The sequence below is a fragment of the Oryx dammah genome, unplaced genomic scaffold (assembly GCF_014754425.2).
Source record: "Oryx dammah isolate SB20612 unplaced genomic scaffold, SCBI_Odam_1.1 HiC_scaffold_27, whole genome shotgun sequence".
NCBI lineage: Eukaryota > Metazoa > Chordata > Mammalia > Artiodactyla > Bovidae > Oryx > Oryx dammah.
In genome coordinates this window covers 70,153,268-70,225,356 of record NW_024070211.1, presented here as the reverse complement: position 1 = coordinate 70,225,356, position 72,089 = coordinate 70,153,268, and positions in this window count along the sequence as shown.

The following is a 72,089-nucleotide window of genomic DNA, read 5'->3' as shown; positions in this document are numbered from 1 at the left end:
TTGTCCTAAAAATAAGGGCATTGTAAAACAAGAAGAAATCTGCAGTGCCTATTTGGCTATGGATAGTATCAATATTTATGAGAGCTTATCAGTCTTTAGAAACAACAGAAGGTACAACTTTTACATTTTAACACCTAAACCTCAGGGGGTCCATCCCAATTCAGAATCACTCTTGAGAAAGGGATGAATTTTGCCCCATCACTTCTGTACTTTGGCATCTTAGATTTTTTTTTTTCATTTTGCTAAACCAGTGAAACTCTTCATTTTTTTCTCTTAGGGACCAGTGACTCTCATTAATTAATTGCACAAGCATTATAACACTATTAGTGAGTTTAGACTTTATTAGCAAGCAAGGAGATCCAACCAGTCTATCCTAAAGGAAATCAGTCCTGGATATTCATTGGAAGGACCAATGCTGAAGCTCAAACTCCAGTACTTTGGCCACATGATGTGAAGAACTGACTCACTAGAAAAGACCCTAATGCTGGGAAAGATTGAAGGTGGAAGGAGAAGGGGGCAACAGAGGATGAGATGGTTGGATGGCATCACTGACTTGATGGACATGAGTTTGAGTAAGCTCTGGGAGTTGGTGATGGACAGGGAAGCCTGGCGTGCTGCAGTCCATGGGGTCGCAAAGAGTTGGACACTACGAGTGAACTGAACTGAATACAGTAATACCATCCTTGGGCTTCCCAGATGGTGCTAGTGAAAAAGAACCCCCCCTGCCAATGCAGGATACTGAGATGAGAGTTAGATCCCTGGGTCAGAAAGATCTCCTGGAGGAAGGCATGGCTGCTCCACTATTCTTGCCTGGAGAATCTCATGGACAGAGGAGCCTGGGGGGCTACAATCCATAGAATGGCAAAGAGTTGGACACGGCTGAAGCGACAGCACACACACACCATCCTCATATTCCCAAACCAATACCACTCTTAATATTGTAGTTATTCCATTCTAGTCCTTTTCAGTATGGATCTTTAATGCTTAGAATCATAATGTGCAAAAACTGTGGTCTTGCTTTTTCACTAAATATTATGTAAAAGAATCTTCTGAGTTTCTGTATAATCTTTTTTAAAAAATTTGGATTCATGTCAATGTATGGCAAAACCAATACAGAATTGTAAAGTAAAATAAATTTAAAAAAAAGAAAAAAAAATTGTTTCCTTAGCTGTCCCAGGTCTCTGTGAGGCACTTGGGATCTTTGCGGAGTCTTTGGGTCTTTGTTGCGGTGCCCAGACTCTCTGGTCGTGGTGCACGGGGCCCTGGAGTGCAAGGGCTTCAGTGCTTGTGGCACATGGGCTCTCTAATTTTGGCAGGTGGGCTTAGTTGCCCCTCAGGAATTTTAGTTCCCTGACCAGGGATTGAAACTGTGTCCCCTGCATTGGAAGGCAGATTCTTAACTACTGGACCACCAGGGAAGTCCCTCTACACGGTCTTTTAATTAAGCTTATTAGTGGCTGCCTCATGTTCTGTCTAGTAGAGATTCCTGTTCTAGGCCTCTGTGGTAACCACTCAGAAGTTAGTGACCTAAAACAACAAAATCACTGAATTACTTCTCATGCTCTCTGTGTGTCAGGAGTTTGGGGAAGGCTTGCCTGGGTGGTTTAGGCTCGAGTAGTTACCATCAGAGGGTGGTTGGATCCTGGACAGAGGTGACTGGGGCCGCTGGGGTCGGCTGGGCATCCATTTGTCTTCCTGTAGTTTCAGGGCATCTCAGTGTAGACACTCCCCTTGGGCTTCCTCACAGCATGGCAACCACAGGATTCTAGGACTTCATAGGTGGTGGTTCAGGGCTCCAGCAGGAGTATTCTAGCAAGCCAGGCAAAAGCTTTGTCTCCTATCACCTTAAAATAGTGCCATTCAGCTCTCCCCCTTGGTAACCGGTAATTAAGGTCAGCATGAATTCAAGGGGAAGGAATATGTCTCTCTGGCAAGGGGTTGAAAGAATTTGCAGAGATGTTTTAGAACTGGCACAGGTCCAGAGCCAGTTTAATTGTCCTAATTATCCTTTTGTTACTGGACATTATTTGTTTTTTTCCTACTAAAGTAATATTGTGATAAATATCTTCATATATATAGCATTTCCCATATTTTGTATGAAGTAAGATTATCCAGTCAAACAATATAATCTTTCATTTGGTCCCTGAAATATATTGTCAAGTAGATTTCCAAAAGGATTGTGTCATTAAAAATGCTGTACACAATGTAGGTGATCATATTTTCAATACATCATTACTAGTAATGTAGATTACCATTAAACTTTTCTTTATTAACTTAATATGTAAATTGTGCACCTTAATGTTTACTTAATTTGCATTATTTTTATAATTGGCAAACTTGTCTTTCACATTTCTGAATTTTATTATCTTATTGTCTTCCTAGTTTTATCTGCGGGGGTCTTAATGCATTTATTGCAAGTTGCATGCACTTTTAGCATGTTAAAAATAGCCATTTCCAGCTATATTTGCCCAGCCTGCCTATTCTTTTTCTTTCGGTTGGTAATTTTCCTTGAGGAGTAGGTATTTTTAATTGTTTCTATCAAATGGGTCCAGGGAGGACCCATTTCCATCGTTGTCAGATCATTTCTGCTCCCCCTGCGTATTTCACAGTCAGAAGTGGCTGAAAATGTCTGGAGCGAGGATGATTTGCTTGAAGTAGGAATCACTGATAAAACATCCTCTCCTCACCTCTGCAAGGAAAAGGCGTTGAGAACACTGGGGTTGGTAATAAAGGGATATAGCGAGGGGAAAAGAGGACAGGGGAGAGCCACTGGGTAACAGACACTCATTGCTCTAGATTCACATTGCCCCCTTTAGGCTGAGTCTGTTGAGTTTGGACAGTCTGGAGAGGAGATACAGGGTAGGGACGAAGGGGTTCAGTGTGTGGGGTTTCCCCCTTTCCTTCCCAGATGGAGACACACCTGGTGCCCTACTGTCTGAGCCCTGCCTTGTGTGCCTACTCTGTAGCTTCAGTCATGTCTGATTCTTTGCAACCCCCTAGAGTATAGCCTGCCAGGCTCCTCTGTCCATGGGATTCTCCAGGCAGGAATACTGGAGTGGGTTGCCCTCCTCCAGAGGATCTTCCTGACCCAGGGATTGAACCCACATCTCTTATATCGCTTGCATTGGCAGGTGGATTCTTTACCACTAGCGCCACCTGAAAACCCCCTGCCCTGTCTTGGGCTCATTTTAAACATCCTGGTCTCCAAAACCCAGAAACGTGCATGCGGGCATACGTCTCCTTCAACAGGATGACCAGCAGTAGAGTCATTTGAATTGACAGTCACTTCCAGTAAGTGCTGAGGTCTGGAGCCTCAGCCAGGAAGACAGACAGTAAGAAAAGTAAGGAAAGGAGGCCCAAGGGGAGTGGGGGTGAGGCCTGAAAGAAAGAAAGTGGTGCTTAAAAGGCTCTGAAGTTCCCACTGTCGAAGTCCAGCTCTGCGGTCGTCTGTAATGTGCTCTAAGGAAACAGCATCCACACGCCACATCACCACCAAAGTCACCTCTGCGGAGTGACACACGGAAGCCGATGGCCCAGATGCAGGCCACTGAGGCTTCTTCTGGTCTCGGGCAAACCCTCACATTTAATGCTCAGGGAGCACATACATCACACACCATTAAAGCTGCCAGTTTCCGTCTCTTTCACACCATTAGCTGAATATATATATCATTAAAGGAAGTGAGTTACAATATAAAAATATGGTAATTTAGACAGTCAGGTCACAATTGACAGCACATTTGGGGGCCTGCTTTCCTTAACTGTCTCCAGAGACCCTATATTTAGTGAAAAGACATTTCCCAGAAAAGTTTTCATAAATATTCTCCAGGGGGAAAAAATGTATATTTATCACTTCACATAAAAAGAAATCTGAAGTAAATGTTTTAGTAGCTGACTTCTCAGAAAGTGAGTGGCTATTTTTAATCCAGGACTGGAAGAATTTTTCTTATCAACTTTATGAAAGTCAGGAATGCTCTCAGCTGGGTTACCAGCAATGCTATTAGCAGCATCCTTATTTTTTTTTCTTCCTTTTTTGTCCTCCCTGCCAGAGTAATATTCCATATTCCATCTGATCCTGGTGTGGATATTTTTAATTTTTTGCATTTTATGATATGTTGTCATCTTGGAGACTCACTGGCTGTGGAGAGACTGCCCATCCCAGGGTAAGCTGGTTCTTGGAGATAGCAGATGAGTCCCCTACAATTGCACCTGTCACATTTCTATCACCCAACCAGAGCCCGGCCTCTGATCATCTCCTTGTTTAGACTCTCAGACCTCCAGGTACTCTTGCCTTCCCTAAGCACTTCAGGCTCAGATACCAGACAATGAGGAACAGCCCCTGTGCCCTGGAGCCCACTGAAAGTATTCAAGCTAGCCCATCCTGCCATGCTCAGCTAGCTTATCCTGCTGAACTTATTACTTTCCCCTCAAACTATAGTAAAGGTTCTTCCCCACTCCCTCCTACCTCCCCCGGCCTCCTGACCCACCCTGGCCCTTCCTTGTGGAGGCCCTACTGGTGCAGTGTTGCCCTTCCTCTTGGGGAGTGTGAGGAACACTTGATGTCTTTTTGATGGCATTCATCTCCTAATTTATTCATCACACCAGAATTTAATAATAATAAAATCTGCATTGAAAAACAGGGAGGGATAGTTAGGGAGTGTGGGATGGACATGTATACACTACTGTATTTAAAATGGATAATCAATAAGGAGGTTAAAGAGGAGAGTTAAAAAGTTGGCTTAAAACTCAACATTCAGAAAACTAAGATCATGGCATCTGGTCCCATTACTTCATGGCAAATAGATGGGGAAACAGTGTAAACAGTGGCAGACTTTATTTGGGGGGCTCCAAAATCACTGCAGATGCTGACTGATTTCATCACTGCAGCCATGAAATTAAAAGATGCTTACTTCTTGGAAGGAAAGCTCTGATCAACCTAGACAGCATATTAAAAAGCAGAGATATTACTTGGCCAACAAAGGTCCATCTAGTCAAAGCTATGGTTTTTCTAGCAGTCATGTATAGATGTGAGAGTTGGACTATAATGAAAGCTGAACGCCTAAGAACTGATGCTTTTTGTGGTGTTGGAGAAGACTCTTGAGAGTCCCTTGTTCAGCAAGGAGATCTAAACAGTCCATCCTAAAGGAAATCAGTCTTGAGTATTCATTGGAAGGACTGATGCTGAAGCTGAAACTCCAATATTTTGGCCACCTGATGCAAAGAAATGACTCACTAGAAAATACCCTGATGTTGGTATAGATTGAAGGCAGGAGAAGGGGATAACAGAGGATGAGATGGTTGGATGGCATCACTGACTCGATGGACGTGAGTTTGAGTAAGCTTCGGGAGTTGGTGATGAACAGGGAAGCCTGGCATGCTGCAGACCATGGGGTTTCAAAGTGTCAGACAGGACTGAGCGACTGAACTGACTAACTGAACCAGCAAGGAACTACTGTATACACAGGGAACTCTTTTCAATATTATATAACAACCTGAGTGCGGAAAAAATTTGAAACAGAATCAGTTCAGTTCAGTCACTCAGTCATGTCCGACTCTGTGACCCCATGAATCGCAGCACGCCAGGCCTCCCTGTCCATCACCAACTCCCGGAGTTCACTCAGACTCAAGTCCATCGAGTCAGTGATGCCATCGAGTCAGTGATGCCATCCAGCCATCTCATCCTCTGTCATCCCCTTCTCCTCCTGCCCCCAATCCCTCCCAGCATCAGAGTCTTTTCCAATGAGTCAACTCTTCTCATGAGGTGGCCAAAGTACTGGAATTTCAGCTTTAGCATCATTCCTTCCAATGAATATTCAGGGCTGATCTCCTTTAGAATGGACTGGTTGGATCTCCTTGCAGTCCAAGGGACTCTCAAGAAAAAGAATAGATCCACATATTTGTATAATTGAATCACTTTGATGTACACCTGAAACTATTACTACATTGTTAATCAATTTTAAGTGCTTAGTCTGTCAGTTGGGTCCAATTCTGTGACCCTTTGGACTGTAGTGCGCCAGGGTCCCTCCCCTGTCTTTGGGATTTTTTGGGCAAGAATACTGTAGTGGGCTGCCATTTCCTCCTCCAGGAGATCTTTAGGACCCAGAGATTGAACCCATGTCTCTTGGGTCTTCTGCATTGCAGGTGGATTCTTTACTTGCTGATCCATCAGGGAAGCCCCACTTTGCGACCCCATGTATATACAGTCCATGGAATTTTCCAGGCCAGAACACTGGAGTGGGTAGCCTTTCCCTTCTCCAGAGGATCTTCCCAATCCAAGGATTGAACCCAGGTCTCCCGCATTGGAGGTGGATTCTTTACCAGCCAAGCCATAAGGGAAGCCCTAATCAACTATACTCCAATAAAAAAAAAGCAAAACAAAACAGAGAGAATATTATGGAGAATATTATGATTTTGCTTTTTAATGGATCTGAGTAATGAGCCTAAGGACAGTCCTTCACACTGCATGTAAATATTCCCAGCCAGTCTTGGTTTTTCATACTTGGCCTCAGTTTAGATGAGACTTTCTTCTGGTTCAGTGGATCATCCTGCACACCGTCTGCAGGAAACTCTACAATGACAAAAAGTTTTGGAGTCTAGCCACTGTGGGAGAGAAGTATGAGGAAAATGAAATTTGGAAAGCCTGAGGTTAGTCTAGGCAGGACCAGGCTGGTGTCAGATGTTTATTGAGGCAAGAAGATTATAAAAAGAGAGAAAGAAAAGTCAGTTTCAGGTAGAACAAGATGGAAAAAACTTAATTCAACAGCAGTCCTCCTGAGCAGAGCTTTAGGTTCTGATGAATGCCTTGACAAATAAACTGGCACCATGCTCATCCTGAGATGTGAGTACCTGGGTGTATTGCCTGTGTGCGTTAGTTTCTTAGGGTGGGCAGACGTGGATAGCAGGCAGCTGCTACTTGATGTGAGTTTCCTGCTGGGGTAGGTTTGGGGCACAAAGCAGGGAGGGCAGAGAAGTCATCAGCACCAGGAGGAGGCATTTACCTGAAGGAGAGTGAGTGGGGGAGGGGAAGTGTTTTGAAGCAAGTTCCAAGCAGAGCAGACAGACTGCACAAAGGCCAGAGAGAAAGTAAGCCCCAGAAAAGTTTATAAAAGAGTTATAGGTACAGATTTTCATTAAAATTTAAAAAAAAATTTGTAGTAAAAATCTCATAGCAAAATTTACCATCTTTGTCATTTTAAGTGTACAATTTAATAGTTAAGAATATACACATTGATGTGCAACACATTTCTAAAAATTTTTCATCTTGCAACACTGAATGCCAATATCCATTGAAAAACCCTTCATTCCCCTCTCTCCTTGATAGGGACAAAGTACGTGATTAAATAGTCAATCCCACTAAGGGATCACAAGAAAAAAGAACAAGAGAGCCTCGTAAGTTGAAAGTCACTAAAGAAAGCAGGGTTGCTTAACTACAAACCCCAGCAGGCTTGCTCTGAAGCCATGGAATGGAAGCATGAGACATGCCCCCAAACAAATAACGGTGGGATGAGCCACACATGGCGCCCGGTGAGCTCGGTCAGTAAGTTAAGGAGTCTTAGGACATGCTCCTCCGGGTACACTAAACACAAAAATATACGGAAAAAGTGACATTATACTGAAACCTGAGATGATTTACCATTTTTAGTATACGTTACATTTTTTACTCATTTTCATTGCACTGTGGCAGTCCTGGCTTGACTGTGTAGAGATAAGAAAACTCCCTGCCTGACATGGAGGAGGAGATGATGATGGAAGCTTGACATCTACTCAAGAATGTGGAAGAAGATGGTCTTCTCCCCTTCCCTACTTTTCCTTTGATTATAAAACAATAACCCACTAAATTCTGTGCAAGGTACTCCCTTGCCAACCCACTTATAAACCTCACAAGCATTCTATTCTAATAAGTCAGTTCTCTATCACTTTGCCTCTTGCTGAATTCTTTCGAGCTGAAACGTACAGAACTGCAGTTCCTTGGAGCACCCCCCAAGATGTATTTCTTCAGTTTCATACCTATTGCCTTGTAACCACCATTCTACTTTCAGTTTCTATGAGTCTGACTACTTCAGCTACCTTTAGCATTTACCTTTTGTGATTGGCTTATTTCACTTAATATAATGTCCTTAAGTTTTATCCATGTTGTAGCGTGTGACAGAATTGCCTCCCTTTATAAGGTGGAATGATAGTCAATTGAATGTGTATATCACATTTTCCTTATCCAGTCATCTATTGTTGGATATTGTTGGAAGTTTGGGTTACTTCCACCTCTTGGCGATTGTAAATAGTTTTGCAGGGAACATGGATATGCAAATTTCTCTTTGAGATCTTGCTTTCAGTTCTTTTGGGTAAATATGCAGAAGCAGGATTGCTGAATCACAAGGCAGACTAATTTTTAGAGATCACTCTAGCAACTGTGTGTAAGACTAATTTCACATGGGGCCAGTATTTGGGACAGAGAGACCGATTGTATTCAGGCAAGATATCAGTTCAGTTCAGTTGCTCAGTCTTGTCCAACTCTTTGCGACCCCATGGACTGCAGCACACCAGGCCTTCCTGTTCATCACCAACTCCCGGAGTTTACCCAAACTCATGTCCGCTGAGTCAGTGATGCCATACAGCCATCTCATCCTCTGTCGTCCCCTTCTACTCCTGCCTTCAATCTTTCCCAGCATCAGGGTCTTTTCAGATGAGTCAGCTCTTTGCATCAGACGGCCAAACTATTGGAGTTTCAGCTTGAATATCAGTCCTTCCAATGAACACTCAGGATTGATCTCCTTTAGGATGGACTGGTTAGATCTCCTTGCTGAACAAGGGACTCTCAAGAGTCTTCTCCAACACCACAGTTCAGAAGCATTAATTCTTTGGCACTTAGCTTTCTTTATAGTCCAACTCTCACATCCATACATGACTACTGGAAAAACCATAGCCTTGACTAGACGGACCTTTGTTGGCAAAGTAATGTCTCTGCTTTTTAATATGATGTCTAGGTTGGTCATTGGAGAAGGCAATGGCACCCCACTCCAGTACTCTTGCCTAGAAAATCCCATGGATGGAGGAGCCTGGTAGGCTGCAGTCCATGGGGTCGCGAAGAGTCAGACAGGACTGAGCGACTTCACTTTCACTTTTTACTTTCATGCATTGAAGAAGGAAATGGCAACCCACCCCAGTGTCCTTGGCTTGAGAATCCCAGGGATGCGGGAGCCTGGTGGGCTGCCGTCTATGGGGTTGCACAGAGTCGGACATGACTGAAGCGACTTAGCAGCAGCAGCAGGTTGGTCATAACTTTCCTCCCAAGGAGTAAGTGTCTTTTAATTTCATGGTTGCAGTCACCATCTGCAGTGATTTTGGAGCCCCCCAAAATAAAGTCAGCGACTGTTTTTACTGTTTCCCCATCTATTTGCCATGAAGTGATGGGACTGGATGCCATGATCTTAGTTTTCTGAATGTTGAGTTTTAAGCCAAGTTTTTCACTCTCCTCTCTCACTGTCATCAAGGGGCTCTTTAGTTCTTTGCTTTCTGCCATAAGGGTGGTGTCATCTGTGTATCTGAGGTTATTGATATTACTCCCAGCAATCTTGATTCCAGCTTGTGCTTCATTCAGCCCAGAATTTCTCATGATGTATTCTGCATATAAGTTAAATAAGCAGGGTGACAATATACAGCCTTGATGTACTCCTTTTCCCATTTGGAACCAGTCTGTTCTATTTCCAGTTCTAACTGTTGCTTCCTAACCTGCATGCAGATTTCTCAAGAGGCAGGTCAGGTGGTCTGGTATTCCCATCTCTTTCAGAATTTTCCACAGTTTGTTGTGATCCACATAGTCAAAGGCTTTGGAATAGTCAATAAAGCAGAAATAGATGTTTTTCTGGAATTCTTCTTTTTTGATGATCCAGCGGATGTTGGCAATTTGATCTCTGGTTTCTCTGCCTTTTCTAAAACCAGCTTGAACATCTGGTTGTTGAAACTAAGGGAGCAGAATTAGAAAGAGAGTGGATGGATTTTAGGCAGAATAATTCCGACAGTGTTGACAGGTTGAATGGGAAATAGGAAGGAAGAGCCAGTGGTAGAGCTTAAGTTTCTGTTTTGGGACCTAGGTGGATCAGGGAGCCTACCTTGTGGTGGAAGCATCAGAGGAAGAGGGGGATTGGAGCCTCAGTGTTTTGGAATGGTGCCTTAGCAACAGTGCAGGGTGATGGAGTTGGAGAGGCTGAGATTTACAGTCTTAAAAGAAGGCCTGGACCAGGGTAGCCACAGCAAGAGTAGAAAGGAGAGCTCAGACCACAAGTGGAATCTATAGTATTATGTAGTGTCTTATTAATTGTGGGGGCCTTCCAGAAGAGATGCTTCTTAGAAGTTTGGTAAAATTTTGATTCTACCAAATCAAACATGAAACTAAGCTACATGGAATTTTAATAAATATTCTGCATAGTTTTAGATAAATTGATTTTGAGATATAAATGGAACATATATAGATAACTAGTTGGAAACACTGGAATGTCAGTTTCATGCTTTTAAGTTAGAACTTAGGACAAGGGTCAGGTTAAAGTTGTTTATCAACATGTAGGTGAGAAAGGAGGCTGGGATAAGTGAAACTTAACCAAGGAAAGCAGGATGAAGGCTGGAGGATAAAAGCTGGTGGAATATCAAACATCTTAGAGGAAAGTGAAGGAAAAAGAGCCAGGAAAGAAGCATGAGAAGGGCTAAGGATGGAACAAAGGAGAAAGTTGTTGGGAGAAGCTAGGGAAGAAAGAGAGAAAGAAGGCAAAGAAAATTTGAAGGTCAGTGGCCAAACCTGGGCTAAGGGTGTGTGGACAGAGCTGATGAGAAAGGGTAGTATTATTCTCCATCTACCTTTAGCTGCCAGATAAGCCTTGTAAACACAAAGTTCTCCCCAAGTTGATGGTGGCTTATTTCTGTTACTTTCTACGGACTAGTGGTTCTCAGTGCAGTAGGGGGTGATTTCATTTCTCTGGGTTCATTTGTAGTTGTCACACTGGGGTAGGGAGGCTTCTGACCCTCTGGTGGGTAAGAGGCCAGGGATGCTGCTCAACATCCTGTGATGCACAGGACAGCTCCCTGTCATCCCCAGCAAAGCGTCGTGCACGTGTGTGTGTTAAGTCCCTTCAGTCGTGTCTCACTCTTTGTGACCTTATGGACTGTAGCCTGCCAGGCTCCTCTATCCATGGGATTCTTTAAGCAGGAATACTGGAGTGGGTTGCCACGCCCTCTTCCAGGGGATCTTACAGATCCAGGGATCGAACTCAAATCCCTTATGCCTCCCGCATTGGCAGGAGGGTTCTTTACCACTAGCGCCACCTGGACTGAGTCCCTTGGATTGCAAGGAGATCAAACCAGTCAATCCTAAAGTAAATCAGTTTTGAATATTCATTGGAAGGACTGATGCTAAAGCTCCAATACTTTGGCCACGTGATGCAAAGAGCAGACTCATTTGAAAAGACCCTGATGCTGAGAAAGATTGAAGGCAGGAGTAGAAGGGGACAACAGAGGACGAAATGGTTGGATGGCATCACTGACTCAATGGACCTGAGTTTGAGCAAGCTCTGGGAGATGATGAAGGACAGGGAAGCCTGGTGTGCTGCAGTCTATGTGGTCGCAAGGAGTCGGACACGACCGAGTAACTGAACAACAACAAAGTGCCCCCTGGGAAGCCCCAACAAAGCACCGCCCAGCACCAAACATCAAGTAAGAAAGCTGCGAACCCATGAGGAAGACTCTGTGTATTGGGTCCACTCATTCGGCACAGCTTTTTAAAGCCTCGGGCGCTGTGCTCACAGGAAGAACTGTCTGTCACCACAGGGCACTGTAGCTCTTTCTAGTTTGTGTTTCAACAGCAGGGCCACCTTTGAAAGTAGAATTTGAAAGATTCTAGCAAATCAGTCCACGTTTTCAACCAGTGCAAGCAGTACATGAGTACAGTAATTTTAGGAAAATTTCTTAATAAGTGCCATCAGAGATTTAAGGGAAACGTGTTCCAATAACTGAACATCTTAACTTAGCAAGGTTACTCTTTCCTTGATACCTTCTTGGTACGCCCCTGAGTCTCAGAGTGAACTGAGTCTTCTTCGAGTTGTGCTTTGAAGCTTTGGCTCTGCTGATAGCCCCCAGGCATGTCAGCTCCGGAGCCTTTGAGATCTTTCAACTCAGCTTAGTACTCTGGAGCTTTCTTAATTGAAAGCACTCACTAATAACTCCATTTCCTAGAATCCAAACAGCACGAACTCCTACCACCCAGCAGCTAAGCTTCCTGCTTGTCCAGCTGAATCTTGGTTCTGATGTCTGCTCAATCAGGCAGGTGGAGTTAGAGGAGGAACACAAGATGCTGTGTTCACACCGATGTTGGCCCTTATGTCCATCTGTTTCACCTCCCAACTCTCAGAGCTCATGGTTGGAGGCTCTGAGTGGGGGCTCTGAAGTGGCACTGCCTGGATGAGAGCCTGTTTGTCTATCTGTCAGCTGGATAACAAATGTGGGTAAGTGACTTAGTGTCTCTTAGTAAAATGAGAATGACTATCTTCCTCAGAAGGTTGCTTTGACGATTAAGTGGGTAAATACATGTTCAGAGCAGTGCTTGGCCACAGAGCAAGCTCCCAAAATAATGTTAGCAACATTACTTATTAGATACTCTATTACTTTCCCAGACTTGCTTTAGCAAAGTGCCATGAACTAAGTATCTTCAAACAACAGAAATTTATTTTGTCACAGTTCTGTAATGTGGAATCTGACATCAAGGTGTTGGCAGGGCTGAATTCCCTCTGAAGGTTCTAGGGAGGAATCCTCATCTTTTCCTAGCTTCTAGTGGTTGCTGGCAGCCTTGGTGTCTCTTGGCTTGTAGTGCCAGCTTTTGCCTCCATCATCACCTGTTCTCACCTGTGTACACCTGTGTATTTTCAAATAGCCTTCTCCTTATAAGCACACCAGCAGCCATTGGACTTAGGACCCTCTCCTATATAATCCAGTAAGTTGTTGTTTAGTTGCTAAGCCATATCCAACTCTTTTGCAACTTCATGGACTGTAGCCCGCCAGGCTCCTCTGTCCATGGTGTTTCCCAGGCAAGAATACTGGAGTCAGTTGTCATTTCCTTCTCCACGGGGTCTTTCTGACCCAGGGGTAAAACCCTCATCTCCTGCATTGGTAGGTAGATTCTTTACTACTGAGCCAAGAGGAAGCCAGATCCACCACGTGCTCAGTTGTGTCCGACTCTTTGCAACTGAACTTAGTTGCTCAACCCTATGGACTGTAGACTGCTAGGCTCCTTCATCCATTGGGATTCTCCAGGCAAGAATACTGGAGTGGGTTTCCATGCCCTCCTCCAGGACATCTTCCCAACCCAGGGATCAAACCCAGGTCTCCCACATTGCAGGCAGATTCTTTACCATCTGAGCCACCAAGAAAGCCCCCAATCCAGTATAGCTTCATCTTAACCAATTACATCTGCAAAGACCCTATTTCCATCTAGGGTTACATTCCAAGGTTTCCTGCGGACATGCGTTTGGGGGAACACTATTCAACCCTCTATAGTACCGTTAAAGTTAATTGACAAATTCATTTTGATTTATCATGTTCTTCTCTTGGTGAGGAAAATCTATCAATATGTTTAGTTTTTTAAATTCCAGAGAAATTTTAAAAACTGGTTCTTTAAAACACACTGCATGTTATAGCCTGAACACCATCCTATAGAGACAATTTATTAAAAAAATCAAAAATAGTGTTTGACTCAGACTTCCTCTGGTATGAGATCTGGTGGGAGAGTTGGGGTGGGAGGAGGAGGCTGAATCCAATTCAGCCTACCACCTGTCCACTGACAAGATGATAGACCTCCACGAAATCCACTCAGGCAGCATAATACGTAATGGAAGAGTCACTTTTCTGGTCTGTGCCAAACAGAATTGGATGTGTGTGTTCAGAACATTAAGCCCCCGGCACCCTAGTGCAGCATCAGAAAACATGTAGTGAGTGAATGGTGCCAGTCAAAGCCCTATTTCTGGGCAGAATATCTATGGGTGCCTCTCTTTCCGTGAGTGTCCCCTCCCCCCAACCCCCATCTCTCCCCTGCAGGTGGGAGAGACTGCCAGCTATTCAGCAGTTAAGTTTGCATTCTGATGTGTGCTGCTTGAAGACCAAGGCGAGTGCTAATTCCTTTACATTCTTGTCATGCATGAGAACCAGGTGATGCTTTCCAAGTTAATATCTGAATGTAGTAGTCAAATGAGATACCCCATTTAACTCTCACAGAATCCACCAGAGAATTTTCAGCTTCTTTCTTTATGTCTGTTGATGACTGCCCTTGTGAGTATGTCTTCCAGAGCAGTGGTTCTCAGACCTTTGTATGCATACAGATCATCCGAAGATCTTGTTAAAATGCAGATTCAGATTCAATATGTCCTGAATGGGCCCAAGACTCTGCATTTCTAATAAGCTTTCAGGTGATGCTGATGCTGCCGGTTCATTCGTCCATCACAAGGGCAATGGAGAGCTTAACTAGCAAGGCTTTGTGTGAAATGCCCTCCCCCAATCCGCTCCAACAGGTGTGCAGCCTGAAAAAACGTACTTGGGGAATTAAACCTATGGAGTCTGAGAATAAGGAATACATTCACCATCCAAGGAAAGAATGCCCGACCAGCAAGTAGGAAGCAGGTTTTGGCATTTAGGTCCTGGCTTTGCTGCTGAGCAGCTGAATGATGTTGGATACATTATTTAACCTCTTTAATGCCTCAGTTTCTTAACCTGCACAGTTCAGTTCAGTTCAGTCGCTCAGTCGTGTCCGACTCTTTGCGACTCCATGAATCGCAGCACGCCAGGCCTCCCTGTTCATCACCAACTCCCAGAGTTCACTCAGACTCACGTGCATCGAGTCAATGATGCCATCCAGCCATCTCATCCTCAGTCATCTCCTTCTCCTCCTGCCCCCAATCCCTCCCAGCATCAGAGTCTTTTCCAATGAGTCAACTCTTCGCATGAGGTGGCCAAAGTACTGGAGTTTTAGCTTTAGCATCATTCCTTCCAAAGAAATCCCAGGGCTGATCTCCCATGAGAAAACCTCCTTTAACTACAGAATTAACAGAGGTGATGCATTTTTAAAAACTGAAAAGTGTAAGACATGATTAAAGGCAAGTTATTTTTCCACAGTGTCTGAAGAATGAAAGACAAGTGTTGGCCTACAGAGAAGAGCATTGTTACATAAAGAGCTTTTCCATCCGTGGTACCTGCCTGGGCTTCTTTGAGAAATGTATCCTTCAGGTCACTCCAGGACAAAACCATGCTCAAATATAAAGCTTTTATTAATACTTTCTAATAATTCAATATATTTAACATTTACTCAGCTCTTTGTACATGCAAAGTGTCTAGGAGCTATGGATGTATCAAGAAAAATGGATCAGGGCTGTGAACCTGGAGGGGTTTAATTGCACTATGAGAGCTAGTGGGGGGGCTTCCCCAATAGCTCAGCAGTAAAGAATGTGCCTGTAACTCAGGAAATGTGGGTGGTGTGGGTTCAATCCCGGGATCAGGAAGATTCCTTGGAGGAGGAAATGGCAACCCACTTCACTATTCTTGCCTGAAAAATCCCGTGGACTGAGGAGCCTGCTGGGCTACAGTCAGACATGACTGAACAACAAGAATGAGAGCTGGATCACGGACCTGGAGTCCCATACAGGAGGGGTTGGATCATGTGTAATCAGGGGCGGGGGGTGGTCTTCTTTGCCCTGTGCCCTGCAAGTACTATGATGCTTTACCTTCTGCTTCCCTGACTCTCTTGTTTCAAGGGTCTTACATGGGTCCTGAGTAATGAGAGGTGGTATTGAACAGTGGTTGAAACTAGGAATCTGGAGCCAGACTGTCTGGTTTGAAGCTTAGCTGTGTGTGTCTGTGGGTAGTTTATTTAACCTCTCTGTGCTAGAGAGGCTGGTATGTACTTTGGAGATACTATAATAGAATGCTGTTGAATAGATTAAATAAGTATAAATATATGTAATTTATATTATATATAAGTATAAACATATCTATTATACTGGAAGAAACACAAGCTGGAATCAGGATTGCCAGGAGAAATATCAATAACCTCAGAAATGCAGATGACACCACCCTTATGGCAGAAAGTGAAGAGGAGCTAAAAAGCCTCTTGATGAAAGTGAAAGAGGAGAGCGAAAAATTTGGCTTAAAGCTCAACATTCAGAAAACGAAGATCATGGCATCCGGCCCATCACTTCATGGGAAATAGATGGGGAGACAGTGGAAACAATGTCAGACTCTATTTTTGGGGCTCCAAAATCACTGCAGATGGTGATTGCAGCCATGAAATTAAAAGACACTTACTCCTTGGAAGAAAAGTTATGACCAACCTAGATAGTATATTCAAAAGCAGAGACATTACTTTGCCGACTAAGGTCCGTCTAGTCAAGGCTATGTTTTTCCTGTGGTCATGTATGGATGTGAGAGTTGGACTGTGAAGAAGGCTGAGTGCTGAACTTGGAGAAAACTCTTGAGAGTCCCTTGGACTGCAAGGAGATCCAACCAGTCCATTCTGAAGGAGATCAGCCCTGGGATTTCTTTGGAAGGAATGATGCTAAAGCTGAAACTCCAGTACTTTGGCCAACTCATGAGAAGAGTTGACTCATTGGAAAAGACTCTGATGCTGGGAGGGATTGGGGGCAGGAGGAGAAGGGGACGACAGAGGATGAGATGGCTGGATGGCATCATTGACTTGATGGACGTGAGTCTGAGTGAACTCTGGGAGTTGGTGATGGACAGGGAGGCCTGGCTTGCTGCGATTCATGGGGTCGCAAAGAGTCGGACACGACTGAACTGAACTGAACTGGTATATTAGAGATACCAAGGGAACACTTCATGTAAAGATAACCACAATAAAGGACAGAAACAGTATGGAACTAACAGATGCCGAAGATATTAAGAAGAGGTGGCAAGAATACACTGAAGAGCTATACAAAAAAGATCTTCATGACCTGGATAACCATGATGATGTGAACACTCATCTAAGCCAGACATCCTGGAGTGTGAAGTCAAATGGGCCTTAGGAAGCATCACTACAAACAAAGCTAGTAGCGGTGATGGAATTCCAGCTGAGCTATTGCAAACCCTAAAAGATGATGCTGTGAAACTGCTGCACTCAATATGCCAGCAAATTTGGAAAACTCAGCAGTGGCCACAGGATTGGAAAAGGTCAGTTTTTATTCCAGTATCAAAGAAGGAGAATGCCAAATAATGTTCAAACTACTGCACAATTGCACTCAATCCACATGCTAGCAAGGTCACGCCCCAAATCCTCCAAGCTGAGCTTCAACAGTACATGAACTTAGAACTTCCAGATGTTCAACCTGGATTTAGAAAAGGCAGAGAAATCAGAGATCAAATTGCCAACATATGTTGGATCCTAGAAAAAGCAAGAGAATTCCAGAAAAATATCTACTTCTGCTTCATTGAATATGCTAAAGCCTTTGACTGTGTGGACCACAACCAACTGGAAAATTCTTAAAGCGATGGGAATAAGAGCCCATGTTACTTGCCTCCTGAGAAACCTGTATGCAGGTCAAGAAGCAACAGTTAAGAACTAGAAATGGAACAAAGTGCTGGTTCAAAATTGGGAAAGGAGTGTGTCAAAGCTGTATATTGTCACCTGTTTATTTAACTTATATGCAGAGTAGTACATCATGCAAAATACTGGGCTGTATGAATCACAAACTGGAATCCAAATTTCTGGGAGAAATATCAATAACCTCAGATATGCAGATGACACCACCCTTATGGCAGAAAGTGAAGAGGAACTAAAGAACCTCTTGATGAAGGTGAAAGAGGAGAGTGAAAAAGCTGGCTTAAAATCCAACATTCAAAAAATGAAGATCACGGCATATGGTCCCATCACTTTATGGCAGATAGATGGGGAAACAGTGGAAACAGTGACAGACTTTATTGGTGACTGCAGCCATGAAATGAAAAGATGCTTGATCTTTGGAAGAAAATCTATGACAAGCCCAGATAGCATATTGAAAAGCAGAGGCATTACTTTGCTGACAATGGTCCATATAGTCAAACTTATGGTTTTTCCAGTGGTCATGTATAGATGTAAGTGTTGGACCATGAAGGAGAATGAGCAACCAATAATTGATGCTTTTGAACTGTGGTGTGGGAGAAGACTCTTGAGAGTTCCTTGGACAGCAGGGAGATCAAACCAGTCACTCCTCAAGGAAATCAACCCTTAATATTCATTGGAAGCACTGCTTTTGAACCTGAAGCTCCAATACTTTGGCCACCTGATGTGAAGAGCTGGCTCATTGGAAAAGACACTGATGCTGAGAAAGATAGAAGGTAGCAGGAGAAGGGGATGACAGAGGAGATGGTTGGATGACATCAATGACTCATTGAACATAAGTTTGAGTAAGCTCCGAGATATAGAGAAGGACAGGGAAGCCTGTCCTGCTGGAGTTCATGGGGTTGCAAAGAATTGGACATGACTGAACAAATATATAAGTATTTACATTTTTTCACAGTAAGGTCTATGGATTAGCTATTAGTGTTGAGTGAAAGGGCAGTCCACAGAGAGCAGTGTGGGTGGGACTCGGCCAGTGTGGGACCCAAGGTAAGTGCACGTCTTCCCTCCAGTGGAGAATCCATAGGCAGAGTACAGGTGCCTGAGCTGGAAGGTGCCCCACCCCAGCAACACAAGCTGGACAGTTCATGGGGCTTCCTGCTCCCACAGTGTGGCGTCTTGTGTGACAAGGAGTGACCCATAGGCCTGGCTTGGCTTTTACCTTCTGGTTCAGCTCCCTGTAGATTTCTGTAGCCACCACCCAGGTCCTGACTCCTGGGCTTCTCTTCCTCTCCTCCAAGCCCCCGGGGTAGAGCCTCTGGTCTCTCCTCCCAGATCTCTTCCAGGGTCACATCATTGCATGCACTCCAGGGCATCCTCTCTTGGTGTCCCTGAGGGCAGCAGAGAGTAGAGCTCCAGTCTCCTCCTTTTTCTGTCTTCCCAGTTCTCCGTGGGGTATAGAAAGTATCCCCTGCTTATCTCAGGTCTTCAGTTTCAAGATTAAAATACATAAAGAGTTCTTCTTTCTTTTGACAACCCTCAGTCTGAAAGCAACTTGGAGACCTCGTGCACTGATGTAGGGAAAATTAAAAAATTTAATTTATTAATAATTTATGAAGCCTCTACCTGTACTACAGGAAAGATACAAATCCAGGAAAGGAGGGCAGAAGAAGGACCAATAATCAGCCATCCCACATATTGATTTGCTGTCATTTTCATATAAAACACTGCGGGGATTAGCAGAAGGCACTGACCCTGCAAAGGCATGTTTCCCAGTGCTGTGTGGTCAGAGGAAGACTAATCCCTCAGGGGATCTGAGAGCAAGGAAAGTGTTCACTGGGCCTGAGGTTCTGAGAAAAGAATGCAAGCTTCCTGTCACCTCTTCCAGGAGGCCTTGCTAGCTCCAACCTGGAGGAGTACACCCATTCATCTATCCATCCCTCCATTCATTCAACAGGAATTTCTGGTAGAACTTGCTTTCTTCCTATTCCAGGCCCACCTAAAGCTATAATGGGCTTCCCATATGGCTCTAGTGGTAAAGAATCTGCCTGCTAATGCAGGAGGTGCAATAGCTGCGGGTTAGATCTCAGGGTCGGGAGATTCCTTGGAGTATGAGATAGCACCCCTACTCCATTATTCTTGCCTGGGGAGGAGCCTGGTGGGCTATAGTCCATGGGGCTTCAGAGAGTCAGATATGACTGAGTGACTGATCACACGGCTCTACAGTGGCTGATACATTTCTCACTATCATCTGATGAATTAGCCTGTCTCCCTTTCCTGTAACAGTGTGGATTACTGTGAATGTGGTTTTCCATCAGAAACTCAGCTTGGCAAAATGAAAACAGTGTGGGTGGACCTTTGGCTCTGGTACTTCCTGGCTGCATGATCTTGAGCATGTTATCTTGAACCTTTATGAGTTCAGTTTTCTACTCCAAAATCACTGCAGATGGTGATTGCAGCCATGAAATTAAAAGATGCTTACTCCTTGGAAGAAAAGTTATGACCAACCTAGATAGCATATTCAAAAGCAGAGACATTACCTTGCCAACAAAGGTCCATCTAGTCAAGGCTATGGTTTTTCCAGTGGTCATGTATGCATGTGAGAGTTGGACTGTGAAGAAAGCTGAACGCCGAAGAATTGATGCTTTTGAAGTGTGGTGTTGGAGAAGACTCTTGAGAGTCCCTTGGACTGCAAGGAGATCCAACCAGTCCATCCTAAAGGAGATCAGTCCTGGGTGTTCTTTGGAAGGAATGATGCTAAAGCTGAAACTCCAGTACTTTGGCCACCTCATGCGAAGAGCTGACTCATTGGAAAAGACTCTGATGCTGGGAAGGATTGCGGGCAGGAGGAGAAAGGGACAACAGAGGATGAGATGGCTGGATGGCTTCACCAACTTGATGGACGTGAGTTTGAGTGAACTCCAGGAGTTGGTGATGGACAGGGAGCCCTGGCGTGCTGTGATTCATGGGGTCTCAAAGAGTTGGACATGACTGAGTGACTGAAATGAACTGAACTGAACTGAACTGAAATAAAGGTGACAATACCTATACTAGTTAGCTTGGGCTGCCAAATAGAATACCTTAGACTGGGTGGTTTAAACAACAGACATTTATTTTCTCACATTTCTCCAGGCTGGAAATCTCAGGTCAAGGTCCAGCAAGGTTGGTTCCTGGTGAGAGCTCTCTTCCTGGCTTGTAGACAGCTCACTTCTCTCTGCTGTGTCTTTTTGTGGTGGAGAGAGAGAGATAGATAGACAGACAGACAGACAGACACTCATGGAGACAGCTCCATGTTCTTTCAAGGCTGCAGTCCTATCAGATTAGGACTCTATAATCTCATTTAACCTTAACTATTCAGTACTTCCTAATGATCCTGTCTCCAGAGATGGACACAGAGGGGGTTAGAACTCCAACATAAGCCTTTAGATTGAGCAGCACAATTCAGTCCATAACAAACTGCATGCAGTCATTGCCCATGAGTTTCTTCCCCTGTGGAAGAGGTGGGTTCAAAGGAAGGCTTCAAATGCCAGTTCCAGGCCTCCCCAGTGAGGAGCAAGATCTGAGTTGAATGATGCTTGTGGTCCATTTCTTCTAGGGAGCCCCATCGTCCTTTCCTGCCAGCTGCTGCCTCAATCCATGGATCCGCCCAGTAGCTTTAAACCACAGCAGGCAGAGGGCCCTGGTCCTCCTCCCCTTCTTGTCAGGAAGCTCCAAGACCCCGGGGAACATGAGCAGATGCAGATACTCACAAGGGAACAGCACGCGCTGACTGCTGCTGCCTCTATCTGCAGGTCTCCTTGCCCACACAGAAGCATCTGGGTAGGGAATTTTTCCAGAATGAATGGGCACTTGCTTTCATCTAAATAACTTAGGGAAGCCCCCAGCTCTCTCTTCTCAGAGAAGCAGTCTGTTCCAAGGTGGTATTTCTGACTCTAGAAATAGGGAGAACTGAGAACTCGAGAAACTCTGTTTTCTTCCCAGTATTCATATGTGATAAAATTTGGCTTTACTGGGCATGTCAATATATTTTAAAATGAAGTAAAATCAACTTTATTTTTTCTAATTGGGTTTATTATACTTCTAGTAGGAGGGTTCTTTGTTGGAAGCCAATATGAAGACCGAGCAATGAAAGACAAGCTTCCTCCTCTTGAAAAGGCTTCCTGTTTAGCCTGAAGGACAAAGCAGACATATGTGAAAAGATAGGTGCAGTGTGGGATTTTAAAAATAAAGAAAAATGACTTATTTGGCTGCTCTGGGTTTTAGTTGTGGCACTTGGGATCATCGATATTTGTTGCAGCATGCGGGATGCTTAGTGTGGCATGTGGGTCCTCGTTCCATCCCTCAGGGATGGAACGTGGGCCCCCTGCATTGGGAGCTAGGAATCTTGGCTGCTGGACCATCAGGGAAGTCCCTGCTGGGTAGAATTTACTATCATTTCAGGACCACAAAATTAATAAGTGAAGGCCGAGGTGGTTGGATAAATGGATAAATGCATGGTGGCCAATGAGGGTGGGATACAGGAGACAAATGGGCCAAAAGAATGGGGTGGAGGATGTTGTCCTGGCTCTGGACAAAGCCTTGGAGAACACAGATCTGCTGCATGGCAGGTGGGTCAATGTTGTGTTTTTAGATGTTAAATTTTTTTTTTTTTTTTTACATTCCACTTTTTGCCTTTAGATTGATAGAGCAGATGGAAATCTTGCTTCTCAATTACCCAGTGTCCCCGTTTGATCCAAGTACATCTGGAAGGGGACTATTTACATACATTGTTTTTTTTTTTTTTAATGCGAGTGAAAACTGGCACGGAATTTGGGGAGGCATTTTATCTTTTTTCCCCCCTGTCTGTCCCATCAATATAGTTTCCTAAGGAAAAAAAAAAGAAATAAACTCTTACAGCATTAAGTCACAGCAGGAACTACTTCTGTTCCATTCCTTTCATCTCAAAATAAACTTAATTTATAAGGACTGGAAGGGCTACAGTGATATTCTGCAATGCAAATAAAACACAGCATGAACACATACACAGGAAGAAAGTTTTGCGCTGTAAATATACTTAGGAAGTTCAGAGAGGCATAAAAAAGTTGGGGCAGGCACGAGAAATGATTACTTTGGAAATGAATTGCAATTTTCCATTTTTAAGGGAACATATGTCGCTACAGTTTTCTCTTCCAGGATTGACTGGAGGGTGGCCTTTGGCCAGTTTTTTTTTTTTTTTAACTGTGATTGATTTGGCTGGCTGTGTTGCATTTGAAATGCCCATGACAATGATTTTCTTTGGATATTTTCATTCCCGCATCTCTTCTTGTAGCCTGAGCTGTTTAGAGTAATGTTACCACCAACTATAATTCAAACATTTACCATTTATTTCTCTGGCAATTAAAGCATGTGTTAACAAAGCCAGGACTGACTTATCAACTGAAGTATGTCTCCCTCCACCCCACTTTTCTGAATTTTTAGCTATAAAGCTAGAAGCAAGGCATGTGAATGCTTAGTTGCTAAGTCTTCCCCAACTCTTTGAGACTCCATGGACTGTAGCCGGTCAGGCTCTTCTGTCTGTGGGATTTTCCCGGTAAGAATACTGGAGTGGGTTGCCATTTCCTACTTCAGGGGATCTTCCAGAGCCAGGGATTGAACTTGCATCTCCTTCACCTTCTGCACTGACAGGTGAATTTTTTGCCACTGCATGAGCTGGGAGGAAGCAAGAGCTGAATGCTAAATTTTCCTGAATTTGCTGTTAAGTCAGAGGAAGATATCTGGATAAAACAGAGACTGAGGACCAGCTCTCAACAAACTTATGAGGGTAGAAAATTGGTCTTCTTTCTCAGCTGCTGGCCCTTTTATAACTGTAGGGACTCCATCTCCAGCATCCTTGTTCCTCTAGCAGGAGAGAGGGCATTTGATGGTTGTGTTCAGGCTAAAGTGTTAGAGACACAATGAGCTATCAATCTTGATAACTTTTGAATTTATGAAATAATGCCTGCAAAGGGCATGCACTGTTTAACTGAAAGGCAAGTTCACTATGGGATTTCAGACACAGTAGATCTTGGGGAAAATATGTGGAGACATGAGAATTTCTTGACGCTGAAAAAAAAAAAGTAGGTATTTACTTAGTTTCCTATTTATCTCCCTAACCCTTAGATTTGTCTAGCTATTGATTATCTTTTTCTCTATCTATCCATCCATCCAGCTTTGATGCTGAGAGTTTATTATTTATAATAACTAGATGCTATGCTCAGATATTTGAGAGCTTGGGGTCTCTCTTCAGACCAGATCAGAGTTCTCCATACAATACCTGTGGAGTTCAAAACTCTCGTCCCTGAGTGAAAGAGCCTGGTCATCAGTAAAGTACAGATGGAGAAACAGCTGATTCCATCTCCTTTCTCTTTCCAACTCTTCTCTTCCCTATGTTCTCTTTGGAGACACAGGGATGCTTCTTTTTTTTTTTTTTTTAATTTGAGGCAAAATTAAGGTTACTCAGTGATACTATTAGATGATCAAAAGTTTTAAATAGAAGCTGAATCCCAAAAGTTAAGGGGAGAAGCTTATTGTTGCATGGAATCAGCAAAAGAGAGACTCACAATTCAACTTAATTTCTTAAAATCGTTTGAATTAATTTTAAGGACAGTAAGACATTTTAATGAAGCTCTAGCTTGTTGTCCCACCTGGTGACTATGGAGTGGTCTCTTAAGTGATATGATTAAGGGGGTTGGTCTCTGGAAGTAAGAGCCATCTTTCTCCAGAGATCTTTCTAAATCACTAGATGATATACCAAATGGTTTGGTTGACAAGAAGATTGCCCTTCACCAGCTTTCTGTTCTGTCTTTTTGGGGACTCCCCTGTAAAGAGAATGAAAGGGCCACCTTCTTCTCTCATAACAGCATGTGGAGTGTCTGAGAGTGCTCCATGGGCTTTATCTATGTTAACCCCTTTAGTCATTGTAACAACTCAGTGATATAGGTACTCTCATTAACCTGGCTTTATGAAGGAAATGATGCACAGAGAGGTTAAGTGACTTTCCCAGAGTCACACATTTTGTAAACAGCAGAGCAAGCATTTGAGCCCAGGCAGTAGTATGACCCTGAGCCAAGGATGCTAACCACTTCACCCCTCTGCCTCTCATCTTGCCCCTGACTTACACTTTTCATCCATGTCTTAACCTCTGGAGTCCTGCACTGTAGCTATGTTAACTCTTGCCTCTTTCCCCATCACCACACCATAAACTTCCTGGGATTGGGAATGATGTCTTCTATTTGTGTTTGTGTTCCTTATCATGTATTGCTGACACAGAGCATAGTGGGTGAACAATACACGATTCTAACTTTATTACCAGACAACTTTAGAACAGTTCCCTGGAGGAAGAGAATGCTGCTGTAGACCCTGGATCTCCTGCTTAAGTTGTCCTCAGACCCAGGGACTGGGTAGTGAGCCGGCCCTAGGCCTTTCCCACTAATTTCCACTGGGAAACCTGCTGGAATCTGAAGAGGGGTCCCTACTGGGCTGTGGGCTGAACTGGGTGTCTTGGATTTGTTAACTTTGTCCTGAATAATCTTAAAGTTGCCATAGTGACTAAGGTGCAGATGAAATTGTAACAGGACAGAACAGAATCTGACCCCATGTTAGATCTGTTTCTTTTGCTTTAATCTTTATTCTCCACTGCTTTTATTACTATGATCACTGAAAGGATGCTGTCTATAGCTATAAGGGTACATAATGGCCTGCCTGGGGGAACCCTTCCCTTCTGCTTGAATGTTAAACTAAAGTGCCTTTTTCAGCTCACAGGGAAACATTCTGACCCTGCCTACCTGTGAATGGCTGCAGAAAAGAAGAAAACACCCCCCATCCCCGACGCTGGCCAAGCCATGAGATAGCTTGCAAGTCTTACTTCCTCCCCTCCTCTCCTCTCTGTTCTATAAAAGAAACTGGTATCCAGATGCTGATAAGTTGGTACTTTAGGGCACTAACCCACCCTATTCTTGGATGCCTGGCTTTCTGAATAAAACTGCTATTCCTTGCCTCAACATCTCATCTCCTAGTTATTGACCTGTTGTGTGGCAAGGACACCAAGCTTGGATTCAGTAACATAGATCAGAGAATATGAGTGTTGAAAGAGATCCCTGGAAAATCCCTCTAGGTATATGACTGTGTCACCTGCAGGACAGGTGTTTTTTTCTTCTGAAAGATTGCTTAGTCACTCATGACTGATACCTCCTTAATTTTTAATTCCTTCTTGTTGAAAATATAAGCTCTCATATAAAATTGAATCTGATATAGAGGAGTTGAATTAAAAATAGCAGTAGTGCTCATGCTTCAAAAGGAACAAGAATAGATGTTCCCAGGCACCTAGGAGGTGCTAATTTAACAGTTTTTTCCATTGATCTTGGCTCCAAAAAGTGAAATAAAGTTGCATAATTTTCTTGTAAGATAAAAAAAAATCTTACAAAATTTTGATCAATGATAAATGCTTCATGGGACTAAATTCACAGTGGAATTTACCCCCAAGGTCCTCTAAAAGGGGCATTTAAGTCATTAATGAGCATCATATTAACACATAAATGGTGCCACTTGAATGGATACCTCTTATTTCAGGCCTTTCCGTGAGGCATATCTTACCAAAGGCATTTGTTGGGTGTTAGGAGATCTATATGGTGGTAGCAGATCATCTGAAGGTACTCAAAGAATGTGCACAAACTTGAATGATCACCTCGCTCATTACAAGAACCCTCTAGAGTTCGGTCAACAGAATGATTGTTCATATGTTTACTGATAGATTAGTGTTGGACCTGGGACTTGAAGCCAGGGCTCCTACCATGAATTCTTCACACTATTCTGTATAAATGTAAGTTCTTGGCTTTCTAATGACCTAATCTAATGACCTAATGAGGAGAGCCTAATAGTTTTTGTTCAGTCGCTTATTCATGTCCAACTCTTTACGACCCCATGGACTGCAGCATGCCAGGCTTCCCTGTCCTTCACAATCTCCCAGAGTTTGCTCAAACTCACGTCCATTGAGTTGGTGATGTCATTCAACCGTCTCATCCTCTGTCCTCCCTTTTCCTCCTGCCCTCAATCTTTCCCAGCATCAGAGTCTTTTCCAGTGGGTCAGCTCTTTGCATCAGGTGACCAAAGTACTAGAGCTTCAACAGCAGTCCTTCCAATGAATATTCAGGGTTGATTTCCTTTGGGATTGACTGGTTTGATCTCCTTGCTGTCCAAGAGACTCTCAAGAGTCTTCTCCAGCACCACAATTTGAAAGCATAAATTCTTTGGTGCTCAGCCTTCTTTATGGTCCAACTCTTACATCTGTACATGGCTACTGGAAAAACCATAGCTTTGACTATAGAGACCTCTTATGGCAAAGTGATGTCTTTGCTTTTTAATACACTGTCTAGGTATATTATAGTGAAAGCTGAGTGCCGAAGAACTGATGCTTTTGAACTGTGGTGTTGGAGAAGACTCTTGAGAGTCCCTTGGACTGCAAGGAGATACAACCAGTCCATCCTAAAGGAGATCAATCCTGGGTATTCATTGGAAGGACTGATGCTGAAGCTGAAACTCCAATACTTTGGCCACCTGATACGAAGAGTTGACTCATTTGAAAAGACCCTGATACTGGGAAAGATTGAGGGCTGGAGGAGAAGGGGATGACTGGGGATGAGATGGTTGGATGGCATCACCGACTCAATGGACATGAGTTTGGGTAAACTCCAGGAGTTGGTGATGGACAGGGAGGTCTGGTGTGCTGTGGTTCATGGGGTTGCAAAGAGTCAGACACGATTGTGTGACTGAACTGAACTGAACCAAGTATAATATAGCTTTTTTTTTTTTTCTGAAGAGCTAGCATCTTTCAATTTCATGGCTGCAGTCACTGTCCATGATAATTTTTGAAACCCAAGCAAATCAAGTTTGCACTATTTCCACTTTTTCCCCATCTATTTGCCATGAAGTGATGGGACTAGATGCCATGATGTTAGTTTTTGAATGTTGAGATTTAAGCTAGCTTTTTCGCTCTCCTCTTTCACCCTCATCAAGAGGCTTTTCAGTTCCTCTTTGCTTTCTGCCATTAGAGTAGCATCCTCTGGATATCTGAGGTTTTTTATATTTCTCCCAGAAGTCTTGATTCCAGATTGTGATTCATCCAGGCTGATATTTTGCATGATGTACTCTTCATAGAAGTTAAATAAGCAGGGTGACAATATACAGCCTTGACATACTCCTTCCAATTTTCCCATACTTCCCCAATTTTGAGCCAGTCCATTGTTTCATGTCCAGTTCTAACTGTTGCTTCTTGACCTGCATACAGGTTTCTGAGGAGGCAGATAAGGTAGTCTGGTATTCCCATCTCTTTAAGAATTTTCCAGTTTGTTGTGATCCACAAAATCAAATGCTTTAGCAAAGTCAATGAAGCAGAAATAGATGTTTTTTTGGAATTCCCTTGTTTTTTTTTTTTTTTTTTTAATATCCAATGGATGTTGGCAATTTGATCTCTGGTTCCTTTGCCTTTTTAAAATCCAGCTTGTACATCTGGAAGTTCTCAGTTCATGTACTGTTGAAGCCTAGCTTGAAGGATTTTGAGCATGACCTTGATAGTGAAATGAATGCAATTGTGTGTTAGTTTGAATGCTCTTTGGCATTGTCCTTCTTTGGGATTGGAATGAAAACTGACCTTTTCCAGTCCTGTGGCCACTGCTGAGTTTTCCAAATTTGTTAGCACATTGATTGCAACACTTTAACAGCGTCATCTTTTAGGATTTGAAATAGCTCACCTGGAACTCTATCACCTCCACTAGCTTCGTTGGCAGTAATGCTCCTTAAGGCCCACTTGACTTCAGACTTTAGGAGATATGGCTCTAGGTGAGTGACCACACTATTGTGGTTATCTGGGTCGTTAAGATCTTTTTGTGTAGTTCTGTGATTTCTTGCCAACTCTTAGTCTCTTCTCCTTCTGTTAGTTCCTTTCTGTTTCTGTCCTTTATTTGTGCACTGCCCATCTTTGCGTGACATGTTCCCTTGCTGCTGCTGCTGCTGCTAAGTCACTTCAGTTGTGTCCGACTCTGTGCGACCCCATAGACGGCAGCCCATCAGGCTCCCCCGTCCCTGAGATTCTCCAGGCAAGAACACTGGAGTGGGTTGCCATTTCCTTCTCCAATGCATGAAAGTGAAAAGTGAAAGTGAAGTCACCCAGCCGTGTCAGACTCTTAGCGACCCCATGGACTGCAGCCTACCAGGCTCCTCCATCCATGGGATTTTCCAGGCAGGAGTACTGGAGTGGGGTGCCATTGCCTTCTCCAGAAATGTTCCCTTAGTATCTCCAATTTTCTTGAAGAGAGAGCTAGTGTTTCTCATTCTATTGTTTTCCTTTATTTCTTTGCATTGTTCACTTAAAAAGCCTTTCTTATCACTCCTTGCTCTTCTTTGGGACTCTGCATTTAGTTGGGTATATCTTTCCCTTTCTTCTTTGCCTTTCACTTCTCTTGTTTTCTCAGCTATTTTTGACAAATAGATTTAAGGAATTAAGATCTGTTAGAGTGCCTGAAGAACTGTGGACAGAGGTTCTTAACGTTATCCATGTTATGTCCATGTTATTGTCCATGTCCATGGTGACCAGAATCATCCCAAAGAAAAGGAAATTCAGGAAGGCAAAATGGTTGTTTGAGGAGGCTTTATAAATAGCTAAATGAAGTAGAGAAGGAGAGCCTAGAGACACTAGGAAATCATCTGGTTAACTTGTTTATTCAGTCCATTGAGAATCAAATTGCCTAGCAAATGGCTTCAGCACTGATTCTTAGTATTATGGAAATTCTACTGTGTTGGCTAAAATGATTGGATAGACAGAGTCCCCATTCTGTTGAGAGAGTGACAAATTTTAGGTCCTTACAAAATCGCCCTAAATGGCAAATGGACCTTATTTCCTACTATCTTAAAAGAGCTGGGGTAGCTATCTTCCTCTGGGCTGAGAAAGGTCTGAGGCTGCATTTGAATTCAGCAGATAGGATTGGTGATGGCTGATTGGTGGGTGGGAGGGGAAGTAGAGCCAGCACATAGATATGTATTATTCAAACCTGAGACAGTCAGTTTTTACTTAAAAGGAAAAAGAGATGCAGATGTCACAAATGATTGCAAAAGTACATAGTTTAGTCTCAAAGGTCTGTATCATTTATTATGAAAAAATTCAGGGCAGGTGTTACTAGTCAAGGGCCTCATTCATTAAAGAATCATAGTATAATCCTTGTGAAACTTCTGACTTCTTTGTATGTCTACTGCTTTCTCTTTCTCCACAGATTGACTTTCTCTTCTTCTCTATTCCACAAGGTATAAAATGTCTCCCCTTCCAGTGTGGAGTAGGAAATGACCACCCACTTTGGTATTCTTGCCTGTAGAATTCAATGGACAGAGTAGCCTGGCAGGCTACAGTCCGTGGGGTGGCAAAGAGTTGGACAGTACTGAGTGACTAACACTTTGACTTTTCTTTCACCCTTCCAGCTACAGAGTCTGATGTGATTTCAGTCTAATTCTTAATTCCCAGTAGAGTAAATAATTGGCTTATCTTGAGGAAGATGTCAGTCATGGTTAACAAGTGACATTACCACACAGACATGGCTATTGGGGTCCATTAAGGGGAATGGGGATGGACTTCCAAGAACTGGGAAATCAGGCCATTGGAATAGAAAGATAATTCCAAAAAGCTTCTACTATAATCTCCACTAGTGTGTGAGGACCTCAAGAGTACAAGTTATATTCTTTTCTTTTTTTTCATTTTCTCCAAACTCTCATTTTTCCAAGGTCTAAATATGTCTAATCTTATAGGGGTGTGTGATGCTCAGTTGCTTCAGTCATGTCTGACTCTGCTACCCCATGGACCATAGTCCACCAGGCTCCTCTGTCCATGGAATTCTCCAGGCAAGAATACTGGAGTGGGTTGCCATACTCTCCTCCAGGGGATCTTCGTGATCCAGGGATCTAACCCAGGTCTCCTGCATTGCAGACAGATTCTTTACCCACTGAGCCGACTCAGTACAATAAGGCAATTTTGTTGAGGACAATACATATAGAAGAGTAAAAAGTTAGATGTTCCTGTTATCAGTAACAGCTTTTCTCATATTTATGGTGATGATTCCAAAGGCTGAGAACAAATTGACTACTGCGAAGTATCCACACTCATCAGGCAGGCTGTATGTTGGACAAGACCACCTGGGCAGAACTCAAGAGATGGTGAACTGCTGCTGCTAAGTCACTTCAGTCATGTCTGACTCTGTGCAACCCCATAGACGGCAGCCCATCAGGCTCCACCATCCCTGGGATTCTCAAGGCAAGAACACTGGAGTGGGTTGCCATTTCCTTCTCCAATGCATGAAAGTGAAAAGTGAAAGTGAAGTCACTCAGTCGTATCCGACTCTTAGCGACCCCATGGACTGCAGCCTACCAGGCTCCTCTGCCCATAGGATTTTCCAGGCAAGAGTACTGGAGTGGGGTGCCACTGCCTTCTCTGAGATGGTGAACTGGTCTCTCCTTATTAGCTCATCATCCACTTCCAGCTTAAATAGGGGAGGAGAAATTGAAGCATTGCAAGAATGGAATTCTTTGGAGGGAGTTGAGAGAGTTATATGCATTTCTACCACCCCCATCAGGACTTTTCACTGATTTTAAGCCAAGTGAAGGGGCGTTTCAAGAGAACTATTCAGAAAGACTGGCTGCATCACTTAGAATTTAGGAGACTTTGAGGTTTGTATCTGAATCTGGCTTAAAGTAAAGGAAGGCAGGTGGCTGAGGCTGTGACTAGCCAACAGCCTGGGACAGCAGAATTAAGAGGTGGTAACGAATGACTGTGCTACTCAAACTAATGGGGAAAGGTGAGAAAAATAAAGTCAGTTTTTCTTTGCTTCTTGTTAAGTCTAGTCAATTCAGTAAAACATGATTGACACTCAGAAGGAGAGAGCTCTGTGGGCAAGGATGATCTAAGAATATATCATGGAATAGGAAGCACTTGAGCTGCGTGTGTCTTAAAAGGATGGATGGATGCAGATAGATGTTTGACCTTGTTCTTCCCTATGAAACATTTATTACAAAAACTCATTTCCTGTGCTCATTGGTTCTTGGAACCTCTGAAGTTTCTGACACCACTCAAATTGAGTTGGAGCCAATGAACTGTGCAAATCTTATGCTATTTACTGACCACTGGAACGAGAGCTTAGTCTGACAGAAACTTAGCAGTGACAATCACAATGTCACTTGAAAGGCTCTGTCTGTATTTGGAAGTGTCTTGTCAAAAGGCAATGCTTGTGAAAACTCTGGGGACAGGGCAACACCCAAGGCAACACATTTCTGCTAAGTGACTCAGTATTGATGCCAGACATCCACATGATTTGAATTAAGATATCTCAGGTTGATCAGTATGATACACATGTCACTTAAGGAGACTGATAGAGCACATTTCTTCCAAAGAGTTTTCACATCTGATCTCATAAGGTCTGTGTGAGAAAGGGAAAGATGAGGTTTGGTTTTCTCTTTTGATAAGGAAAAATGACTTGTTTGTATTGACACTGCACTATGTTATAGCCCACAGTGTGAATCTCATTACACAGAAAGTTATTTTTCTAGAAAGGGGTATCTGAACTCTACCCCTACTGGGGTGAAGTTCTTTAGGGGTGAGAGTGAACCAGTTATCTGTTTGCATCACAAGATGTTGTGGGCTACAACAATGGTCACAAATGTTTCCCCTCCTTCTATCCATGTCCTAAGGTGCATGCTAAGTTGCTTCAGTTGTGTCTAACTCTTTGTGACGATAGCCCACCAGGCGCCTCTGTCCATGGAATTCTCCAGGTAAGAATACTGGAGTGGGTTGCCATGTCCTCCAGGGGATCTTCCCCACCCAGCGATCCAACTGGCATCTCTTAGGTCTCCCGCATGGGCAGTCCAGCTCTTTACCACTAGCATCACCTGGGAAGTCATGTCCCAGAGTATTGCCATCCTACACCGACTCTGCCCTTGAGACTACTTTTCTAGAGTATTGCCATCCTACACCGACTCTGCCCTTGAGACTACTTTTGACCAATAAAACTTAAGCAAGTACAACACAAGCAGGTTTACAAAGCACTTGTATTGGGCTTTTTCTTTGCTGTGCTTGGAACCCTGAGGCCACCATGTGAATGAGTCCATGAGATGAATTGTGTCCATAGGATGAATTGTGCCCCTCCAAAGATTGCCGAGAGAAATATCAATAACCTCAGATATGCAGATGACACCACCCTTATGGCAGAAAGCGAAGAGGAACTAAAAACCCTCTTGATGAAAGTGAAAGTGGAGAGTGAAAAAGTTGGCTTAAAGCTCAACATTCAGAAAACGAAGATCATGGCATCCAGTCCCATCACTTCATGGGAAATAGATGGGGAAACAGTGGAAGCAGTGTCAGACTTTATTTTGGGGGGCTCCAAAATCACTGAAGATGGTGATCGCAGTCATGAAATTAAAAGACGCTTGCTCCTTGGAAGAAAAGTTACGACCAACCTAGATAGTATATTCAAAAGCAGAGACGTTACTTTGCCGACTAAGGTCCATCTAGTCAAGGCTATGGTTTTTCTTGTGGTCATGTATGGATGTGAGAGTTGGACTGTGAAGAAAGCTGAGTGCTGAAGAATTGATGCTTTTGAACTGTAGTGTTGGAGAAGAGTCTTGAGAGTCCCTTGGACTGCAAGGAGATCCAACCAATCCATTTTGAAGGAGATCAGTCCTGGGATTTCTTTGGAAGGAATGATGCTAAAGCTGAAACTCCAGTACTTTGGCCACCTCATGCAAAGAGTTGACTCATTGGAAAAGACTCTGATGCTGGGAGGGATTGGGGGCAGGAGGAGAAGGGGATGACAGAGGATGAGATGGCTGGATGGCATCACTGACTTGATGGACATGAGTCTGAGTGAACTCCGGGAGTTGGTGATGGACAGGCAGGCCTGGCGTGCTGCGATTCATGGGGTCGCAAAGAGTCAGATACGACTGGCCGATTGAACTGAACTGAACTGAACTGAACCCCATTCATATGTCAGAGTCCTCCAGCATCTCAGAATGTGACTGTATCTGGAGATAGAGCTATCAAAGAAGTAGTGAAGGTTAAATGAAATCAGTAGGGTGGGCTCTAATTCAGTATGAATAGTGTCCTTATAGGAAGAGGAGCTTAGGACACAGACTCACACAGAGGGAAGACCATGTGGAGAGCCAGGGAGAAGATGGCCACCCAGAAGCCAAGGAGTGAGGCCTTCAGAAGACACCAACCCTACTGACTGCTTGAGTTTGAACTTTTAGCCTCCAGAAATGTGAGGAGGTAAATTTCTGTTGTTTAAGCCCCCCAGTCTGTGATAGTTTGCTATGGCAGCCCTAAAACACTAATGCCCAAGCTTAGAGGAGGGTGAAAAATCACACAGAACAGAACTGGTGCTCCATTTAAAAGTCAACCAACTTTCAGACGTGTGAGAGAGACCATCTTGGATCACCCAGCTTCCAGCTGACTGTAGGTGCAAGAGGAAGCCTAGCAGAGATAAACTACTGGGGTTGGCAAGTGAAGACTGTGGGAATGGTTGTGACTTCGACTGGGAGCACTGTTGCTGCAGGAAACTGAATTTTGGTGTAGTTGTTCCCATCAGGAGAAAAGTCTATATGGGCTCCTTGTCTGGGAAACCCAGGGTAAACTCCAAGGATTGTTTTTAGATAATCCTCACCAAACCACACTTTGTCTATGGAAACCCAAACAAAATCAAAGAGGAAAGAGGAACATTTTAGATTCTCATTGGGGTTTTCCATCATCAAAAAACAAGTTCTTGTTTTCCTGGGTAACAGATGGGAGAACCAAAGATAGTGTCATGGAACTGAGCCATCCCTCATATATAAAGGTGATTGATTTTTCCCATTAGTGCCATAGATCTGCCCTGAGCCTTTTACTTCTTCTCATTAAATTTCCCCATTGTTCAGGAGAATACATTTTCTAAAATGGTTGGTTGGATTTAGCAATACTGTCAGTGGCTGGAGAATATAGGGTAGTGAACTGTCTTACATGGAGATTGTATGAGTTCACCTTGATCTTACTGTTGTTATCTTTCAACAAATTGAGCTAACCTGTCTCTATGGGACTTTCCTGATGTCCACATGGATCGTCAAGTCTGAAGTTAATTTTTAAATTTTCCCTTTCACTTTTAGACTCAGACTTAGAGAGAGAGAGAGGAAAAAAAAAAAAAAACTCCTTTGGGCTATTTCTACTGTAGAAATCAGCTTAACAACAAAAATGAATATTATCTCATAGGAGCTGTTTCTTCTCTCCTTCCCTCCTTTTTCTCTTTCTTCTATCCCTTCCTCCCTTTCCTTCCTTCTGTATATTTTAAACCACCATAGGATCAATAGGTAATTCCAACACTTCAAGAGCAGTTCCATTCTGATTATCTGCTGGAAACTACCAACATTTCAGTTTCAGTGGGAGTCCTTGGAAACCTGCTTAAAGATAATCTGTCTGAAGCCTTTGATTTGGAAAAATGGAAAAGGGGAAGTGAAGTGACTAGATTTTCAGAAGTTTTTTAAATCAAAGGATTTGGTTAATCCTTTATGCTATTTGCTGTAACTTTATAAATTCAGGGTGCAAGGCTAGTCTCTAGAAGTCGTTACTCTGCCATTGTGTGGATAGTGTTCCCAGGGTTATAGTCTCAGAAAACTCACAGAGTTCCTTAGTTTTGGTTAAATTCAGTGGTTTTCAGCCTGGATGGCACATTAGAATCACCTGGGGAGCTTTAAAATTTACAGAAGCCCATCCTTCGAGTAAGGAAATTGTATTTTCTAGAGGCCAGACCTAAGAATCAGCATTTTAAAGTTTCCAGATTATGAAAGGTCATCAAGATTGAAAACGAAAACAATTGAATCAGAGAAAATAGAAAATTCTATCACACCTAACCATTCTTTTAAAAACAAATGAAAAGCATGATGTTGGCAGAAATCAACACAATTTTGTAAAGCAATTATTCTTCAATTAAAAAAATAAATAACTTAAAAAAGATAAAGATACTGGAGCTTCCCAGGTGGCTCAGTGGTAAAGAATCCTCTGCGGTTTTGATCCCTGGGTCAGGAAGATCCCCTGCAGGAGGAAATGGCAGCCCACTCCAGTATTCTTGCCTGGAGAATTTCATGGACAGAGGAGCCTGGCGGGCTACAGTCCATGGGGTCACAAAAAGTCAAACACAACTGAGCGACTGAGCACAGCACAGCATTAAGATACTAGTCTAAACAGTACCTTTAAGTAAGATGTAAAAATTAAATTACATTGTTAAATTTAAAGCAATATAAAGACCTATGCATAATTAGGTGCCATTTTAACGGAATGGTCTATGATCTCCAACTCTTGCTTGATCTTTTCTTTTGTAATATTTTATGATTCTTCACTCTGCCTTCCTCAGGCTTGAACAGGTATTGTTCACTTAGACTCTTTCTGCTTATAGTCAAGTGTAATCCCTATCTGTGAATGTGGCCTGATAGTTAAGATCTCCCAGTGAGCTTGTGTCTGCAGGGAGAGAGATTTTTCTGCCACATGGTCAGTTTAACCTCTTATTAGATAATGTTAATTAAAGCCTTGTTACTGGAGGTATGGTTTGTGGATAAGCAGCAGCAGCACAACTGGGAGCTTTGTTAAATATGCAGAAACCCAGACCCTGCTCTGCCTCCTGTTGAATCAAAATCTGCAGTTTAACCAGATTCTACATAATTCATCTGCACATTAAGTCTGAGAAGCACTGAACTCAAGAAACTCTTTTTTTTAATGTGTTTGTGTGTGCTTTTACCTCGGGCTTTTACCTGTCTTTCCAATGCAGGCATAATAAGAAAGACTTCTATTAAGAACTTACATGTATATGTATGATTCATACTTTCTCTTTGAATTAAAATGGGTTTTCATATATGGGAAAAGAATCTGGAAAAGAATAGATGTATGTAAATATACATAGCTGAATGACTTTACTGTATGAAAGTGAAAGTGTTAGTCACCCAGTTGTGTTTGACTCTTTGTGACCCTGTGGACTGTAGCCCACCAGGCTCCTCTGTCCATGGGATTTCCCAGGCAAGAATACTGGAGTGGGTTGCAGTTTCCTTCTCCAGGGGATCTTCCCAACCTAGGGATTGAACTTGGCTCTTCTTCACTGCAGGCAGATTCTTTACCTTCTGAGCTACCAGGGAAGCCAAGAAACTAATACAACATTATAAATCAATTATACCTCAATATAAAATAGAATTTTAAAAATTGTATATCATTCATCACTCTTCTTGGCTGTATTTTAACAAAATAGCTTTATGAATAACTGTAGACAATGGATTTTCAGAGCTCAATGGTCACTTTTCTAAAAGTTAATTGCTTATTCTTTAGAAGTCACATCATTTCCAGGTGATCTACTAATTAAGTTTTACCATAAAACCAAAATTAATCTGTGACTTGATTGTTTTAATCAAGATTAGAGGATCTATGTTTTAGAGCCATTTGAGAATCCATAGATCCCTTAGAGGATATATGCTTCAAGGAAAAGTACCTTGGCTCCAGAGTCAAAGCTGTGTTCCTTCATAATGCCATCCTTGTCTTCCCAGCATTGGGTACAGTTGCAGCCATCTGTCCACCAGAATTTCCTCATTCAGTAAACGGGATGATGACCTGCAGTTCCTTTTGTCTGGCTAAATTTCCTCTTTACCATTTTTCAGCCAATGTGTTTGATTATGTGCTTTGGGCGTTTGGTTGATCTGTCAATGTTGGACATCAAGAGGTCCAAGATGTCCAATAAAGCCTGGTTCAATTTGTCTTTTTTTTTTTTTTAATTTTCATTATTCTAGGAGGTGGGTCATAAAAAGATCTTGCTGTGATTTATGTCAAAAGGTGTTCTGCCTATGTTTTACTCTAAGAGTTTTATAGTGTCAGGCCTTAACGTTTAGATCTCGAATCCATTTTGATTTGATTTTTGGGTATGGTGCCAGGGAAGGTTCTGATTTCATTCTTTTACACGGAGCTGTCCAATTTTCCCAGTACCACTTGTGTAATATAGAAAAATGGTACAAGTGAAACTTTTGCAAAGTAGAAATAGACACAGACATAGAGAACAAATTTATGTACACCAAGCGGGGGAGGTGGGATGGGGTGAACTGGGAAATTGGTATTGACATGTATACACTTTGTTGTTCTTTAGTCATGAAATTGTGCCTGACTCTTTGCAATTTCATGGACTGTAGCCCACCAGGCTCCTCTGTCATGGGATTTCCCAGGCAAGAACACTGGAGTGGGTTGCCATTTCCTTCTTCAGGGTGTCTTCTTGACCCAGGGATCTAATCTGTGTCTCTTGCAGTGGCAGGCAGATTTTTTTTACCACTGAGCTACCAGGGAAGCCCATATATTCACTGTAGTTGTTTAGTTGCATCTGATTCTTTGTGACCCCGTGGACTGCAGCATGCCAGGCTTCCCTGTCCTTCACCATCTCCCAGAGTTTGCTCAAACTCATGTCCATTGAGTCAGTGATGCCATCCAACCATCTCATCCTCTGTTGCCCACTTCTCCTCTTGCGCTCAATCATTCCCAGCATCAGCGTCTTTTGCAATGAGTCAATTCTTCTAATCAGGTGGCCAAAATATTGGAGCTTCAGCTTCAGCATCAGTCCTTCTAGTGAACATCCAGGGTTGATTTCCTTTAGGGATTGACTGGTTTGATCTCCTTGCATTCCAAGGGACTCTCAAGAAGAATAAAATTGATAACTAATGAGAACCTACTGTATAGCACAGGGAACTCTATTCTGTGCTCTGCGGTGACCTAAATGGGAAGGAAATCCAAAGAAGAGGGGATATATGTGTACATATGGTTGATTGACTTTGCTATACAGCAGAAAATAACACAGCATTGTAAAGCAACTGTACTTCAATAAATTAAAAAAAATCAATGTAGAAATCATTGATTTTTTTTCATACTGACAGCTCAAGAGAAAGATGTTATAAAGCTTCTGACAATAAACATTTCAGAAGGCCCCACTGACTACATAACCCTCCTGCTTTTCCTGTTTGCACTGCTGCTTATCACAGGGATGGTTGTTCAGTAATGAGAGGACTGTTGGGACCATATGAGGACAGTGAAATGTGATGAAAACCCCAAGGTTTTGTCTTTGCAAGTCTTTGCTCCTTTTTCTACACCCACTCTCCCTCCAACTAATGGCTTTAAATACTATTCATATGCTGATTCCTGAATTTCTATTTCAAACTTCTTGCAGAAGTCTAGTCTCTTGGATGTCCAACAGGCATTTTATTTGTCACAAGTTCCAAATCAAACTCAGTTATCTTGTCTGCAAACCTGTAACTCTGCCCTTCTAGTTGCTCAGTCCTAAACAGAGATGTTCTTGACTTTTCTCTTCTCTCCCATGCACATCCAATTCATCAATGAATTCTGAAGACTCTTTCTTCAAAATATACCCTGAGTTCACCACTTCTCAGAAGCCCTTTTCCCATCACTGCTGCCTGGTACAGACCACCATTTCTCCCCTGGACTGAGTTATCCTCTCCCCGCTTCTAACCTTGTCTTCTTCCATTCTCTCTCCTTTTGAAACGTCAGACCAAGCCAACTCTGCTCCAAATAACACAAAGTCCTTACTCAGTAAAAACCAAAGTTAAGGTCTCAGATAACTTCCTGAACTTATCTCTAACTACCTTCTTCCTGGCTCACTCTTTGTGGCAGACTGGATTTTCCAGAGATAGGCTCTGGCGACAGAGTTGGTGTTGTTGTTGTTCAGTTGCTAAGTCATATCTGACTTTTTGCGATCCCTTGAACTGCAACATGCCAGGCTTCCCTGTCCTTCACTATCTCCCAGAGCTTGCTCAGACTCATGTCTGTTGAGTTAGTGAAGCTATTTAACTGTCTCATCTGTTGGTTTGGGTATATATTAGGGTTTAATACCCGTGGAAAGAAGTAAGCTGAAGTAGGATGGGGAAAAGAGAGAGAAGGAAGAGAGAGAGAATTTTAACTGAAGCAGCTCAACAAAGCTGTGAGCAATCCTTCAAGGGCTGGGTAGAATTCATGGCCTGCTGGAGGTGCCTCTCCTGAGGCCAAATTAGCTGCACCTTTACACCTTCTTCATTAGCCATTGGATGAGTGCTGTTGTGAGGAGGGTGTGACCTGGTGCAGGGTGGCTTTCTCAGCCTTGAAGGAGATACTAGTAAGAGGTTATTTTCTGACCACATAGGCAGTGCATGTCCATGTCCACTGCATCCACTGCATACTTCCTCAGCGATGTTGACTTCCTTAAACAAATCCTGCCCACCTGCCTCAGGGCCTTTGCACTTACGGAAAAGCAATTTCACTTAATACTTTTCATATATTTTGCTCCCTCCTGTCCTTCAGACCTCTGCTTAAATGTCACTTTATGAATGAAGTCTTCCTTTCCCAGTTATTCTATTATAAATTAAAAACATTAACTCTACTTTTCTACATATAATGTATCACTGTTTGATATACCATATATTTAATCCCTGACTAATTTTCTGTTTCTCCAGATAAAAGGTAAACCCCAAAAAGGTCCTATTATGTAGTAGGTGCTCAAAAAATATTTTCTTATTGAATAAGTGACCAAGATTTTGTTTATGTGGGCTCAGATCACAATGTATCTCCTTGTGATTATAGGATATAAAAACAACCTTAATCTCGTGATATCAGTAAAATATTTTGGAACCACATTTAGTAAAGGAGGTGTCCAAAATTGATTTTGAGACAAGAGGGAAGGGGGCCGAGCACAACCTTTAATACATCCAGAGCCACTGAGGACTGACAGGGACTGATTAGAATTGCTTAGACCCAAGACAGGAGATCTGACTTTCAGTGAACCTTGAGCCTCATTTTATGTTCATCATAATACATTAGCTAAACGACACACCCACCAGCACCATGACAGTTTTGAGTTTTGTTGTTCTTGTTTAGTTGCTAAGTCATTTCTGACTCTTTGCAACCCAATGAACTATAGTCTGCCAGACTCCTCTGTGCATGGGATTTCCCAGGAAAGAGTACTGGAGTGGATTGCCATTTCCTTCTCCAGGGGATCTTCCCGACCCAGGGAAAAATCTCCATCTCTGTGTCTTCTGCATTGGCAGGTGGATTCTTTACCACTGAGCCACTAGAGAAGCATGTTCCAAGACTGAGCGTAAAAAGCCAGAAATGTGGGTGGTGCCCCAGTTCCTGGAAATTTCCCGCTCCCCTCCCCAAATAGTTGGAATAATCTTCTCACTCATTGTTCAGTACTTAAGTTGTGTTTGACTCTTTGAGACCCCATGGACCGCAGCACACCAGGCTTCCCTGTCCTTCAACATCTCCCAGAGTTTGCTCAAACTCATGTCCATAGAGTCAGTGATGCCATCCAATGATCTCACACTCTGTCACCCCCTTCTTCTCTTGTCGTCAATCAGGGTCTTCTTCAATGAGTCAGTTCTTTGCATCAGGTGGCAAAGGTATTGAGCTTCGGCTTCAGCATCAGTCTTTCCAATTAACATTCAGGAGTGATTTCCTTTAGGATTGACTAGCTTGACCTCTTTGCTGTCCAAGGGACTCTCAAGAGTCTTCTCCAACACCACAATTCAAAATCATCAATTTTTGGTGCTCAGCCTTCTTTATGGTCCAACTCTCATGTCTGTATATCACTACTGGAAAAACCATAGCTTTGAAAGTGCTGCACTCAATATGCCAGCAAATTTGGGAAACTCAGCAGTGGCACAGGACTGGAAAATGTCAGTTTTCATTCCAGTCCCAAAGAAAGGCAATGCCAAAGAATGTTCAAACTACAACACAATTGCACTCATCTCACACGCTAATAAAGTAATGCTTAAAATTCTCCAAGCCAAGCTTCAGCAAAATGTGAACCGTGAAATTCCAGATGTTCAAGCTGATTTTAGAAAAGGCAGAGGAACCAGAGGTCAAATTGCCAACATCTGCTGGATCGTGGAAAAAGCAAGAGAGTTCCAGAAAAACACCTATTTCTGCTTTATTGACTATGCCTAAGCCTTTGACTGAGTGAATAACAACAAACTGTGGAAAATTCTTCAAGAGATGGGAATACCAGACCACCTGACCTCCCTCTTGAGAAATCTGTATGCAGATCAGGAAGCCACAGATAGAAATGGACATGGAACAACAGACTGGTTCCAAATAGGAAAAGGAGTACGTCAAGGCTGTTTATTGTCACCTACTTATTTAACTTATATGCAGAGTACATCATGAGAAATGCTGGGCTGGAAGAAGCACAAGCTGGAATCAAGATTTCTGGAAGGAATATCAAAACCTCAGATATGCAAGAGACACCACTCTTATAGCAGAAAGTGAAGAACTAAACAGCCTCTTGATGAAAGTGAAAGAGGAGAGTGAAAAAGTTGGCTTAAAGTTCAGCATTCAGAAAACTAAGATCATGGCATCTTGTCCCATCACTTCATGGGAAATAGATGGGGAAACAGTGGAAACATTGGCTGGCTTTATTTTTGGGGGCTCCAAAATCACTGCAGATGGTGACTGAAGCCATGAAATTAAAAGACACTTACTCCTTGGAAGGAAACTTATGACCAACCTAAACAGCATATTAAAAAGCAGAGACAGTATTTTGCCGACAAAAGTCTGTCTAGTCAAGGCTATAGTTTTTCCCATGGTCATGTCTGGATGTGAGAGTTGGACTATAAAGAAAGCTGAGTGCTGAAGAATTGATGCTTTTGAACTGTGGTGTTGAAGAAGACTCTTGAGAGTCCTTTGGACTGTAAGGAGATCCAACCAGTCCATCCTAAAGGGGATCAGTCCTGGGTGTACATTGGAAGGACTGATGCTGAAGCTGAAACTCCAATACTTTGGCCACCTGATGGGAACAGCTGACTCTTTGGAAAAGACCCTGATGCTGGGAAAGATTGAGGGCAGGAGGAGAAGGGGACAACAGAGGATGAGATGGTTGGATGGCATCACTGACTCAATGGACATGGATTTGGGTGGACTCCTGGAGTTGGTGATAACAGGAAGGCCTGGTGTGATGTGGTTCATAGGGTCACAAAGATTCAGACATGACTGAGTGACTGAACTAAACTGAACTTGACTATGCAGACTTTTTTCACAAAGTGATATCTCTGCTTTTTAATATGCTATCTAGGTTTGACAAAGCTTTTCTACCAAGGAGCAAGAGTCTTTTAATTTCATGACAGAGGTCACCATCTGCATTGATTTTGGAGCCCAAGAAGATAAAATCTGTCAGTTCTTCCACTTTTCCCCCAATTTGCCATGAAGTACTGGGACTGGATACCATGATCTTAGTTTTTTGAATGTTGAGTTTTAAGCCAGCTTTTTCACTTTCCCCTTTCACCTTCTTCAAGAGGCTCTTTAGTTCCAGTTTGCTTTCTTCCATTAATATGTAATCATTTGCATCTCTGAGGTTGTTGATATTTCTTCCAGCAATCTTGATTCCAGTTTGTGCTTCATCTAGCCTGTCATTTCACATGATGTACTCTACATAGAAGTTAAATAAGCAGGGTGACAATATACAACCTTGTCATACTCCTTTCCCAATTTTGAACCAGTCCATTGTTCCATGTCCAGTTCTAACTGTTACTTCTTGTCCTGCATAAAGGCATCTCAGGAGATTTGTAAGGCAGTCTGGTATTCCCATCTCTTAAGAATTTTCCACAGTTTATTGTGATCCACACAGTCAAAGATTCATTAGCCTTTGAAATTACCCACCCCATAAAAACTAACCACCCTGTATTCCGGGGCCACTCTTGTATTCTGAATTGGCCCACATTCTATCTGTGGAGTGTGTTTCTCCCAACGATGCTTTTGCCTTTTGAGGCAGACTGCATTCTGCCCATGGAACATGAATTTCTGCTTTACTTTACTGTGGCTAACACTTTGATTCTTTCTTGCATGAAGCCAAGGACCCTCACTTAAGAAGGAACTCACTTGAGACCTGGTTCATGACCATCCTCTCACACCCCATTTTCTTGTAATACCTTTACAAAGATTATTAATGAATCAACTTCTTGCCTATCAGTTTGTCTCTTGCTGTATTCCTTCTGTGCTAAAACACAGAGTCTGAGCTTCATGAAGTCCCCAGATCAGGTATGCAGTTTCAGTTGTGAAACTGTGGGCTTGAGTCCCATCTGAGGTGAGACTGGTGTGGAGTCCATATCTGAGGGGTGTGGTTTCAATTCCATTAATTTATATCTGATCAAATTCAGAGTTCATGATATTTTGAAGTGTTTATATTTTTCCTTGTAAAATGATATATCTAAGATAACAAATAATGTATATGTTTTAAAGAGATTAATGTTTAAGCTCTTAGAGAAAGTAAATGTTCCAGAAATATTTATATCTCCTCTTTGATGTGTTGTTTAAAAATTATTCTCTTTCATCAATTAAAATTCTCCAATTCTGCTTGGTGAATAATCTGGGAAGCACTCCATAGATTTTGTTGATGTTACTATAGTTTCTGGAGAAAATAGAAATGTACTTAAAATTCTTTATATTTTCCCTCAATCCTCTTTTCATAATTAGTTCATTTGCTTCTTTGTTGTTTTACTGATTTTAATGCTTCTTGGGGAAGGGGTGACTCCTGTCTGCAGGGCTGAGGTTCATTCGTTTTGGTGTCACATGCCCTTTGCAAGATTGTTATTTGATTTTTTAAATTTATTGTTCTTTTTAAAATTGCATTTGTTATAAACTGGGGAAAATAATCAGCATTTTAATTAAAAGTAATTTAAAGGCTTTTCAACGTGTCTCTGATTTCCACCCTCATTTCCTGCTTTTCCCCCTCATCATCTACATTCCTTTGTGTTGCTTTCTCCTTACACTATCCAAACCATTTTTCTGTGTCACCCAAGTCACTCTCCCAAGGAAATAAAAAACTCAAATCCAAATGTTTGAAAACTGCCCACCTGATGGTCAACTCAAGCTCTGATTGCCAAGGTGGTTCAGTATCTTCTTTCTTTTCTTCTGTCTCCATTGGGAATCCTGGTGTTTCCAGCATACCTTTTTCTAGGAATTTCACCAAGACCTGTTAAATGTTAATTTCCTAAGATTTGCTAATTGTTCTGATGCTAGCTATATATTCATAATTGAAAAGAAAAACTGAAAAATTTGGAAGAATCCAGTGTTTTTCAACATCACCTCCAAACCCAGCAAACATGAGATGTTTGCAATGGGAAAAAAGGGGACCCGACACTTGAATGCCACACAGCACATCTACTGGGATACTTTTAATGATAACCTTTAAGTCTCAGTTGACAGTAATTTATATATATATATCTGAAAGTCTGAGAAAGAATAGAAGAAACCATGTACTCACACCATATGTCTCTTAAAAGTCTTGCTCATTGTTATCTCCGCATATCTACACAATGGCTGGCACAAAAAGGCATTAATAATGATAAAACATCAAGATAGATGATATCTGAACATCATGCTATATAAAAATGTTCAGAATTCAGAAAGTACAGAACACCTTTAAAACCAAACATATAATGAAATATGAAAATGTGTAATTATAAAATATAAAGCATAAATACAGTAAAATGTAAATAATAAACATATATCTATTCTAATTTAATTTATTAGCAGATAAAATGAATGCAATGAAGTGGTATTGAAAAGGAACCAGAGATTTCCCTGGCAGTCCAGTGGTTAAGACTCTGCACTTCCACTGCAAGGGGCATGGGTGCTGCAAGGTTTGCCAAAAGAGAAAAGAAAAGGAACCAGAATTCTTATTAAAGAGGAAACAAAAATACATAAGAAAGTTTAATTTCTCCATCTGTTACTGTCCTCTTTGATTTGTTTCACCAGTGTTTTATAGTTTTCTATATATAGGTCTTTTGTTTCTTTAGGTAGATATATTCCTAACTATTTTATTCTTTTCATTGCAATGGTGAATGGAATTGTTTCCTTAATTTCTCTATTTTCTCATTATAGTATATAGGAATGCAAAGTATTTCTGTGTGTTGATTTTATATCCTGCAACTTTACTATATTCATTGATTAGCTCTAGTAATTTTCTGGTGGAGTCTTTAGGGTTTTCTATGTAGTGGATCATGTCATTTGCAAACAGTGAGAGTTTTACTTCCTTTCCAATTTGGATTCCTTTTATTTCTTTTTCTATTCTGATTGCTGTGGCCCAAACTTCCAAAACTATGTTGAATAGTGGTGAGGATGGGCACACTTGTCGTGTGCCTGACTTTAGGGGAAATGATTTCAATTTTTCACCATTGAGGATAATGTTTGCTGTGGGTTTGTCATATATAGCTTTTATTATGTTGAGGTATGTTCCTTCTCTTCCTGGAGAGTTTCTATCATAAATGGATGTTGAATTTTGTCAAAGGCTTTCTCTGCATCTATTGAGATAATCTTATGGCTTTTATTTTTCAATTTGTTAATGTGGTGTATTACATTGATTGATTTGCAGATATTGAAGAATCTTTGCATCCCTGGGATAAAGCACACTTGGTCATGGTGTATGATCTTTTTAATGTGTTGTTGGATTCTGATTGCTAGAATTTTGTTAAGGATTTTTGCGTCTATGTTCATCAGTGATATTGGCCGGTAGTTACCATGTTCATGGATTGGAAGAATCAATATAGTGCAAATGAGTATACTACCCAAAGCAAACTATAGATTCAATGCAATCCCTATCAAGTTACCAATGGTATTTTTCATAGAGCTAGAATAAATAATTTCACAATTTGTATGGAAATACAAAAAACCTCATATAGCCAAAGGAATCTTGAGAAAGAAGAATGGAACTGGAGGAATCAACTTGCCTGACTTCAGGCTCTACTACAAAGCCACAGTCATCAAGACAGTTGGTACTGGCACAAAGACAGAAATATAGATCAATGGAACAAAATAGAAAGCCTAGAGATAAATCCACACACCTATGGACACCTTATCTTTGACAAAGGAGGCAAGAATATACATTGGATTAAAGACAATGTCTTTAACAAGTGGTGCTGGGAAACCTGGTCAACCACTTGTAAAAGAATGAACTAGAACACTTTCTAACACCATACACAAAAATAAACTCAAAATGGATTAAAGATCTAAACGTAAGAACAGAAACTATAAAACTCCTAGAGGAGAACATAGGCAACACACTTTCCAACATAAATCACAGCAGGATCCTCTATGACCCACCTCCCAGAATATTGGAAATAAAAGCAAAAATAAACAAATGTGACCTAATTAAAATTAAAAGCTTCTGCACAACAAAGGAAACTATAAGAAAGGTGAAAAGACAGCCTTCAGAATGGGAGAAAATAATAGCAAATGAAGCAACTGACAAACAACTAATCTCAAAAACATACAAGCAACTCCTGCAGCCCAATTCCAGAAAAATAAATGACCCAACCGAAAGTGGGCCAAAGAACTAAACAGACATTTCTCCAAAGAAGACATACAGATGGCTAACAAACACATGAAAAGATGCTCAACATCACTCATTATTAGAGAAATGCAAATTAAAACCACAGTGAGGTACCTCACGTCAGTCAGAATGGCTGCAATCCAAAAGTCTACAAGCAATAAATGTTGGAGAGGGTGTGGAGAAAAGGGAACCCTCTTACACTGTTGGTGGGAATGCAAACTAGTACAGCCACTATGGAGAACAGTGTGGAGATTCCTTAAAAAACTGGAAACAGAACTGCCTTATGACCCAGCAATCCCACTGCTGGGCATACACATCAAGGAAACCAGAATTGAAAGAGACACCTGTACCCCAATGTTCATCGCAGCACTGTTTATAATAGCCAGGGCATGGAAGCAACCTAGATGTCCATCAGCAGATGAATGGATAAGAAAGCGGTGGTACATATACACAATGGAGTGTTACTCAGCCATTAAAAAGAATCCATTTGAATCAGTTCTAACGAGGTGGAGGAAACTGGAGCCAATTATACAGAGTGAAGTAAGCCAGAAAGAAAAACACCAATATAGTATACTAACACATATATATGCAATTTAGAAAGACTGTAAGGATAACCCTGTATGCGAGACAGCAAAAGAGACACAGATGTATAGAACAGTCTTTTGGACTCTGTGGGAGAGAGAGAGGGTGGGATGATTTGGGAGAATGGCATTGAAACATGTATAATATCATATAAGAAACGAATCGCCAGTCTAGGTTCGATACACGATACAGGATGCTTAGGGCTGGTGCACTGGGATGACCCAGAGGGATGGTACAGGAAGTGAGGTGGGAGGGGGGTTCAGGATGGGGAACACGTGTATACCCGTGGCAGATTCATGCAAAACCAGCACAATATTGCAAAGTAATTAGCCTCTAATTAAATAACTTTAAATTTAAAAAAAGAATAATTTTAAAATTTAAAATTAAATGATTGACTATTTTTAAAAAGGAACACCTTAAAAAGAGACAAACTGTAATCATCATGTCATCATTGAGTCATTGACAAGTGAGTTTTGTGCAAAATTTTCTATCTGGTGAAATGGCCCTTTTGACACCCCCATTGGATGGGGGAGTGGAGAGAAGATAGTTACAAGTGAATGCCAGATATTTTCTTCTGATTTCTTCATCTTTGAATAGTTCTTTTCCTTCAGTAAACATGTTGATATCTCTGAATTTTTCTTGTTAAAGAAATGCAATCTTTTAAATTCCTACCGAGCTTGTTTGTTTCAAAGAAGACTACACTGGTTCGTCCTTGTTTTATTTATTATGTACAGAGAATTTACACTTTGGAGGAAACTATCAGTTTTAATGCCATCGTGCACATTTTCTGTTCATACAACAAGTCTTTAATCCAGGGTGGAACTTTTTGTAATAGAACCTTTGCTTTGTTTATTGGCATTTCCTTCTGCTTAGGGAGGGAGAGAAAAATAATGGTTTCTAAATTATTCAAATTAAAAATTTAATGCCTTTTATCACTTTCCAGATATATTATATTTCAGGTTAAATTTTCTCATTAAAAAAAGGAATATTTTTGGCATTTCACCAACAAAGTACTGCTATTTTGGCCATTAAAGATAGCATAGAACCCAGAATGCCAGACACCAACCACAAACCTTAGTCAATAACTGTTGAGTGAATTGGGTAAATGCTTAACCATTAGTCTGATACTTTAATTCTCATATGATTTCACTTGCATTTCACAAAGAGAAAAAGAGAGGGTCTGAGAAATTATGGAACTTGCCTAGGGTCACACAACCAAGCATGTATGTACTTTGCATTCTTTTTTTTTTTTTAATTTATTGATTTTAATTGGTGGCTAATTACATTACAATATTGTAGTGGTTTTTGCCATACATCGACATGAATCAGCCATGGGTGTACATGTGTTCCCCATCCTGAACCTCTCTCGCATTTCCCTCCCCATCCCATCCCTCAGGGTCATCCCAGTGCACCAGCCCTCAGCACCCTGTCTCATGCATTCAACTTGGACTGGTGATCTGCTTCACATATGATAATATATATGTTTCAATGCTATTCTCTTAAATCATCCCACCCTTGCCTTCTCCCACAGAGTCCAAAAGTCTGTTCTATACATCTGTGTCTCTTTCGCTGTCTTGCATATAGGGTCATTGTTACCATCTTTCTAAATTCCATATATATGCATTAGTATACTGTATTGGTGTTTTTCTTTCTGAGTTACTTCACTCTGTATAATAGGCTCCAGTTTCATCCACCTCATTAGAACTGATTCAAATGTATTCTTTTTAATGGCTGAGTAATGTACTTCACATTCTAACATAGCTCAGTCTGCTGGCTCCAAGGACTCTTTCCTCTACAGTGAGTGTGACCCTGCACTAAGTCCCACTACCTGTGGGCAGGTGTCGACAGGGAACAGATGACTATCTTGCCAGGAGACAATAACTAACACTCAGATGGAAGCGGGGGATTCTATCCCTGCGGGGATTCCTCCTTCCTTCCTTCCTTCCCTCTCTATCCTCCATCCATTCTGGCTTTACAACACCAAATTGCCCTAAGTGGTCAAACCTGGGGACCTTTGCCCACTGCCCCAAAAGTTGATGATGGGGATCTAGTTCTTCTGTGATAAGTGCTGGCCTTTCAAATGTCTCAGATGGAACATCTCCAACAACAAATTTTCTTTTGCTAGTGATTTTCCTTGTGGCATAATTTTGATGAGTTATTATACTTAACACCTGCCCACACCCCACACACCCCTATGTGGCTCATGTTGACCTTCCCAGTGACTGTCCTTTCCCTGTGTCTCACCCAGGGCTCTGTGCTTGGCTCACGTGAAGGCTGAAACAAGCTCAGAAGGCTTTCTTCTCCACATTTCAACAGCTTGCAGATCTCAGTGTGTTGCAGGATTCAAATGAGAAGGTGACAGGTGTCTAATATTGATTATTGTTTTAAGAGAGAATGTATTTCATGTAAGTGATATCTTGGATGATAACAGCTTTGGCCAAGCAGGCTGGAAAATTACATTTCTTAGGCTGGCTTCTGCAGCTGCATTTATTAGGAGACAATGGCTGATGCTGCTCCATTCAATCACTCTTCAGTTTGAAGCTGAATCCCTTTGGTGAGGAAGAAAAAAAAAAAATCCCTCAATGCCACGTTATTTTGGTTTTAAGCCACCTACCTGGATGATTTGAGCCTGCTAGGAGGATTCCTCTGTCCAAATCTAAACCCCTATATTTGGGTGCAGTGGAGTTAGTGATTCCAGTCACTGGGTTTAGCAGTCTCTTCCCTTAAGGATATTTATTTTTTTCAACTCTTAACTTTTCTGCAAAGATAATCATAGTAAACTCTCTAATGTGTTTCTCCGAAGCATCTTTTTCAGAGTGTTTTTCTCTGTTATAGGAGAGAAGTGGAAGCAACAGGGTGCAGGATTCTGGGAGGAAAGACTTAGTTGAAATGTGGAAATGACTGTGGAAAGAAAGAAATGAGGCACCAGCGGGGAGCACTTATCTCCCCGACTTGCCAAGGACTAGGGCTGCCTTTTGGGGAACACTCAAGAGTGCTCCAGTGGCTGGGACTTTCTTTGATCTATTCCTGAGGAGTTTTTCTTAACAACGATACCCATTTTACAGATTAAGAAACTGATGCTCAGAGAACCCAAGTGATTTTCTCAAGTTCACACAGTAACTCTGCCAAACACTCTGGAGCAGAACCCAGATTATTAATTGGCTGCTTCTAGACTCTCTCTATAATAACACCCTATTCTTCATTATGCTTAATTTATGTGAAGGCATTTTAAAGATCAGTGAGGTTTTGAATGTAATCAGTGGCTTCTATAGATAGGAAAAGACAAAACCCTGAATAAGAATCTTTAAGAATCAGGAAAAATAATTCTAACATATTTGGATTTTAAATCCATCATTGGAAAAATAGGGTCCATTGTCTAGTCCATCTCCCAGGATGTGTAGTCACATGTCAGTCATCATAGACATAGAGCTGTTTTCTTACAGTTTCAACACAGTCAGTGATGGGCAGCCTACTCTGTTTTTGGACAGCTGGAAGTATCATAATTCCATATTAAAAAATATCATATTTTTTTCACCCTGAGCTGAAAACTGTTTTCCCATAAATTCTTCCAAAGACCCCATTTCTTCTCTGGAATTAGTAAAATGCTAAATTAATTTTCCATGTAGGCCTTTAACTATTAACAGTGAGTTAACTCTTTTCTAGGTTGAAGGTTCCAAGTGCCTTTGGTTATCTCTCAATTGCATATTCTTTCATCTCAGTCACCTCTAACAGTATTCAACACTCCAGTTGACATATTTCAGTTTTGATGTTCTGCTTACAGAGTAGAGATCAGAACTGAAGGGGAGACCAGTATTTCGACTATTTATCTTTACCAGACTGTGCAGAGGAGCCACATCAACGGTGCTCTCCTTGTGTTCAAGCTGGGTCTCCTCTTCTGTTCATTTGAGCCTTTGTTTTGTACCAGACAAAAAGAGGTCTCCATCATTGCACTTATAAAACATCAGGTCTGAAGGCTCCATGACACAGCTCCTGGGCTTATCTTTCTCTGCACTGATTCTTATTGATAAGTTTCCTCCACTGGGTTACCTAAAGATGCTGCTGATGGTGCCTTTGCCTTGAGAGAACTAATGACTCTGCCAAAGGTGCTCATTGCAGGGCTGGGCTATGTGTACAGGTGACAAGAGAAAAGCTTCCCTTGAGGCTTGGTCACTAGTTTCCTATTCTGCTGGTACCCAGAGCACCCCAGAAAGACTCCTGTTACGTCAGGTCCTCCAGCATCTGAACTTCCCCTTCCGACAAGTGTAATTCAGTACCAGTCTGAGGGACCATGTAGGGGCAGCCACCAGGCAACCTTTATCAGGCAAACTTATCCCTAAATTATCTCTTCTCTCTCCCCTCAGCCTCCTTCTCCTTCTCAATCTTTCCTCCCTTCCCTCATCAGAAAATAACAAAGACTTCAGGGTAGAGGCAGGCAAAGGACTGTGATTGGGGGAGGGGATGCTGCCCACCCAGACGGTGCTGGAGCTCTGGCTTAACATGGAAAACTTCAGAGATTAATTATAATTTTTCTATACTGTAAAGTGATGATAATTATAACACCCATATCTTAAAGTTATGGGGAGGATTAAATAAACTTATATATTCAGGGCTTTGAACAGTGCTTGATGTATGACAACTTCTCAGGGTTTGCCATACAATGATGGTGGTGATCAGCATCACTACCAGTGCTTTTTTAAGAAAAAATTATTTATTTGGCTGTGCTGGGTCTTGGTTGCAGCATATGGGATCTTCAGTCTTCATGGCAGCATATGGAATCTAGTTCCCTGACCAGGGATCAAACCTGGGCCCCCTGTGTTAGGAGTGCAGAGTCTCAGCTACTGGACCTATCAGGGAAGTCATACCAGTGCTTTTGAAAAGCAAGCTGTGAGGAGCCTTAACAACAAATGACATTCCCAAATTCATATTCTTTCATAGTTATAATGAACATAAAAGTTTCTGAAGACTTTTTTAAATTTGAAATTTCCACATTCTCCTATAATTTTCTAGTGTGCTTATAGTTTTTTTGTTTTTATTTTTACTTCTCATGGGAATATTTTAGGAAAATAATTATTCCCTTAAAATACTTCTATCAAGCTTTAAAAAATATTAGAACATTCACTTTCCTGACTATTCCAACAAAAAGGGGGAATATTTTTTCATTCTTACTAAAAATACCATATTTTATATTCTTTATATTTTGAGTTTAAAATTAATTCAAGAAACACATTGATTAAAAAATCAGAGTAACTATTTATGTTTTCCCTAACTTTATTCTCATAAGCATTAACCAGAATAAATATTTTTTCTTTATTTCTTTTTTCGTTTCTTTTCTACCATTCAAGCAATTGGCCAGGTTAGTTCTCAATATCTTGTATGAATGGCAGGTTGTCATGTGAAGTAACTTGTACAGAATTCCTCATTTTTGTTTTCAAAACTCAAGCCTCTTGTAGAACCTGGAGAGTTTACAGAGGCAATAGAAGAAAAGTAAAGAAAGGAAGTGCTTCTGGGGATACTTCTGGAGTTGGGAGTGACTGCAAGTGTTCCAAGGAATCTTACTGGGATAATGAAAATGTCCTAAAACTAGGTCATGGTGATAGTAGAGCAATTTGGTAACTTACTGAAAATAATTTTTCTTCATAAAATGGGTATATTTTATGGCATGTAAGAAACGTTACATGAAAAAGTGAAAGTGTTAATCATGCAGTTGTGTCCAACTCTTTGCTACCCCATGGACTGTAGCCTGCCAGGCTCCTCTGTTCATGGCATTTTTCAGGCAAGAATACTGGAGTGGGTTGCCATGCCCTCCTCCAGGGGCTCTTCTTGACTCAGGGGTTGAAACTGGGTCTCCTGAATTGCAGGCAGACTCTTTACTGTCTGAGCCACCAAGGTCTATTTTGGCATGCTATTGTTTGCCTTTAACTAGGGGGTGGGATATTCTGTATACATCTTAAAAAAATTATTTATTTTTAATTTGATAATTGCTTTATAATATTGTGTTGGTTTCTGCCATACATAAGCATGAAAATCAGTCATAGATATACATATGTCCCCTCCCTCTTGAACCTCTCTCCCACCTTCCACCCTACCCCACCCCTCTAGGTTGTTGCAGAGCCCCAGTTTGAGTTCCCTGAATCATACAGCAAATTCCCATTGGTTATCTAGTTTACACATGGTAAAATAGACCCCACCTCATCCCACCCTCTCCTCCCCTCACCCCCTATGTCCATAAGTCTGTTCTCTATGTCTGTGTCTCCATCACTGCCCTGCAAATAGGTTCATCTGTACCATCTTTCTAGATCCCATGTATATGTGTTAATATACTATATCTGTTTTTCTCTTTCTGACTTACTTCACTCTGTATAACAGGCTCTACATTCATCCACCTCATTTGCCCTGACTCAAATGTGTTTCTTTTTATGACTGAATAATATCCCATTGTAAATATGTATCACAACTTCCTTATCCACTCATCTGTTCATGGACATCTAGGTTGCTTCCATGTCTTAGCTATTGTAAATAGAGCTGCAATGAACATTGCGGTACATGTATCTTTTTCCATTTTGGTTTCCTCAGTGTATATGCCTAGTTGTGGGATTACTGGGTCATATGGTAATTTTATTCCTAGTTTTTTAAGGACTCTCCATACTGTATTCAATAGTGGTTGTAGCAATTTACATCCCCACCAAGAGTACAAGAGTACAAGTTTCTCCATACCCTCTCCAGCATTTATTATTTGTAGATTTTCTGATGGCCATTCTGAGCGGTGTGAGGTGATAACTCATTGTAGTTTTGATTTGCATTTCTCTAATAATGAGTGACGTTGAATATCTTTTCATGTGTTTAGTAGTGATCTGTAATACACTGGACATGGAACAACAGACTGGTTCCAAATAGAAAAAAAGAGTCCGTCAAGGCTGTATATTGTCACCCTGCTTATTTAACTTATATGCAGAATACATTATGTGAAATGCTGGGCTGGAAGAAGCACAAGCTGGAATCAAGACTCCCGGGAGAAATATCAATAACCTCAGATATGCAGATGATACCACCCTTATGGCAGAAAGTGAAGAAGAATTAAAGAGCCTCTTGATGAAAGTGAAAGAGGAGAGTGAAACAGTTGACTTAAAGCTCCACATTCAGAAAACTAAGATCATGGCATCTGGTCCCATCACTTCATGGCAAATATATGGGGAAACAGTGGAAACAGTGTCAGAATTTATTTTTGGGGGGCTCCAAAATCACTGCAGGTGGTGATTGCAGCCATGAAATTAAAAGATGCTTACTCTTTGGAAGGAAAGTTATGACCAACCTAAACAGCATATTAAAAAGCAGAGACATTACTTTGTCAGCAAAGATTCATCTAGTAAAGGCTATGGTTTTTCCTGTGGTCATGTATGGATGTGAGAGTTGGACTATAAAGAAAGCTGAATGCCAAAGAATTGATGCTTTTGAAGTGTGGTGTTGGAGAAGACTCTTGAGAGTCCCTTGGACTGCAAAGAGATCCAACCAGTCCATCCTAAAGGAGATCAGTCCTGGGTGTTCATTGGTAGGACTGATGTTGAAGATGAAACTCCAACCTCATGAGAAGAGTTGACTCATTGGAAAAGACTCTGATATTGGGAGGGATTGGGGGCAGGAGAAGAAGGGGATAACAGAGGATGAAATGGCTGGATGGCATCACCGACTTGATGGACATGAGTCTGGGTGGATTCTGGGTGTTGGTGATGGACAGGGAGGCCTGGCATGCTGTGGTTCATGGGGTCGCGAAGAGTTGGGCATGACTGAGAGACTGAACTGAACTGAATACATCTTTTTTTAAACTTTGCACTTTCTTTATATAATAGTTTGTTTCTGGGGTAAAGAGTTTTCTCCAGACCACAAAGGAGGTGGAGGAGAGATTTGTGCTAGGACACTAGGAAACCAGGCCCAGCAGAGAGACAGCGGTTTGGAGAGACCCAGAGAGAAGTGACTACAGGATATGCCAAGACTGAAAGATGGAGATTCAGGGCAAAGGGTCCCTGCCCTTGGAATAGCGAGCCTCTGGATCCAATGGGATGACAGCATTGATGGTATGTGGGGCCAGTGTGGACAGGTGCCTGAGGCTCAACTTCCTATTCCCCCCCCCCCAGTTCATTTCCCTGACTTACATAAGATCCCATAACTGGGGCATAAATGGGGTAGGGAGGCACTTCAGAAAGTCATGTTAGAGGAATATCCTAGTCCCATCCCAGTGGGATCTATCAGTGTTATGTCTTCCTCTAGGGTCTTCCCGACCCAAGGTTCAGGAAGCCATCAGTGTTATCAGTCCCATCCTAGACATATCAGTGTTATGTCTTTATCTTCTGTAAGCCTGCGTGCTCTGTGCTGAGTTGTGTATAACTCTTTGCGACTCTTTGAACTATAGTCCTCCAGGCCCCTCTGTCCATGGGATTTCCCAGGCAAGAATACTGAAGTGGGTTGCCATTTCCTCCTCCAGGGAAATCTTCCTGACCCAGGGATCGAACGCGTCTTCCGCATCTCTTGCATTGGCAGGCAGATTCTTTACCACTGAGCCACCAGGGAAGCCCTCTCTCTATAAGCCTGCTTAGATTCAAATTTGAGCCTGTCTCCCATAAGCTGGTGAAAAAAAGAATATTGTATATTTGTTAAAACATGTATATAGACAAATTAGATTATATTTATATATCTCTTGGCAATGTGCTTTTCATCTTTATAATTTGCCTCTTTTTGTGACATAAACAATTTTGTCTATATTTTTTCCAGATATGTAATTTTCTAAAGTATGGAGATATTTTAACTATCTCAGGATCTTAAGAATTTGACCAAATCAAGTGTAAGCCAGTATAGGTAAGCTGACTGGCAAGAATCAGCTTACCAGGTGGCTCAATGGTAATGAACCCTCCTACCAGTGCAGGAGACATAAGAGCAATGGGTTCGAACCTTGGGTCGGGAAGACCCTAGAGGAAGATATGGCAACCCACTCCAGTATTCTTGGCTGCAGAATCCCATGGACAGAAGAGCCTAGCAGGCTACAGTCCATGTAGTCACAGTAGAGTCGTTCACTACTGAAGCAACTTAGCATGCATACGTGCACGACTGTCAAGCACAGGACCCAGAGGAGACTCTAGTGAGCCCTTGGCTGGCAGGTGGCCTTCTCAGAGGATCAAGAGCCCAGCTCTGTCTCAGTCTCTGCTGTGACTTTCCCTCACAAACCACTGTGACTAAGGGTTTAAAAACAGAAAGGACAGAGAGCTGTGCAGACCTTCACTGTAGCCACAGGCTCCTGGCACAGGGTGCAGGCTGGAGTTGCACAGCCTCTCTAACTCCCTGGCGCTGCACTTTTGTTTTTGTGATTAATGTACAGTGCAGGGGTGAGTAATGTAGCAATTCATTGTAGTAATTCGAGTTATAGGGAATATATGGACTCCTTTGCTCAGCATCCCTCTCTCCAGCTCCCTGTCACATGAAAAGAATTATTACGTTGAGAATACATTGCCATCAACCCCAGGGCCAAACAGAGATGAAACTCACACACCCCAAATATCTCTACTGCCTGCAACTAAAACGCGACTCTTAGAGCCCTTCTTTGTTGGACTGGAAAATGCTAACTGGACCCAAAGCATGGCCAGGAAAGCACCCAATTTTCTTTTGCTTTACTTGTTTTGGTTGCTATTTAAAAATGACAGGTTAGGAATTCCCTGGTGGTCCAGTTGTTGAGAATCCACCTGTCCATAATAGGGACACAGGTTCGATCCCTAGTATGGGAAGATCTCACTTGCCAAAGGGCAGCTAAGCCTGTGGGCCACTGATCCTGTAGCCTGTGGGCCACTGATCCTGTAGCCTGTGGGCTACTGATCCTGTGCACCTTAGAACCTGTGCTCCCCAACAAGAGAAGCCACTGCAATGAGAAGCCCAAGCACCATAACTAGAGAAAACCCTCACAGAGCAACAAAGACTCAGCACAGTAATAAAATAAAAAAAGGACAGGTCAAGTATGAATGACTCACAGTTCAGTTAAGTTCAATTCAGTTCAGTAGCTCAGTAGTGTCCAACTCTTTGTGACCCCATGAATCGCAGCACGCCAGGCCTCCCTGTCCATCACCAACTCCCGGAGTTCACTCAGACTCATGTCCATCGAGTCAGTGATGCCATCCAGCCATCTCATCCTCTGTCGTCCCCTTCTCCTCCTGCCCTCCCAGCATCAGAGTCTTTTCTACTGAGTCAACTCTTCACATGAGGTGGCCAAAGTACTGGAGTTTCAGCTTTAGCATCATTCCTTCCAAAGAAATCCCAGGGCTGATATGCTTCACAAGAGCTGCTAATTTACTTAGGAGCTGTTTAGTTTCATACTGTATCATTAGCACTGCAAAGTAACTGTTGAAATCCTGGGAGAACTTGGGGAGGAGAGACAGGGGAATGTTGGGAAGACCTCCTGTTCCAGTAAGTCTAGGACAGCATGGCCCCTGTCACCTGGCAGGGATGGGAAAGCAGAGGAGCAGATGAAATGCAGATGTGATCCTGGTTACAAGGAAAAGGTGGCATGCCTGTGAGGCTGAGGACCCTGAACTTCGCCAGCTTCAGAAGCCAATGACAGCACATCTTAGCATTCCCATGGCTGTATAGGAAATGGGGGTCGAGTGCCTTAAATCTGGATTTTTAGCTCTCGCCTGTGGGGCTTCAATCATGTCATGTTGGCTGTCAATATTATGAAAATATTTCTGAATTTGTTAGTGGGTAGAGTTCAAGACCTTAGGTTCTTCTTTTACTAACCTGAGGCAGACAGATTAAAGTTGGAAGTATTGAAGCATACTTGGATGGGTTGAACACTATCACAGTCTTTCTTGAAAAAAAATTCCCTGTTGGTGGAGAAATTGTGCAAAAATTAGGAAAGAGAAGAATTAGCTCAGGCCCTATTATTAACTTGCATTTTGGCAGGTGACTCCCTCCTGGTGCGCTGTGAGTATGTACAAACCTCTGAGTGTGAGTGTGTGTAAGAGAGATAGAAGAGAGGAGAAGAAAGGGCAGGAGAAGAGAAAAGAGAAGAGGGCATGCCTGTCTAGCCCTTGGAACCTGGTCTCACAGAAATTTCCTGCCATATCTGAATCTCTGCCACTTCCTGTTCAGCCGCTAAATCTTCTGGGTGGGAGCAGTTTTAAGATGAGGTAGGTGAGGAACCCGAATCCCAGCTCCCTCCATCATTTTCCTCTCACATTCTCAGAGCCCAGGGCTTCCCATGCAAATGGTTCCAATACATTGCATCCTGAGCCCAGGTTATTATTCTCCGAGATGTATAAACAACATTATCCAACTCCAGCGAGCAGTAGCATATGTTATTTTTACAATGTTCCTGTTCAGTTTTACAACACCTAAATTTCAGGAAGAAATGTTGTGTGCAATCTCTCTTTCCGCTCTGTGCACTGCACACCCCTCACCACATCGAGGCTCTCTCCATCCAGTGTGTGTCTGATTAAAAATTCAATTCAACTCACTTCAAATATGTATTGAACACCTTCAGGTCGGCAGCAAAGTGGTAAAAGCCACAGGGGATACAAAATAAGTAGAAAGCACAGTCTCTACCTTCAAAAAGTCTGCCACGCTATTGGGACCGAGATGGAAGAACAAGAGCCTGACATGAGACAGAATATATTTACTTATCAAGATGTGTTGTTCTGACGTTAAGTGCGCTGAATGTCCAGAAAATGGAACTCTTGGTGAAGGCTGGAGTTGTCAGAGCAGAAAGGTTTCTTGGAAGGACTGAGGGCTGGCATAGGGCTTTGAAGGATCGGGCAGATGAATATGTGGCAGGATCACATGCAAACCTTTCCTTGTTGTTTCAGATTTTCTACAGATGCCTCAAAGCTGAAACAACATGACCTAGTTACTCCCACAGTCTGCAAATCTGGCTAAGGAGCTGCCAGACTTAGACAGGGCTTCATCAGAGGGGGCCGGGTCATCCTGTGATCCTCGCTGCCATCCTTCTGTGCTTCCCACACCCTCCCACCAGTTTATAAAAGCAGATTATAAATGGGAAAGGAAGATCTTGCTGGGATGTTCAGTAGTAGATGGTCTGCCTAATGAAAGTGGTGGGTATTTTCTCTCTCAGGTGGAGAAGGGGGATGGGATGTCCCCACTTGTCCCCCAAGACAAGAAAGAAGAACCCGGCAGCCTATGTGCACTTGATGCTTGAGCCGTTGAAGCTGTGGACCTGCTCTGGAAGTGCCCCTAGAACAGAGCATGGAGGAGAGGAATGGGAGAGCATGGAGGAGAGGAATGGGAGAACATGGCACAAGACCTTGGATGAGAAAAGGCATTGTGAGCATGTAGACTGGTACCTGCTGCTTGCAGGGGACATCTGGAAGGTGGGGGCGGGTGGGACCAGTCTGTGATGTCAGGGCTGTGGGCTGCCTGCATCTGTGCTGCTTAGCCTGCCAAGGATGGGTGAGTTTCCTGTGGACCAAGTGCATGCTGTGGGACAGAGCATCTAGCGGAGAGGGTGGCTGGCCAGGGGAGGACTCTCAGCCATGAAAAGCTATGGGGTGAATGAAAAGGCAAGAAGTGAGAGGAAGGATATTACAGAAAGTCACAGGGGAGTTCTTCCTTCATGGAGGCCCTCCCTGGGATCAGGCAGCCACAGTGGGGACCTCTGACACATCGAGGCTGTTGCTGGTGAAGGGGAGCAGCCCTGCTGATGTCAGAATGTCCTCTTCCTTTCTCTTAGGCTACCTGCTGACTCCAGCTCTCAAGGAGGGGATGGAACCAGGAGAGGGATGGAAGGTGGGAAGGGGGAGTGAAAGGACAACCAGGTGCTTTCTTTCTCTGACCACAGTTCAGGCCTTAGCTGGAAGAAGGGGGATGACTTTCCACTGCACGTGAGATGGGACTTTGTTTTATATGGGGCAGGACTTTCCAGTTCCTGAAAGGTGAGCTGAAATGATTCAGATGAGACTCTTCTTATAACAGAGTGGCTGGACAGAGTGGGAGCTGCTGTCCTAAGATGCTTCCAGGGCTATGAAAAAGAGATGACATAAGGCTCTGTCCAAGGGTGTCTCCCTGGCAACCCACAAGGGTGCCCCACCAATTACAGAGAGATGGAAGCACCAGAAAGTGGCATTCAGGAAGATGGAGGGGCAGGGGGAGCCTGAAGTGTTTCCGTGACTTGGGCTGGTGGGGGGCAGCAGGTGACAAGGATGTGAAAAAGACAGGCACCCACTGTGAAAGCCTTGACGTAGAATGTCAAGGTGTTTTTGAGAGGATTAGCAGAAGAAGGAGTCAAAGCCGGTAAACACTAGCAGTAGAACTAGCCCACTGCTCAAGCCTGCATCCTGGGAAGAGCTCATTTTCTGTGAAACTGCCTCCTCCTCCTTTTTAGCTGCTAACCAGCACTTCTCCCCGACACGTGCTAATCGATTTGTTGTCGCCACGTGCATCTGAGAGTGTCTTCTCATAACATTCTCACGATGGCCTTTCTGAAAAGAGAGCCACTCTTTCCTTTTTCCCATTCCCAGTGTCAGCAGAAAAGACTCTCTGAGCCTATATTAGTGTAACTGGACTTTAGTCATCTCAGACCCAGACATGGTAGTTAATGTCTTGTTCACAAAACAAATGAGGAGCAAGGAGGAGAGAGGAGGCATGTTTTTGTGGGCAGGGCATTGGGAGAGGTGACCCACTGTGGTTCCCTGGAGAGCAAATTTCCAGAGAATTTTAATCATGATCTTTGAGCTGGAGCTTGGGGGTTACCACTGCAAAAAGAAGCAATTGGTGGCTGTCTTATTTATATACTGCTATCTGGCTGACCTGGATTTGCCTCTATAGGAGTTAAAATTTTGATTCACACTCTCAGGGGGCAAGAGATGTCTTGTTTTTACAAGTCAAATTCATTCTGACTTAGAGTTTTAACTCTTTAAAGAGTGAGGGATCATATCTCAGTCCTCTTTGCAATGTCGCTCCATTTCCGTGCAAGTACACAAGATCAGGGCATCGGGGATGGCAGCAGGGTCTCTGGTCCATCCAATTATTAGGATGGTCTAATCCCATCATTAGGATGACTTGAGATCCTCACTCTTCACACTCACACGGTCCATTTCAAGGTGGGTTGCATTCCTGGTTCCCCATCAAGCATTTGTATGTCATCTTTGCCTACTGTTAGCAAAGCTGCCTCTCTTAATGCTTGATCTCTGCAGTAACCCTGAGCCAATTCTGATATTTCTTAAAGGGCTACAAAACCTTGTCTCCTTTCCAGGCTCCTTTGGAAAGAGATACCAGCTGCTTTTTTTTTTTTTAAAGTTATTTTTTATTGGAGTATATTTGCTTTACAATGTTGTGTTAGTTTCTGCTATACAGCAAAGTGTATGAAAATCAGCTATGAAAAGTGAAAGCGTTAGTTGTTCAGTCATGTTCTACTCTGGAACCCCATCGACTGTAGCCCACCAGGCTCCTCTGTCCATGGAATTTTCCAGGCAAGAATGCTGCAGTGAGTAGCCATTTCCTTCTCCAGGGATCTTCCCGATCTACAGATCAACTTGGGTCTCCTGCATCGCAGTCACTTTCTTTACCTTCTGAGCCACCAGGGCAGTCCATAAATCTGCTAGACATATACATATACCTTCTCTTTTTCTGGATTTCCTTCCCATTCAGGTCACCACAGAGCACTGAGTGGTGTTCCCTACGCTATACAGTAGGTTCTCATTTGTTATTTATTTTATGCATAATGTCAATAATATATATCAGTTCAGTTCAGTTCAGTCGCTCAGTCGTGTCCGACTCTTTGCAACCCCATGAACTGCATCACGTCAGGCCTCCCTGTCCATCACCAACTCCCGGAGTCCACCCAAACCCATGTCCATTGAGTCGGTGATGCCATCCAACCATCTCATCCTCTGCCGTCCCCTTGTCCTCCTGCCTTCAATCTTTCCCAGCATCAAGGTCTTTTCCAATGAGTCAGTTCTTTGCATCAGTTGGCCAAAGTATTGGAACTTCAACTCTAGCATCAGTCCTTCCAATGAACACCCAGGACTGATCTCTTTTAGGATGGACTGGTTGGATCTACTTGCAGTCCAAGGGACTCTTAAGAGTCTTCTCCAGCACCACAATTCAAGAGCATCAATGTCAATCCTAATCTCCCAATAGTTCCACGGCCTCCTTCCCCACTTGGTATCCATATATTTGTTCTCTACATCTGCATCTCTACTTCTGCTTTGCAAATACTGTCATCTATATCATTTTTCTGGGTTCCAGATATATGTGTTAATAAATGATACAAACTTTTCTCTTTCTGACTTACTTCACTCTGTATGACAGTCCCTAGGTCCATCCATGTCTCTACAAGTGACCCAATTTTGTTCCTCTTTATGACTGAGTAATATCCTGTTGTATATATGTACCACATCTTCTTTATCCATTCCTCTGTTGTTGGACATTTAAGTTGTTTTTCATGTCCTGACTATTGTAAATAGTGTTCAGTGAACACTGGAGTTGAACTATGGTTTTCTCCAGGTATGTGCCCAGGAGTGGGAGTGCTGGTTCATATGGTAGTTCTATTTTCAGCTGCTTTTGAAATAGCTGCTTCCCTACCCTCTGCTCAGCACCACTCCATCGCCTTGGGGACATTCATCCTAATTGCTTCAATGAATCATGGGTCTTGTACACAACAGTCTAGATGAGGAAAGGGAGTGTTATCTCCTGGGTGCCTCCCAGCTTCTGCTTCTTGTAACACAAAGGCACACAAGAGAGGCAACCCCAGGCCTGGCTCCCTTTGTGTATTTGCTGGAGTGGAAGGAAGATTCCTATAGTTAGAAGTGAGAAACCATAAATATATTAGTCCATTTAGTCTTTGAAATACAAACAGTGAAAGTGAAGTCGCTCAGTCATGTCCGACTCTTTGCTACCCCATGAACTGTAGCCTACCAGGCTTCTCCGTCCATGGGATTTTCCAGGCAAGAATACCAGAATGGGTTGCCAGGGGATCTTCCAGACCCAGGGATTGAACCCAGGTCTCCCACATTGCAGGCAGACAATTTACCCTCTGAGCCACCAAGGAAGCCCCACAATTAGTGAATAGATTGAGACAATTCCCAGCCAGAGACTTGCTTCAGCTGTCCCTGAGACCACCTGCTCAGCAGTTGATGTTCTCAGCAAGAGGGTGTGAGTGAATGAGTGAGTGTAGTGGTCCTGGGGCAGGATTCAGCTGAGCACCATGGCCTTCTCTAGGGCATGTGCCACCAAGCATCTGCCATCAGCTCTCACTGCCATGGCCCACCTGGCAGTTGTTACTCAAAATACAAGAAGGGGACTTCGCTGGTGGTCAGACTCCAGACTCCTAATGTCGGGGACCTGGGTTTGATCCCTGGTCAGGGAACTATATCCCACATGCTGCAACAAAGATCAAAGATCCTGTGTGCTGAAATGAAGCACAAACAAATTAAAAATAAATAAATTTTTAAAATGACTTAAAAAATACATGAGAGAATTTGGCCATGACACTTTACCCACTGTCAAAGACAAAAACGGAACAACAAGGAGATGAACGTATCCAGCCTGCCACAGTAGAGAGAATGCCCCAAATCTGAAGATCCACTGGAATTGCCAAGTGACTCTTCACAGGGAGGGGTAAAGTGCATTGCAGATGGGGTACTTCATAGTTGAGATTCTTTTGTAAGCAGAGGAAGCCTCAGACAGTTAGTTATCTGCATAGGAAATGGCTAGCTGCATCCAGGGGTCCAGGAGAACAAACAGATTTAATCATTCATGAGATAAGGAACGGGAAGTTGGAGGGTCTGTGTTATGCACTGAATTCTTTCTCCCTCTCCTGCCAACTCCCAGTATTTGTGAATGTGACCTTATTTGAAAACAGGGTCTCTGCTGATGTCATCAGTTTAGGATGTCATTGAGTGTGAGTCACTCAGCCTTGTCCATCTTTCTGACCCCATGGACTGTAGCATGCCAGGCTCCTTTGTCCATGGAATTCTGCAGACAGGAATACTGGAGTGGGTTGCCATTTTCTTCTCCAGGGGATCTTCCCTACCTAGGGATTGAACCTGGGTCTCCTGCATTGCAGGCAGATTCATTACAGTATGAGCCACCAGGGAAACCCAAGATATCATTAAGCTGGGCCTTAATGCAATATGACTGGTATCCTTCTGTGAGGAGGTGAAGATAGAAACACGCAGGGAGGAGAAAGCCATGTGATGACAGAGGCGGGGCTTGGGGCGATACAGTGACAACCACACCAGAGGCAGAGAGAGAGAGCTCAGAACAGGTTCTCCCTACAATCTTTTTTTTTTTTTTCTTTTTTCTTTCCTTTTTTGGCCACACAGTGCACCATGCAGGATTTTAGTTCCATGTATGTGTGTGTGTGTGTGTGTTAGTCACTGAGTCGTGTCTGATTCTTTGCAACCCCATGGATAGTAGCCCAGCAGGTTCCTCTGTCTGTGGGATTCTCGAAGCAAGAAAACTGGAGTAGGTAGCCATTCCCTTCTCCAGGGGATCTTCCTAATCCAGGGATTGAACTCAGGTCCCCTGCATTGCAGGCAGATTCTTTACCATTTGAGCTACCCCGGAAGCCTTTGATCAGGATGGAAAGGATCAGGATACAGTCCTGCAGGGGAAGCAGAGTCCTAACCACAGGACCACCAGGGATTTCTCCTCCCTCCTTTCCTGCAAGAGCAAGTCCCTGCCAACACCTTGATTTCAGGCTTCTACTTTCAGAACTTCAAGATAATAAGTTTCTGCTGTTTAGAGTCACACCGTTTGTGGTACTGTGTTAGGGCTGCTCTAGGAATCATGGCTTCTCTTGTGGCTTAGTGGTAAAGAATCCACCTGCAATGCAGGCGCTGTAGGAGACGTGGGTTTGAGTCCTGGGTTGGGTAGATCCCCTGGAGGAGGGCATGGTAACCCATTCCATGAGCCTGGCGGGCTACAGTCTACGTGGTGAAGCAACTTGGCACTCATACACATGGTAATCTAATACAGACAGTATTAGGCCTTGTCAACAGCCCAACAAAAGGGGAAAAATGTGTTCAGTCTCATCGTGGGTAAACAGGGGAGGCACCCATGGTCTGGGAATCACCCCAAAGAGTGGATAGCAAGTCCATCTTAAATCATGTGGTTAAGAGAGTGGTTCTTTCTGGGAAACCATTTCAGGAATGCAAAAGGGTAAGGAGTTTTCTTAAAATTTTTTCTAAGAGGTCAGCAGTGTTTGACCCACTTAAAACCCATTTGTGGATTTTCATCCCAACGTGTTAAATTCCAATATTCCTAGTCTGATACGTCGGGATGGCCTCATCAACCTCACTCATTCTTCCAGCAACCTTTCATACATCCCATACTCCACTCTATGTGCTCCTGCACAAGCTTGCCTTGCTGGTCACCAATGTGTATTTTATTTTATTATTATTATTATTTTGGGGACCAGGCCACATGGCATGTGGGATCTTAGTTCGTCAACCAGGGATTGGATCCAAGCCCCCTGCAGTGGAAACAGAATTTTAACCACTGGACCTCCAGGGAAATCCCACCGACATGTCTGTGTTACTGCTTTCCTGAACCTGGAAAACTCTCTCTCTCCTATTCCTCTCTTTTAGTTTCACCCCCCTTTATATCCACGTCTCTTACCTGCTTCCAAACCCCTCCTTTGGGGTTGCAGGGAAGTCAGTGCCCATGTCCACAGAGAACTCTCCTGGATGCACTGAATTCATTCATTCCCGTTTCTTACTCTCCTGCTGGACCACAGATTCCACATGGTTCTCATTCTCTATCTTACTGTGATGCTCAGTGCTTGTACAGGGCAGGTGATAAATAAGAATTTGCTGAGCTGAAATGAACTCTGTCTCCTTCAGACACCTCTCCCTGATCCTTAGAAATGTTTGCTCTTCAACACTTCATGTTATATCTCTCTCTCTCTTTTTTGCCCTGGGAGCACCTTTGTTGCTGTGAGTTCAGTCCTAGCAGAGAGGTCAAGTCTGTATTTTCAGGTTTCATTGTCTTCTCCATATAAGCATTGCATTGACAGTTTTAGTATTCTACCCACAACCAGAGGATATATCTTCTTTCTTTGCATAAGCTTGAAAAAATATTTTTTTTCTCATCACAAAAATATTGCATACTCATTGAAAAAAGTTTTGAAAAAATACAGAAAGCAAAAAATTCCAAGAAAATCCAACTGTGTATAATTTTATAATCCAGAGTTAACTATATATTGATGTCATTATCTCCAAATGAAATGGCTCTCATGTTGTATATTCTATTTTGTAATCTGAGTTTTGTTGCTTAAAATTTAAAATCATATTCCATGTTAATAATATTTATTTGTATGAAAAGCACAAATGTTTTTCAGGAATGAACTTTTCAGCATAGAGACAGTTTCACTGTTTTGCTGAGAAAACCCCTTCCTTTCCTCTGAGGACAAATATATTTGGCTAACTGCCCCCCCACCACCACCTGCATATACAAGTTGGGAATTATTAGAAGTCTCTCTCACAGAAGGTGATGTAGAGATTGTTTGCTATAAGTAACAACTAAACTAAAAAGTAAAATGAAGAAATATATAATGTATAAATCTAGTTTCTCTTTTCAGCTTCCATGATTATCTTTTAATGTACTCAAGTAGGTTAAAAACCTGGACTTCCCAGGTGACTCAATGGTAAAGAACTGAACTGCCAACGCAGGAGACGTGGGTTCAATCCCAGGTTGGAAAGATCCCCTGGAGAAGAAAATGGCAACCCACTCCACTGTTCTTGCCTGGAGAATCCCATGGACAGAGGAGCCTGGCAGGCTACAGTCCATGGGGGCACAAAGAGCTGGACACGATATAGTGACTGACAACAGCAACAACATGTTGAGAACCTAGAAGCGCACACCCATCATTTCCTTACCACTGACACCATCACCTCCGTCCCCAGCACCATTTTCACCACTGCCATCATCACCATGCCGTTTCCTTCTCTTTCTCTTCCTCCTCCTTCCCTTCCTCCACTTTTCCACCAGCCCCCCACCTTCTTCTCTTTCTCCTCTTCTCTTCTATTATTTTCACATCCTAATTTTCATTCCCATTTCAACTTTCACTGTTTGGAGATTTGGAAGTTATGTGACTATTGAAATACACGAGAGCAGAAGGGACAACCAATGCAGCATTGTAAAGCGATTACACTCTGATTAAAAATACACATATAAAATTGTGGAAAAAACTGGTGGAGTACATTTAGGACTTTCCCCTATTTAAATCGCTAGGGCCAGTTTAATTTTCTCATATGGAAACATGACCTGTGAGAAATCCTGATGTCAGAGCTTTCTTTTTAATTGGATCAGTTAAAAAAAATTCCAAAATAACAATAAAGACAGACCAGAGAGAGTATCTTTTGACTTATCTGTATTTATATCTATCAGACTCAAGTACCTGCTTGATGTGTAAAGGTTAGGCTTTTAGACGGAAATCTCATGTGGATCTCCTTGAATTATGTAGAAGTTTACCTGGCCAGATGATTTGTATTTTTTTTTTTTTCATAGAAACTGTAGAGAATGCATTCCAAGTCATAGTCTACAAATTGATGTTTATATGTTTCCCTCCGGAGAGAGCTGTAACCCTGAGAAGGATATCAGGGCTGATAACATGGAGCAGACCTGAGTAGGAGCACCTGGCGTCTCCAGTGATTGAAATGATATATTAATGAGTTCTCATTCTCAGTGACATTTTACCAGGAGCCAATTAACCGTAGTAATTACATCTTTTCTATTGCATGCTTTGAAATACGAAGTGCATGAGTGTTGGGCTGCTGTGTTTGTTGAGCATTGTTTTTCCATTTAAAGCACTAAAAGTTTGAGTCATTTATTATGTTCCCTTTGCCTTCTGGGTGTCGCAGCATGGCAGTTTTTCGCAAAGGATGAGTTTTATAACCACACAGATACTGCTGCATATAAATTAATATAATCCAATACAACCACAGCTGTGCTTTAAAGGTGGCAGAAAATACGGTGGGGAGACTGCACACAGCTAAGAAGTGGAAAAGAGTTAAAGCTTCATGCTAGAAAACAGATTGCTTGGTAAATGAGAGACTGAGTAAGAGGTCCTGGTTAGTTGGCTCTTCTACATGATGGGGTGAATGCTGGTGAATGGAAAACACATTTATTTCTGTTTTTTGATATTGTTTCAAAACTGTCAAAAAATTTTCTAAAATATCACTTTGGTTTTCCAAAGTAGATAATATTTTATGCTTCACTTTCCTCACTGTAGGATTTGGACGATAATTATACCTGCCTAATAAGCTTGTTGTGAAGATAAGTTAATACATGTATTTGGATGGTATGGGGTATATTATAAATGCTCAATAAATTCCAGTTCAGTTCAGTTCAGTTCAGTCACTCAGTCCTGTCTGACTCTTTGCAACCCCACGGACTGCAGCATGCCAGGCTTCCGTGTCCATCACCAGCTCCTGGAACTTACTTGAACTCATGTCCATCGAGTCGGTGATGCCATTCATCTCATCCTCTGTCGTCCCCTTCTCTTCCTCCTTCAATCTTTCTCAGCATTAGTGTCTTTTCAAATGAGTCAGCTCTTTGAATTAGGTGGCCAAAGTATTGGAGTTTCAGCTTCAGCATCAGTCCTTCCAGCGAATATTCAGGACTGATTTCCTTTAAGGAAATCAGGCTGGATCTCCTTGCAGTCCAAAGGACTCTCAAGAGTCACCTTCTCCAATACCACGGTTCAAAAGTATCAATTCTTCGGTGCTCAGCTTTCTGTTGTTATTATTCCATTAATTTAATGAATTAGAATTTAGATTTTGACATTCTAAAACTTGAAACTTACAGAGTTGTATAGTTTTTTTTTTTTTAAATAACACTAGTGTGTTTATGAAATATTTAATTGGGTAAAAATTAAAACAGTATATAAGAATGGGAAAGCAAAAGAAACTAAAACTAGCTTATCTCACAAGTTCAATGATAACCACTGTTAAAATGGTTTGGGAAATCCTTTCAACATCAGTCTTCGTGTATTTCCAGCCCAGGGATTGAACAGGGTCTCTTGCATTGCAGGCGGATTCTTTACCATCTGAGCCACCAGAGGAGCCCAAAGATGAATATATTCACAGATAAATACACGTAATTTTACATTATTGAATTCTAATATGTTCTTCGTAACTGACCTTTATCCCTTATGTGGTGTGTCTGGATGTTTTTCAATCAAGTAGTAGGACCTCTGTCATCGCTTTTCATGGCTGTGTAATATTCTACAGAGCATACAAATCATGAATCATTCTGCTGGTCCTCCAGGGATGAATATTTGGGTTGTTTTCCTTGTACATGCCTCAGGTTTCACTTATACATTTTTTTCTTTTTATTTGTTTTAAATTTAGAGGTATAAGATGGTTGGGTCCAGTGGTTGTACATTTTATTTTTTAAATTATACTTTTGTACTGCTTTTTCCATAAGTTCAAGCAAATTTATAGTCAACAAGGGTAAGATCTGCTAGACAGAGATAAGAGGTTGATGTCAGGGAGAAAGGATCTTTTCAGTGGAATGCATAATGTGAAGAAAAAGTGTAGGGAATTGGGAAAATATATACTCTATTGGGGAAGTCTTTATACTTTTCTTGAGCTTGCTATTTTTTTACCCAACATTTTATGGCAACTCCTTTATATCATTTGGTATACATGATATATATTCTTTTAAAAAGTGTGCTATGGGTGAATCCTAACTTATTCAGTCGTCTTTTCACCACTGTTGGTAATTTACTTCTGTTTTAAATACCAGTGTTTACTACTATGGACAATTCTGTAACAAGCAGTTCATAAATTCTGGTGATTTTATTTATTTCTGTGAGATAGATTTCAAGGACTGGGTTTGCTGAATTGAAGAGTACATATATTAAAAATTTTAATCTGTATTTTAATCTGTGTTACCAGATTGCTTTTCCAAGAGGCTGTAACATTTCATGCTTCCACCTAAAAGTACAGTTTCTCCACACCTCCGCCTGCTGTAGGTACGGTATTTGAAAATTTATGCCAGCTTGATGAGCGCAGCATAGCTTCAGTTTTGCATTTCTTTTTTTTTTTTTGGCTGCACTGGGTCTTTGTTGCTGCAGATGAGCTTTCCTCTAGCTCAGTGAGCGGGGACTACTCCTCCTTGTGGTGCTCGGGCTTCTCATTGCAGTGGTTTCTGTTGTCTCAGAGCATAGGCTCTAAGGTGCCCAGGTTTCAGCAGTTGTGGCACAATTTTGCATTTCTTTGGCTAGGAGTGAATTGGAGAACTATGTGCATGTTTGTGCCTATTTGAATTTGCTAATCTGTGAATTAGACACAAAGCCTCATTTCTTTTGCCCATTACTATGTTAAAATGGAAAAAAATTCTATTCAAAGTAAAGCATGCACAGAGCAAAAAAATAAAACAATACAGAAACATTGGTAAGGGAAGCCATAACCATGTGTTCCTATAACCTCTTTACTCTTATTCTTAATCCTCAAAGGCAGGCAACAGAATCCATACTAGCTTTTCTAAGCAGAAAGGGCTTTGAATGTGTGTTAGTTGCTTCAGTCATGTTTAACTCTTTGTGATCACAAGGATTGTAGCCCATCAGACTCCTCTGTCCATAGGATTTTCTAGGCAAAAATACTGGAGTGAGTAGCTATTCCCTTCACCAGGAGGTCTTCCCAACCCAGGAATCCAACCTGGGTCTCCGGCACACAGGCAGATTCTTTACCATCTGAGCCACTAGGGAAGCCCCAGAAAGGCCTTTATGTCAGGGTAATAGATGGTTTATAGATTTTCTAAGATCTTCAGAGATGTGACAGAGCCAGGAATGAACAATTTATTCAGGAGAAACACCCAAACACATGATGGTAAGTTTTGGCAGAAATTTCTTTGCTTACAGCCTGATGCTCAATACCCAGGAAGTTAGAACCTGGGGAGCAGGAGTTAGACTCTGGCCGCCTTAGGACAGTGCTCCCCAACCTTTTTGGCACCAGGGACCAGTTTTGTGGAAGATAATTTTTCCGTGGATTGGTGTGTGTGGGAGGATGGTTTCAGGATGATTCCAGCGCATTACATTTATTGTATGCTTTATTTCTATTATTATTACATCAGTTCCACTTCAGATCATCAAGCATTAGATCTCAGAGATAGATGGAGGACCCTTGCCTTTGGAGATATCATCTCTCTACCTGCAGCATCTAGCTGCAAATGAGTCAGACAAGAAGAGGTTTTGACTTTCCATGTTCAGGAGCATCCAGGCACACAGAAAGGGAGTTGGCACAGGTGTTGGGTAAGCTACCTGCACCATCCACTGTGGATGTATGCCATCTTCCCCTGGCTTCCTCTTTTATTTTCTGGTGTACTTCTCAAGTTCATTACAATAAGCTTGCAACTTGCTGAATGCCTTTCCTGAACAAACTTCTGGAAACCTGTCAGAAAATGTATTGATTTCCCCCTTGTTCCCAATGGATAGTTTGAAGATTCAAATTTTAGATTCAATATTATAATTTTTTACAGAACTTGGAAATCATGGCTCATTGTACTCTAAAGAATGTTGCCGTTGAGGACAGTTCTGCCTTCCCTTGTAGATTAGATTAAAAAAAAAA